Source organism: Saimiri boliviensis, chromosome 3, assembly GCF_048565385.1.
Source record: "Saimiri boliviensis isolate mSaiBol1 chromosome 3, mSaiBol1.pri, whole genome shotgun sequence".
NCBI lineage: Eukaryota > Metazoa > Chordata > Mammalia > Primates > Cebidae > Saimiri > Saimiri boliviensis.
The window spans coordinates 169,639,361-169,711,449 of record NC_133451.1 but is presented as its reverse complement, the minus strand read 5'-3'; positions in this window follow the sequence as shown (position 1 = coordinate 169,711,449).

Here is a 72,089-nt window from a genome sequence, read left to right as displayed (position 1 = left end):
CTCAACTGGATCAGCTTACACAATTGTAACAAATTAAAGTTGAGCAGACTCCACTCGATGGGTACCAAAATCTTTGCATCCAGACCAGCTGCAGACAAGACCAGAGTTTCCAATGAAAATTTTAAAGAAGTGGATACCCAATAATAGGATTTCTGGGTCAAATGGTAGTTCTATTTTTTGTTCTTTGAGCTAACTCCAGACTGTTTTCCATAGAGGTTGAACCAATTTACATTCCCTTTTCTCTGCATCCACATCAACTTGTGTTGCATTTTGACTTTTAACCATAGCTGTTCTGAATGGTGTAAGATGATATCTCAGTGTGGTTTTAATTTGAATTACTCTGATGATTAGTGATGGTGAACATTTTTTCATGAGTTTGTTGACTACTTATATATCTTCTTTTGATATTTCTGTTTGTGTCCTTTGCCCAGTTTTTAATGGCCTTGTTTGTTTCTTGCTAAGTTGCTTGGGTTCCTTGTAGATTTTGGATATTAATCCTTTGTCAGAAGCATAATTTGCAAATATTTTTCCCATTATGCAGGTTGTTTACTCTGTTGATTATTTCTCTTGCTGTGCAGAAATGTTTTAATTTAAATCCAGTTTTCTATTTTTTTTATACTTTAAGTTCTGAGATACATGTGCAGAAGCTGCAGGTTTGTTACAAAGGCATGCCTGTGCCAAGGCACCCATCAACTTATCATCTACATTAGGTATTTCTCCTAAAGACACATACATTCATATGTTTGTCACAGCACTATTCACAATAGCAAAGTCATGGACCTAAGTATGGATCAACAGATAAGTGGATAAAGAAAATGTGATATATAAACACCATGGAATACTATGCAGCCATTAAAAAAAATAAAATCATATTCTTTGCAGCAGTAAGGATGGAGCTGGAGTCCATTATCCTAAGTAAATCAACTCAGAAACAGAAAATCAAATACCACATGTCCTCACTTACAAGTGGGAGCTAAACAATGGATACACCTGGACATGAAGATGGAAAAAATAGACACTAAGGACTCCAAAACAGGTGAGAATATGGGGGGTGAAGACTAAAAAATTACACATTGAATAAAATGTTCAATATTTGGGTGATGGATTCACTAGAAGCCCAATCCCTGCTATAACACAATATATCCATGTAACAAACACACACATGTACCTTGCTGAATTTAAATTTAAAAAAATTAAAGAAGTGGGATCAGATCCTGAAGCATTTCTTTGAGGAACTGTCACAAGAAATGAAACATGGCTTTACCAATATGATCCTGAAGACAAAGCACAATCAAGGCAATGACTACCAGGAGATGGAAGGAGTGTAGTCAAAGCAAAAGCAGGCCAGTCAAGAACAAAGGAATGTCATGGCAATAGTTTTCTGGGATGCTCTAGACATTTTGCTTGTTGACTTTCTGGACGACCAAAGAAGAGTAACGTCTACTTGTTATAAGTGTTTGAGAATTAGCCAAAGCTTTAGCAGAAAAATGCCCTAGAAAGCTTCCCCAGAGAATTTATGTCCATCATCACAAGGCACATGCTCATTTCTCTCATCAAACAAGGGCAATCTTGAGAGAGTTTTAATGAGAAATCATCAGGCATTCACCTTACAGTCCTGAGTTTGCACCTTCTGAGTTATATTTGTTTTCTACTGTGAAAACAATGTTTAATGGGCACACATTTTCCCCTGTTAATAATGTAAAAAGAACTCCATTGAGATGTAGACCTCCCAGGATACTCAGCTCTTTAGGAATGGAATAAATGACTGGTATAATCACTAAGAGAAATGTGTTGAATTTGATGGAGCTTATGTTGAGAAATAAAGTTTATATATTTTTTATTTTTATCTTTTAATTTCAGTTTCCATGAACTTTTTGAAGTTTCCTCATATTTAAACACACGTACACACATGCACACACACACACCCATTGAGGCAACTTCTGAAATACCTCTTAAAAAACTAATAGAGGAAGATTCTCCCTATACATAAAGGTAGAATATTTTCTACATTTGTTAGAAGTTATATGTTAGATATGGTATCATTAAGTTTTCCAAATTGTGTATGAGTTGAGTCTATACAATAAAGTTGAAAAAACACATTCTCCTTAGTATTTCCTTGAAGATACATGTGTGAGGGAGTAACACGTGAATCACTATTGCTAAGGAGTAATCATGTTATGATCTACTGAAAAATTCAACAAATTATTCATATCTCCAGTTTGTCAGAAAGTAACTTAAGAGGACTATTGTTAAATAGAACTGTTGAATCACTTCTTGTGTTCACTATAGAAAACACACTTTTTCTGGTTGAGAAATAATTGAACAGATCATTAGACACCATAAGTGATATTTTCAAAGGATGAGCTCTAAGGAGAAATTCTTTCACTCTTTCTCCTTCTAGGCCCCAGTTTCTTTGTAAACCAAATACATCTATAAAGTACTTTCATCACTTATTTACCAAAGATATTTTATTAATTATTCTATGAAATATTATTAAACACTCTGTACTACCTGGTGTAATGAAAAAGGCATAAGATCCCTTAGGATAAAAGAATTTTCATGACAAACACAGTCAAGTTGAAAATAAGAAATAGTCCCTGAATCTATCTTATGCTAGTTTATAAATCTGACTAGCGACAATGTAAAGGTAGACAAATGGTCACTAAACCTTGCTAACAAATGACTGATTCTGACCCAGTGTGAATTATCTTTCCTCCTAGGTTTTGCATTAACAGAGGATGCAGTGTTGAGTTCATAAATTTGATAAATTTTGTCCTGAAGGCAAATAGCTGCCAAGATTTCAAGAAAAATGTTATAAATGAAGTATATAAATAAGCAATACGAGTGTGCAAAAGTAGATGAAGATTAAAGATATGCATTTGTATTATGGAGAATTTACATTAAAAATATCGTGCTGGCCAAGTGAAAAAGAACACAAACATAACCTCACTGTTTTTTACTCCTTTTCTCACGAAAGGTGATGAGCTACTAAATGTCACCACAGTTCCACGGTGCCAATGTACTGAATTAATGAAAGCTGCTAGTTTAAAGGGTAGTTATTGTACTAAGCAATTTGGAGAGCTCTATTTTTCATTCTCTTCCCCATTTTGAAATAAAACAAAATGAATTGATTATTGTTCAGTACATTCTAGTTACAGCCTGTTTTATTATTAATGACAGGAACACATTAAATCATTTCCTGATTGCATCAGAAGCAAGAAAGAAAAGGATAGATTGAGATAACTTTATTTTTCAAATACGGTAATGTTCTGGGTCCCTTGAGCCACATATTGATATTAAGATGTGATTTAAAGTTGCCTCTTTAGTTATAAAGAAAAAGGAGAAGGGGAAACAGAAGAAAACAGAAGAGTCTAGGATTTATTAAACTTCTCTACATTCAACCTCTTTCAAAACAGTTTGAAACTGAAAAACATTCTGTTTGTTAAAGATTTAGAACTCTTAAAACTTTTTTCATTAAGTCTAGTTTTCTCCCTTCATAATAAATATAGATATTTCCTAAATTAAGAATCAAAATGTAATGCAGTCATGATTTGCTAAATATGACCAGTTTTTTTTTTTTTTTTTTTTGGTTGGACAATGATCAATCACTAAACATTAACAAAACAGCTTTAAATGCCAATGTTTCAATCCCCATGTAAGGTATCACGAGACATTATAAAGACAAAAGATATAAAATACTAAAAATGTCTAAAATCTCAGAAGCTAGAAAGAAAAGAAATAGCAGATGTGTGTTTTGTATAAAGTATAACCTTTTTATCATTAGAAAATAAATATACTTCCACACAAAGCCAGCATTCTAAATTTTTTTTTTACTTCTTGGTATTTTAAATCTACTTTTATGTTTCAACTTTCCAAAGACATATATTATGCATGTGAAGATTTATGCTGGTGAATCTAACTTCAATTATGAATATACTCAGGTAGCATTATGAAGATGCATATAGAGGAATGAAACTTAAGCATTCTCTTTCTTTTTTTCCCATCTGCCCTCTTTTTGTAGAAAAGGCAGGAAAAGCCTATGGACAACCATGAATATCTGATATCGGTTAAAGAAGAGAAGGAAGAAAGAAGTATTGGTTATAAATAATCTCATAGCAGCTCAGAGAGCATTTCAACTGGGCCCATGGGGAGTCCTCAAGCTATAGACACCCATTCATTAGAGGAGTACCATGTCCTGCAAGAACAGACGTGCACAAGTACCCCACAGTGCTCAGTCAATTATTGAGATCACTCAGAGAAACTGTCACCTCAGCATGAAAGAGCAGCAAATACAGAGAAGCAACAACTGAGGTTGCTGATCACCAGTGATCCCCAAAGCAAGTGATCTGAGCGACAGTTTTCTATGGCCATTTCCAAACACAGCATTTATTCTGCAATGTATATCTTTTTATATAATCATTAAAACCAGTTCGTGGTGCTGAAATTTTCATGGCCCTATATCTTTCTCTCATTTTCATAGTTATGACTAGTTAATTTTTAGCTCTCTGCCAGGGAATGTCAGGTGCAATTGATAACAGAGATGAAGAGGCAAATCAGTCATTGACATCTTTATGAAGAAAACTACTATTTTCAGTGGGGGGTGGGGAGTTGGGGAGAGATAGCATGGGGAGAAATGCCAGATATAGGTGATGGGGAGGAAGGCAGCAAATCACACTGCCATGTGTGTACCTATGCAACAATCTTGAATGTTCTTCACATGTACCCCATAACCTAAAATGCAATAGAAAAAAGAAAAAAACAAAACAACAACAAAATAAATAAAATGGCAGTAAAACCTGCCATTTTACACCCTATGATTGGTGAGGCTGTTCTAGTCATGAACTCAACATAACAGCAACAAAACTGTAGAGGAAAAAAAAAAAAAAAAAAAGAAACCTCCTGTTTACTCTATTTAGTAGCCTGCTTTAATTTATCTGTCTGAGAAGAGAGATGGGATTTATGGTACTGATTCCAGATGTCACATGAGGTATAAAAAGGGATGTGAGGATTTGGATTTAGATAGGCTTGGGTTTGAATGCCAGCTCAACTGCCTTTGAATTATGCGGCTGGACGACTTCCTTATTACTTTTCTTCACCTGAAGATGAGTATAAAATATTATCATATAGGGCCGTTAAGATGATAAGAAATAATTTATGTAAAATGGTTCTGGCACAGAATGAGTGCTCAACAAACATCCTTATGCTAGGATTATTAATCTTTTCAGAACACAATCTTAAGATTTTGGGAAATGACGAACAGGAAGATCCTTTACAGACATTAAATCTTTCTGGAAATTTTTCTCCAAAACATAAAAGGGGCCATCTATATTTTTAAATTACACTTATTTTGTTGAGTATAAGCATTTTTATCTTAAAAGCAAAAACAAGTTTAAGGGAAAACTGGTATTCCTAAAATTCAGACTCGTGCTTGCAAGCAAGATGGTAAAAGTGTGACCATCCTTTCCATTTTCTACTTAAAAAAAAAAAAGAAAGAAAACCATCTTAGCAAGTTACGTGCAAAATAGCAGTAAGGCCCAATCAACAGTAGCAACACTATCTTCCTGCAAATGGTTGTTCCCACCCCACAGTGTTTAGGCTTACATGGTATCAGCTCTAAATGAGAAGTAATTCTGATGCTGTGGTAGAATTCTTGAAAAAATAAGTCACAACTTAAAAATTATATTTGAAATGCAAAGGTAAATGTCATACCTTCAATGTATACCTCCCATTTTTATCTAATCCTGGGCAATGATATAACCAGGGGTAACTGAATGCCAGAGGAACAGATAAAACTTCGTTTTTTTAAAAAAAAGAGAAAGAACGATTACCTCCACTTGTTGAATTCCAAGAAAAATTTAAGTATATTCCTCATCTTCATGCTGTATTATTTAACCTGAGAAGAGCAAAATTGCATAAATCCCAAATATAAGACAATCAACTATACTTATACTTCTCAGCACGCAGATCACATAATTCTGTGCTTGTACACCAGTGTAAAAATGTGTTCTGGGAAGATGAAATTTCCCAGCTAGTTGTCTAAAGGACATTAACCCTCCATTATTTATTAGGTCGATTATAAAAGAAAGTCCTGCATGGTCCCAAAAGAGAAAAAAAAATTGTCATGGTTCCCAGGAAGAAAAAATAAAAAGCAAGGATTATCCTTGAAAGCAAAGAAGAGAATAGATTTTTTGTCTTTTTTTTTTTTTTTTTTTTTTTAACCCGGTTGTCAGAAGAGTTGCCATGGGCACCATTAGGGGCCTAGGTTTAAATGTCAGATTTCTCTTCAACTACTGTCTTTTTAACATTCTTTTTTGTTGTTCTTGTCCTGATTTCTCCTCCAGATTTTTTTTTTAAACAATTCAACTAAATATCCTGTTTGGCTTTACTATTCTTGAAGTATCCCTTTTCTCCTAAAAGCCCCGCCCCCCCAAAATTTTGCTTTTAAGTAAATAAATTATTGCATTTTATGTTCTCTTATTGTTTCATTGCATCTATTCATATTCATATGGTGTAACAGAAGTGAAAGCATTTAAATCATTCAGAGGACTCCATATACCATAGAACAGTATTAGCCACTATAAATAAAATAGAATTTATTTTAATTTATTTTAGCCAAGTCATGTCACCTTGTCATTATGCAGAAAGCTAATGTATGGCATACAGCATAGTATATTATTTACTTGATAGAGGCTTTACATGTATGTGTGTGAAGGGATAAGAAGGCAGTGCCCATGAGGAAGCAAATGAGAAAGATAAAACTCTGATTATTAAGAGCAAACCCTGATATGTGCTACCCACAGTGAGGATTTGAGCTGATACACCTCATAAACAAGTTTGAAAGAGTTTAAATCCAAGTTTAAGAAAACACTGGGAGAAAGATAAATTGCGCAATCAGGAAGTGGGCAAATGGCTTGACTCCTTTCTATTTTTCAGAAAAGGTGAGTCGGCAAGTTGATTTTGTTACTAGGCTTTCATTGTCAGAAAAGCAAAACCAAACTCAATTGTCTGTCCTAGGTTCCGCCCCCTCCCTCTCCTCTTCCTGGCCGCCTGCCCTCCTCCCATTTGAAAAGTTGGACATTTATGTTTGGAATACTTTTTGCTAGTGTTAACATGCAAATGAACATTACTGAATGCTGAAGCAGCTTCATGAATGGGAAAGGCAGGCATGTGGAGGGATTTATATCTCTGTTGATGCAATTGTCTCAGGATCTCTGGTGAGCCCCCAGCAGGAGTGCCATCATTTGCATAAATGAAGGCCAGCTTCCCATTGGAGGGAAAAGGGGAATGCTACATTTCTTTCAACTGAATGCTTGTGGGCTAATCACTACAGAAAAATGCATGTATTCTGTGAATAGATTTGAATAACCCTTCAGAAGAGGAGTGGTACAGAATGACTGAATAATCCATTTAACTTCCCTCCAGACCAGCAATATTGCCCCTTTACTTCCCACTTAAAAAGTTGAATGTCTTCAAATTAAAAGACATTTAGGTTTAATTGCTAGACTACAATTTAGGCTAGTAACTTAAGATCAGATGGTTTCACAACTTCCAGGAAAATGTTATACGTTTGAGTAACTCCAGAAGAAAAGTTACAATATACTTTTAACATCCCACAAAGCAGTGGTTAAAACACTATTATCTTAATAGTAATAAACTACAATTGCACTGTATATCAAAAAAATAGTATTTGCAAAGCAAATAACAACAACGATGTCTGAATTTATCTAAGCAGGAATAAATGTGGGAGCAACCCAAAAGAGAAAAAAACAAGGAGAAGAGGCCATTTTGAATTCCATTCCTGCTAGAAGGTTGGCCTGTCAGAAAATGCTTCTATTTTTTATCTCTGTTTTTTTATTTTGTCTTAGTAGGAGACAAGCATCACCTTACATAAAAATAACTCAAACCTCAGTAAGCATATACCAAAGATTATGCTCTAAGTTCTATGCTGCAAGTAAAATAGGAAAATAAGATATAGGGAGAAATACGGTAAGTATAAATGCGTGAAAGTAGGAAAGTATAGAAATAAATACAAAATTGTTCTGCATAGATGACAAAAGCTTCAGGACTTCTGAGAAGGGTGGCTACAAAAGTCCAGAAAGGATTTAGGGAAGCCAGGGGATAAGGTGTAGCTCCCCAAGGTGTGCTGCCCACACGATAGCTGTTAGCCATACGGGGTGGCTTACATTTAAATTTAAATTTAACTAAAATAAAATATCATTTAAACATAACTTCTTCACTTGCCACATTTCAAGTACTTGATAGTTACATATGATTATGCAGATATAGAATATTTACATCATTGCATAAAGTCCTAAAGGATTCATGTAATATGACATGGTAAAAACGCCGAATTTGGGAGTTCTAGCAAGGAGATCATGAGTGAACACAGAAAAAAAGGAAAATGACATGACATTCAATTCTAAGGAAAAGGCTAGATTGACAGAACTAGGAATGTTTGTATCGGAAAATAGAGGGGAAAAAAAATATATATATAAGGAAGACCTAATCTAAAGACCTTTGAAACTTGGGCAGATGTGGTGAACAAGAAAACAACATGACAAAAGCTGTACTTAGAATGATTATTCTGACAGCAATGTGATTAGATCAGGGAAGGAAGAGTCTGAATATGAAAATTCTACTGAAGCTGCCACAATAATCCCCCTGTGCAATGATGACAGCCTGCACCAGAGGACTGAGGGTGGGATGGGAGACAGAAAAATGGCTACTAAAAAAATTCTTAAGGATCGTTTTTAGAAATTAAGAGTGAGGGAAATAAAAAACAAACGAGAGAATAAATAATCACTTCAAGTTTGCTAACGTGAGTTTCTAGGAGAATTTCAGTTCTCCTAAACAAAACTAGAAATATGATAGTGATTCTCAGTTGTTCACTCATTCTGTGTATACCCCACATTTCACTTTCACACTCTGCAAGATGATGACTTGACACCTCCTCCTCTTGCCTCTACATTCCTCTGCCTCTCTGCCTCCTCCAACATCAACTGATGGTCTTGTCTCACGCTTTCTTGAGAAAATAAAAGCCGTCATGTAGGAACTTCGTCTTCCCACATGCAGCCAGCTACTCTCTTCCCCAGCTACCCTTTCTCTCTTTCTCCTAACTCAGTGAATAAAGAGAGACTTGTCCTATTCCAAGCTAGCCCCCGTCCCTGTGTTGCGGAGCACTCTTATTAAGTTTTAAAAGTCTTACACCCAAATGAGCTCTACTGCCTATTCTATCATTAATTTCTTCCTGTAGCTTCTTTTCCACCACATGCAACCACTGTACTGGATTGTGAAACGTAATCATTCTTTCCACCCCCATTGTCCCATCAGTCAAATGTTGGATGAGACTGAACTCTGCCTTTGCCTTCAGAGTGTAAGCAATTCAAGTCACATTATTTGCCTACACACAGCTATTGTTTGCGGATGTGACAAGATCCAAGACCTCAGTCATTTGCGTTCATGAAATTCCTCTGGAAATTATAATTAATTTAAGTGGCTTGAATCAGAGTAAATGCTTGGACTTTTGTTTTTCTCTCACTCTGAAATGCATGCTGTGAAGATAAAAAGATCAGATACTATTTTGTTATTACGATAAAAGCTGAAACTGAGTGTAAAGAAAAATATCAAAAACTGCAGAACTGAGAGCTGAAGAAAAAAATAGTTGGAGCCCCCAACTCTGGACTTGTTCAGGTACATAAACTATTCAACGTTCTTTATTGCTTAAGCCAACTTCAATTGTATGTTACAGCCAACAGTAAAATAACTCATGCACGAAGTATCTTCACCCAAAGCCATGTCCTTCTTTAGACTCTTGTTCCCATCTAGCTACTCTAAACATTCTCCACTCCCTGTCACAACAAAACTACTTAAAAGATTTAATTTGCATAGTTTCTCTGACTTCTCGTTCCTCCTTAATATCATCCTCTTGGGCTTCTCTTTCCAGTCTTCTGCTGAACTATAATGACCATCATCACCAATTTCCTTCATGTTACATACCCAAAGATTACATATTTTATTTATTTCACTTGATCTCTCAACAGCATTCAACAGAGTCAACAATTTGAAAACAGTGCTTTCTCTTGTCTTCAATGGAGTTATAGTCACATTATCGGAGCTCAGGTGTAAGAAGTAGAAATCACTGTAGCACCTGAAGATAAGGAGATGTAATACAAGGAATGATGTGCTGTCCAAATAATCAGAGAAGCTGGAGGAGTAGGCTCTCCATGAGTCCTGAGGTTATTCTTAGAATAGTATTTTAGATCTGTAAAAATCAGAATCTTGGATCATTACAAAGTCTTCCTAAATCCTTGTCTCTAAGAATACATGCGTTAGCTATAATCTGAAGATATCACCACCACTCACTTGGTTTCTAGAGCCAAAACTCCAGGAATCAATCTTGAGTTGTCTCTTTTCTTCTCTATATAATCAATTAACAAAGCAGTCAAATCCAACTCTAAAATAAACTCTGTATCTACCATTGTCTGTTATCTGCATTAGCACCTTCCTAGTACAAGTCTCCATAATGTGATCACATAGAGCATAGGCAGCTTCTAAGCTGATCTATCTGCATGCATCAGCTAATTTCCTTCATTCTGCACATGGGATCCAGAATGATCATTTTGCAATCAAAATGAGATCATAAAGTTTTCTTGCTCAAAATTCTACTGTGGTTCTCAATGGCCCCTGGAATAGAATTCCAGCTTCTCATGTGCACAAAGAACTGGCCTCTGCTCATCTGCCCAACCTTCTCATATCTTTCTTTTCCACTTTCATCCACCCACACCAATTCCTTCCTGCTCTTGGGACATGCCAGCTTGATCCCACATTAGGGCATTTGCATTCACCTTTCCTTCCTCTCACAAGATTCTTCTCTCAGACGTGCACAGGACTGATTCCTTCTAATCATTCAGATTTCAACAATTTCATAGAATGGTTTTCTCAGATTTCCAGATCTAACATAGCTTCTGCCACTTCCTCTATCCCATTACCCTGTTTATTGTCTTCATAGCAGGCTAACCATTTAAAATTCTCTGGCCCATTTTCTATTAAGTTCCAAGAAAGCCACGATTTGTCTGTCATGCTCCCCATCTAGACTAATACCTCATCTCTGTACCTAGTCACTGCCTAGTCTTGAGATATAGCAGAAACTCCATAAATGTCTGTTGTATGATTAACTGAATTCTTAGGAAACAGCCACAAACCAAGTGCTTAAAATCTCACATGTACATTTACTGATAGCACAGAATAGCAAACCAAAAAAAAAAAAAAAAAAAAAAAAACCTCATTCCTCTATAGGGATGGAACTCTTTTCTGGGATAGGCATGGAAGACAGCCACAGTACAGAATATGAGATTAGGCCTAGGAAAAGCTACCACTCAGCACTAAAACCAGGGAAATAGTGAGGCAGTATCCTCCTTCCACATTTGTGAAAAATATTAGCAAACATCATACTGACTTCCAAATTTCACTGAAGATTGTAGATTGTTTCACTTGTAAGCCAACTCAATGACATATTGTAGGCCTACATAAAATAAACCAGGGTTTATCTAGTTGCTAGTACTAGTTTAATTCAGTCTTTCTAGTATCTTGGAAACACTTAGTCATGAATTGGATCTCAAATTAACACTTCAAGTCTGAACTTCCGAAAGGTACCCTCTCTATACACTATACAAAAGGATTAAAATTATTCTAAGTAATTCTTAAAAGAAGTAATGTAAATTTGAAATGATATGTTTAGAAGAACAGAAAACCAAATGACTTTGCAAGGAGTTCTTTATGTGGGATGTGTTAGAAAGAAAGGTGACGTCTTTTTTTTTTTTTTTTTTTTTTAATGCCACCTTATTTGATAAGGAAGGGCTGATTCCTAGTTTAGATTGATGATGTTTCAGAAAGCCTCCAAGTTTAAAGGAACTGGGTGGCAAGAAAAGGAATATTCCCAGAAACCTCACCATATTTGGAAAACATAAATATCTCCTGGTGTGAGGAAACTTGGGCTCTCCTGAATAATTGACCTGCAATCTTGGATTGATTATGCATCAGAGAAAATCCTGACTCAGGGTGAGCAGGCAGAAAACTGAACGTTTTCATCCCTAGGGTCCGTTAGAATAATCCCTTTATTACCTAATTACATGTGTGTGTGCTTTGGTATTGTTCTATAGAAATCCATGGTATTAATCCACTTTCTTTTACTCACTAATATAATTGTTACCTATGCCCTTTTATTTATAACATGATTATTATAATCATTAAAATCACTACTGCAAATTATCTTCACTCTTCTCAAAACTAAATATACCTGATCATTCATTTTTTTTAACTATCAAGTTTCCTTACTCTACAAGGAGGTTGGTGCTATTAGTTAAATTTTTCCCTCTTTTTCTCACCTTTACATATCTCTGTAGCTCAATCTTTATCTCATTTGCTCTTATTTCCCATATTTTTTTCTGATTCAAAGTTCATTTTCCAAGGATAAACCCTACTTTTCCTAGTTTCTAAGCACGATATCGTCCCCTATTTTCTTGCACCTCTTCATTTTCTGGGATATCCTATTTTTTATTCATATGTTTACAAATGGTCCAGGGGTGACTCAAGTAAACTTTCAGCAAAAGTGATCTGTAAGGGCAGCAAAACACAGCCTGGATAATCAGAAATTTGTAGAAGTTAGCTCAGGTTTCTGTAGGCAACTCCTCAGATGATTGGCAAAATGTAAAGTGGCAACCTTCCACAAAGTAGACAGCACCCTCAAGTGAATATAAAAACACTTCTCATCATTGCCAATCTTTTTCTACAATTTAAGTATCACTTTTTTCATGTTTAAGCACAAATTCTCAACACAACCACAGATCCCAACACTTTTTCTCTTACCAGTGAGCTAACAGCCCTCACATTATCACTTTTAGATACTCCAGGCTTCAAGATTTTGCCATTACCATTAAAAAGAAAGGATTTTTATAGTCATAATAACTATTTTAGTTTATTATTAACCCTCTAGTATATAATTTTTAATCCCTCACTTTACTAAAATTGTATATCCGCACTAGTTGACTGAAAGTCAGCAAATACCAAGAAAGACTTTTTGTCAGGCTTTAACCCAATTGACTTTCTGTAGCCACTGACATTATTGCTCTTCTAATAAACTCTCCTGTCTGAGTTTAATGATTCTGCCTTCTTCCTCTGCTTCTTCTTTTTCTTCTTCTTCTTCTCCTTCCCCTCCTTCTTGTTACAGTTTCTTACTCTGTTGCCAAGGCTACAGTGCAGCGGTATGATCACAGCTCATGGTACCCTTGAATTCCTGGGCTCAAGGGATTCTCACACCTCAGCTTCATTACCCCTGTACCTTTTTCACCCTTATATAAAAGTAGAAATTTCCCAAGAAAACATCCTCCAATCATTCATGCTTAGTGATTACACATTTCCAAGTCAGATGAGTTCCAGGATTTCTCAAATCACTTAAATTTCTGAAACAACCTCTAACCTTTAGATCTGTGTTTTCTGTACCTGCTGGCTCTCTTCCCCAATCACCTCAAAACTAAGTGATCTCTTTTACTTAGGTTTGTGATGGTCTTTAAAAGTAAAGCCTTAGTAAAAAGATGATAGTTACCTCTAAGTACCCAGAGAACCAGTACATAGAGAAAAAAAAGTAGATGTCTCATGAAGTATCACAGAAAAGAGCCAGCACCAATAAGTTAGAAGGCTCAGAAAAGGTAGATTTTTGAATTATTATAAATAAAACCTTTCTAAAATGTTTTTTTTTTTTTTTGAGATGGAGTTTTGTTCTTGTTGTTCAGGCTGGAGTGTAATGGCACAATCTTGGCTCACTGCAACCTCCACCTCCTGAGTTCAAGTGATTCTCCTGCCTCAGCCTCCCGGGTAGCTGGGATTACAGGCATGTGCAACCAGGCCTGGCTAATTTTGTATTTTTAGTAGAGATGGGGTTTCATCATGTTGGTCAGGCTGGTCTTGAACTCCTGACCTCAGGTGATCCACCCATCTCGGCCTCCCAAAGTGCTGGATTACAGATGTGAGCCACCATGCCCAGTCCTAAAACTTTTTTAGACTAACTTTTAGATCAATCTAAAAATAAAATATTTTATATGAATTTTCAGAGTATTCTGTACATATTAGCTACTTAAGTGTGTATTGCTATAAGCAAAATAATAGAATTCATGACTTCTTACATTGATAATTTGTTTCTAATAAAATTGGAATTATGTGGTGCCAACAAGATTGATTAAATGATAGTACTTTTGCTTATATGTCATATATCATACAAAAGTATGTTTCAAATGAATTCATATTGGCATTCTCTTCCTTTGCCTTGAGGAAACAACAATTTCTTAAACTGCACACTAAACAGCACTAGTCATAAAGAAAAGAATGATAAATGGAACATCATTAAAACTGCAAACTTTTTAAAGAGAAATTCTGTTCCTCAAAAACACCATTAAGGGAATAAAATGATAAGCACATACTAAAAGAAGATACTTGCAATACATAAATCTGACAAAGGACTCATATCCCAAATATACAGGCCAAAATTAAAAGATAAATGTTTCTCTAAGATCTACTTGAGACATTAAGGCCCTAAGAATATCCACAGGGCATATACTTTAGATGCTTAATTGAGGTCTCAGGTAGAGTTTTCTCTGTTTAATAAAAGCTGAATAATCATAAAGACCATTTTACTTCCAGGAATAAAGAGTATTGCATGTCTAGTTTTGAATTCTAGTGAAATATTGTGTTACTTACGGTACATGTGTTTACTATTTCAGATGAGAAGATACTTGACAAGTGGAATATTTCCTTCATTTCTTCTCTTGCTGTAACATAGTAGAATTTCAATGTAGTTCATTTAAAACATTTATTATCATTTTCCTTAGTAAGTTCTCTTTAACACAATTCAAGTAGAGAAGATGCTCAGATGGAATATAGATGACCAGTACTCTTAGTTTGGCCTGAATTGCTTTTTTTTTCTCTTGTTTCTTGTAATAGTACTTTTTATAATGGTTATTACTACTCTGTAACTCATGAATTGTCAGACTATTAGTGAAGCAGGTATGTACTGCTTTGATAGTCTCCCTGGCACCAGAACTCCAAAATAGTCTCTGGTTCATGGTCTGAGGCCACAAATATTAAAAGAATATCCATACAATTGTTGCATGCAATTTTGTCGTGGAAGGCCCGTGGTCAAATTCCTGCTTATAAAACTAAAACTCGCCTAATATCTGCAGTACAATTAATGGTTTTCCGTACTTCTGCACAGGACAAATAAGATTTGTAAGTTAGGACTGTTCACTATTGCATGTAATAAGCCACAAGAAGATAGCCACTATTGTTATCCCTGTTCGATAGAGGAAAGAATTAAAGCACTGATTGGTTAAGTCACTAGCCCATGTGGTACATGGTAAAGCCAGAATTTGTGCACCCTCAGCCTATTCTCCTAATTTTAATTGTTGCTTTTTTTTTTTTTTTCCTATTGAGCTTTTCAGGGGTCTCATAAATATTACTTATTTTTTGCTAAAGTTTGAATTAATAAAGAATAAAGATAAAATAGTGAACATTACTTTCAGTTAAACAAAAATCAGAAATAGTGGCTATAAAAGTCACTATCTAATAATATTTTAATGCAATTGCTAGTGTTTCATAAGTTCAGCTCTTGAGGCTGAGAAAACATATTTTCAGGAATTTTTCCAATGAAGTTATCAGATGAATTATGCCATTATTACCTTGATTGGTATCTCTAAATCAGTACATTAGAATGTTGATTTCAAAAGCAAACTAAAATTAAGTGAGTCATGGGAAATCAATTACTGTAAAGCCAAAAGGAAATCAATTACTGTACAACCCTGTAATGCTGAGTCCCACCATAACGTGAATTTCAACATATTGTGCTAGGTGCCTGACTCCCTCCTTTGCCCAAACCTTGTTTTCAAACTGGAATGGTCTAATGTTTGTGCCATTCCTAAGAATGCTGTTAAATTGCAGCTATTATCACAAAGTCAAAAATAAAGAGATGGCCAAGTAGCTTGGCCAAGGTCACAAGCCCTAGAGGAAATAAAGCAAGATGCTGGAATTTGAGCATTGATAAGTCTGTATTCAAAGCCCATGTTATTTCCAATTTGTAAATTGCTTCTTTTAGCTCTGTATGTAATATCATTGCTATTATTGAACAATTTATTCATATTTTGGTAGGTATCATGGCTGTATTTTGTAATTTACTTCTCATCCTGATGAAATTATTAATAAACTCTAACTATGATTTCCTGACATTATAAATTTGTACCCCTATTCAATTCAGCAAGCCGTGTTTAAAGTCAAATTGTCAATAAGTAACTGAGTAATTGGAGGATTCTTTGCAAAGTGATTTATGTTAATTCTGTAATATGTGTAGAATTCTATGGTTACATTCCAAACAATTCCTGATAAGTACTTCTATCAAATGTATTTCATCTCACTTTTTAAAAGTATTTTCACCAGTAGGCATATTTTACATGCTTAATAAGATAGATACCTTTATCAAAAGAGCAGAAATTAAGGCAAAATCTATGCTTGCCTTATTAAATGAATGTAGAAATTTAGTCTAGAACTTAACTAAGAACAGTTTAGATTCGACTTTGAATAAAAGGGTTGTTATGCCTCAACAAAAGGCTCACTTAATTTTAGTTTGCTTTTGAAATTAACATTCTAATGTATTAATTTGGAGACACCAATAAAGGTAATAATGGTACAATTAATCTGATAACTTCATAATAATAATTTGTGATAACATGTTTTCTCAACCTCGAGAACTGAACTTATGAGAAACACTGGCAATTGCATTAAATTGTTATTTGATAGTGACTTTTATAGACACTATTTCTGATTTTCATTTAACTGAAAGTAAGAACCATCACTTTTTCTTCTTATTTAAATAGCTCTGAACAAATCTCATGTTGCAAATTACAGTATATAACATCACAAATTTATAAAACTATTGTAACCAAATAAATTACATACATATACACACAATATCAAAGTTCTAGTTTAATCCTGGAATGGAAACAACACAGTATACACTCCTTACTTCTCCTTATTACACATTCCTTCTCCCACATCCAATACTCTACCTCCTATTTGTCCTGCAACTGTTCACCTAAAATATGTCTTTACATTTACCAAGGTTTAAACATATCTGGTCCTTAAAAGTTGGTTATAGCCAAGATTGAGAAACTAAAGAAATAAGTTAAATTGGATTTAGTAGACATTTTGAAGTAGTAAGTTCTTGGAAAAATTGAATTACAACATACTGTAGATTTTTTTATTTTAAAATTTGATTTTAGTAACATTTATTTATTTATTTACTTATTTATTATACTTTAGGGATACATGTGTAGAATGTACAGGTTAGTTACATAGCTATACATGTGCCATGGTGGTTTGCTGCACCCATCCACCCATCATCTACATTAGGTATTTCTCCTAATGCTATCTCTCCCCTAGCCCCCACCCCCTGACAGGCCCTAATGTATAATGCTCCCCTACCTGTGTCCATGTGTTTTCATTGTTCAATTCCCACTTATGAGTGAGAATATGTGGTGGTTGTTTTTCTGTTCCTGTGTTAGTTTGCTGAGAATGATGGTTTCCAGCTTCATCCACGTCCCAGCAAAGGACATGAATTCATTCTTTTTTATGGCTGCATAGTATTTCATTATATATATATATATATATATATATATATATATATGTGTGTGTGTGTGTGTGTGTGTGTGTGTGTGTGTGTGTGTGTCACATTTTCTTTATCCAGTCTAACACTGATGGGCATTTGGGTTGGTTCTATGTCTTTGCTACTGTGAATAGCACTGCAATAAACATATATGTGCATGTGTCTTTACAGAATGATTTATAATTCTTTGGATATATATCCGGAAATGGGATTGTTGGATCAAATGGTATTTCCCTTTCTAGATCCTTGAGGAATTGTCACACTGATTTCCACAATGACTGAACTAATTTACAATCCCACAGTGTAAATGCATTCTTATTTCTTCACATCCTCTCCAGAATCTGTTGTTTCCTGACTTTTTTTGTTTTTAATATACTTTAAGGTCTGGAGTACATGTGCAGATTGTGCAAGTTAATAATCACCACCATTCTAACTGGCATGAGATGGTATTTCACTGTGGTTTTGATTTGCATTTCTCTAATGACCAGTGATGGTGAGCTTTCTTTCATATGTTTACTGGCTGAATAAATGTCTCCTTTTGAGAAGAGTCTGTTCATATTTTTTGCCCACTTTTTGATGGGGTTGTTGTTTTCTTATAATATTTAAGTTCTTGTAGATTCTAGATATTTTTATTTTAAAATAAAACATTAATAAGATAATTTCTCTCCCCCATTCTGCTTTAGAAATCATCCAAAATAATAAAAAGGATAAACAGAAATACAAACTCCACTTTCAATGAAACGAGAAGATTTCTACAAACTAAAACTATACAATTTGATGAATGGTTGTTAAAAGCAGTGAAGTTCAACTAGGATACTGAATAACTTGTGAGAGAATGGTAGAAAACAGCTGAGATGAAGTCTCAGACCGTAACTCTCTAAATAAGAGGAACATTTGATATTCAATATCATTAATATTTTGTTTGGAACAACAGGGACACAAGGAGGTGGAGGATGACTACCTATATCTAGTCTGTGATCTGATTTAAGAAGCAGAGAAGATGGCACTGAACAAGGATCCAAATAATATAACCAATTTGCAGAACATCATTTGTCATTTGGACAGGGAAGGAGAAAGACTGCATTAGGAGGTGCCTAAAGCATCAGTATCAGTGAGCTGTCCTAAATAAAAAATACAAGAGAAAAAAATTCACCTAGGGATAACCATAGGTCACGGAGAGAATTCCTGCTACAAGGAATACAGCCTTGTCCCCATTTCTACATGGACATGTTGCAAATAACTGAAACAGAAAACTTCACCTTATTCACTAGAGCATATTAATTAGAAACAAAACAGAGTAGATACTAGAAAGATTTTTAAAACAGAGAACAGAAGAAACAGGGAGAAATGCCAAACAAAATGTACTTACTAACAAAATGTTACCATGTTATCAGTGAAAACTGTTGGTCAATAGTAGATCCATAACAACTTTAAATAAACTTTAAATTTAAGGTTTGTTCAATTTAGATCTAATACCTAATTAAGGCCTCAATAAGATAAGGAAGCCTATTTTTTAGGAAGATACAGGAAAATAATAAAAGGTGAAATTATGACACAACAGAATGCAGGAAAAAATGAGAAAAAAATAGTAGAGAAATGAGGGGAAATTTAGAAACATCATGAAGAAAAATGGACACTTCTGCAAATGCAGTAGAAAAAAACATAATGGATATTTTTTCCATGATTTTTTTAAACTTAAAGCCTCTCTAAAAAATAAATTTAAAAAAATTATCAAATCTTTTATTCTTTTCTATAAAAAATATTTCTGAATTATTCAGAGAAAACAGAGTATAAAATCTGAAAAAAATAAGCAAAGGAAAAAAACATGAAAAAGGATATTCTTTTCTCCTCTATTTTAAACTTTATTCTACAAGAACCAGCCAATGAATTCAAGGAAAAAAGAAGCAAACGTGAGACATTAAAAACTGCACAAGAATAAATAAACTTATCACTATTTGTAGATAATATTATTTGCTTGGAAAGACCAATGAAATCAAATTTTATGAGGAATTATTATGACAGCTGAGTATGAAATTAATATCCAGAAATCAATAGTCTTCATAGAGTCAAACAACCAAATAGAAACTAAAGGAAGAAAATGTCAAATATAACTAGTACTAAAATGATAAAATACCTAGAAATGTACTTAAGAAATATGTGAGATCTGAATAAAATGATAATTTTACAATATTACCAAGGGACACAGAAGGTAAAAAACAATACCATTACTGAATTGGAAACCTTGCTATCATAAGGATATCGCTTATCTAAATTAATGAACAATCTTAATATAGCCCCAATAATAGCACATTTAAAAAAATCAAACCAGGCACTTCTAAAATATACACAGATATAGAAATATGTGTGTGTTTGTCTGTGTGTGTGTGTTGTGTACTCTGTGTGTGTGTGTGTGTGTGTGTGTGTGTTGCAAGAATAACCAAGGCAATGCTGGTAATAAGGGTTGAGGGAAGACTGGTTGTCTAGATACTAAAATATTTTATTAAACTAAAGTAATTAAAAATGTATATTTATATACAATGAGTAAAATAGGTCAATAAGAGATGACAAAATCCATAATTAGAACTAATGCATGCAGGAATTTAATATAATAAAAATAGTATTTCGAACGCATATGGGGAATATGGATTATTTAACAAAGGAGTTCAGATCACTTGCCAGATACATAAAAAAAAATTAAGATGTTTTTCTAACTCATGCCTTACACAAAGTCAATTCCAAATAGCTCAAAGACTTAAACATAAGCATACTCTAAAAGTATTTTTAAAAAAAAGGATAAAAATATAATCTCAGAAAAGAGAAGCCTTTCTGAGGATGTTGCAAAACTCAGAAACATAAAAAAGATACTTTTAACTGCATAAAAATTGACATTTTCTGAAAATAATCAAAAAAACAAAAGACAAATGGCAAACAGGAAAAAATTACAACTTACATCACTAAAGCTAATTTTCTTAAGTATAAGAATCTTACAAATCAGTTAATGAAACTCAAGCATAACTTATAAGAGTTGAAATTAATAACATTCTAAGCATAGAAATGTCATAATCTTTATCAAAATTATAAATTGTTGAACTCTTTCTTTCAGCAATTCTACTAGGACTTTATCCTGTAGATTTGGTAACATATAGGAGAAATGGGATACAGAGAAGGATAGTGGTTATAACATTGTTTGCATTAGAAAAAGATTGACAAAAAATGCAAAGATCCATACTAAACTGTTTTACTGAAGATTGGTAAAACATTTAATGACATATTCCTAAACTAGATACTATGAAGACATTAAAAATAATGATTCTGTTACATATTTTTACCAAGGAAAATTTCTAAGATGCCGTAAGTGGAAAAAACAAGAAACAGCAGGTAGAAGAGTATGCATATATGTTACTATTACTGATTATATATTGGCTATGCATTTATATATAATGTTATATATCACCACTAGATATTACATACATTGTAGACATATTATGATACATAGTGATACATATGTACATGTACACATACAATATGTCTAGAGTATTCACAAAACAACTGGTATTAGTGGCTGTCTTTGAAAGAAATACTTTATACTATTTATATTCCCTATTCTATAAATTATTAAAACATTTTTGAATTAAAATTTAAAGTTTTAATTAAATAAACATCATTGAAAAAAAGGTCTCTTCCCTTTAGCCTTTCTTTTTCCGTGTTCCTCTGCTCTCTTCTCTGTGCAAGAGTGAGTAGTGCAATGTGAAGCTGGTGGGGATGATGAATCGTCTCTCTCAGGCAGGAAGAGATCTGCTCCAGAAAAAATAGAGCCATAAAATTTGAAATATCTTCTGGTTAGGGGTCTGCCAATCTGTACATTAAAGGAAAAAAAAAATGAAAGGTGTTCCAGACTCCAAGGCCAGGAAAAGATGCAGAAAAAAAAAAAAAGTTGGGAAATTTATGTTCGTCAGAGACTCTTTTTTAATTCCTCTGGTTCTTTAGGTTAACATTCTGCGCACATCAGCAAAGTTCCCAAACCCAACTGCCATCATTTCTGAAAAGAGCAAAGAAAGAGGCAGACTTTTCATTCTGGAATCTCCAAGTGCTGCAGGCATCTCTGTGGAGGTGACTATATCTCTAACCATTCTCATTTGCTACTGTAGGCCCACTTTACAATGCATTATAATTACCAGCATTTAAATTAATACAAAGTGCTAGCTTTTAAAATTCCTGTCTTATTATGAATCAATAACCAAAAATACAAAGTTTTATTTCTTATAAATGCTAGTAACCACATTACCCATACCACTCCTATGGCAGATAAGTCCAATAAAAATCTAAACATGTGTTTGCAGAATTCTAAACACCTGTTGCCCTCCTCTGTATAGGGGAGTGGAACTGGGGCAACAAATAGTGTTTTCATTACATCATAACAAATGTTTTGATGGGACCTGTCTGAGTTTTATTTTTCTCCAAAGCTGAGTCTAAGACAAGAATCTCAGTGCAGGTGGCATATGCAGGAAGTGGTCTCAGGAAGTAGAAGTGAGGAGCCACGAAGAGTGACAAAGGGATAGGAAGAAAGCTAATTAAGACTGTAGTACTAAGCTGGTTACCACTTAGAGCATCTGGGTGTCAGTCCCAAGTGAGATCCTCTGAGAAACTGTGTAGACCACATCTCTGATTTGATCCTCTGATAGATGGGTGATTGAGAGATTGATCTATCCATTCTGGTTTGTTATTGGTTAAGGTTGCCCAAAGGGCATTAAGTCCTTGCAATTCCAAGCTGTCCAATTATTGGGCTAAGTGAACTGCTCAGGGCTTCAGAAAATGCTAAGAAACATAGCAAGTGCTTGAGGTGAGAAGCTGTCATTGTGCACAGGAACATTCCACAACAACTGCTTCTAAAGTCACAGGTGGCCCAAGCAGATGTGGTGCATGGTACAAAACATGTCTGTTCCAGAGTTAAAGAAATAGAGTTAAAGACTGCCGCTCAAAGGAAACTACGTAAACACATTTACATCATACCATATGTTCAATCTCCGAAAGTCTTAAAGGATTTCTAAAGTTTCTCCCATTGCAGACTGTTACAGATAACTACCACGATTTTAGTGCACAGGGCTTAGTGATCATGCAGAATAAAGAAATAACCCCTTGTATTTTGGGAAATATTTGCAAATTCAGACTTTTATTATGAGGTTGATGGGATCACCAGTCAAAACGCCCAAACTAAAATACTTGATTTGGGAGTTTCCACTGAATAAAGTGAAACCAAAAATCAGTCTTATTCCACAGCAAGTAACTTGTCCTATTCATGAAGTTCCTTAAGGTTAATGTTTATCATAGCAAGGTAGAGACAGTGCACGGTCAAAAATTCCTACTCACCTCCCACAATGGAGTTATCACTCCCAGCCAGCAAGGAATTGAATTTCCAAAACCCCCTTTGCATCCACTTATCAACATGGAACCTGTGTTTCTGAATTCATTGTCGCTAAGGTTCTTTGTCCCTCCGGAGTCTCTGCAGGCCTAGGGTAGGTGCATTCACCCAGTTTTTGGAACGACAACTGTGATATGGTGGGGGTGGGGGGTCAACTGCTTGAACTTATATAGACAGACTTTCAAACTGCTTTATATATAGACTTTCAAACAGACAACCCACAGAATAGGAGAAAATATTCACAAACATATATATATACAGTACAAGTGGTTTGGTTACATGGATGAATTACACAGTGGTGGTGAATTCTGAAATTTTTGTGTACCCATCACCAAGTAGTACACATTGTTCTCAATATGTAGGTTTTTAATCCCATACCCTTCTCTCTCCCTCCTCCTTGTAAGCCTTCAAAGGGCGTTACATCAACCCTGCATGCCTTTGAGTACTCATAGCTTAGCTCCCACTTATAAGTGAGAATGTACGGTTTTTGATTTTTCATTCCTGAGTTACTTCATTTTGCAGCTTCATCCAAATTGCTGCAAAAGTCATTCCTTTTTATGGTTGAGTAGCATTCCATGGTGTGTGTGTGTGTGTATATATATATGTGTGTGTGTGTGTGTGTGTGTATGTGTGTGTGTATATATATATGTGTGTGTGTGTATACACACACACACACACACACACACACATATATATATATGGTGTATGATTTAACATTTTCTTTATCCACTTGTCAGTCAACAGGCACTTAGGTTGGTTCCATATCTTTGTAGTTGTGAACTGAGCTGCAATAAACATATATGTACCTGTGTCTTTTTCATATAATTACTTCTTTTCCTTTGGTAGATACCAAGGAGAAGGATTGCTGGATCAAATGGTAGATCCACTTTTGGTTCTTGAAGACATCTCCATACTGTTTTCCATTGAAGTTGAACTAATTTATATTCCTACCAGCAGTGTGGAAGTGTTTCCCTTTCACCACATCCACATCAACCTCTGTTGTTTTTTGACTTTCTGATAATAGCCATTTTTGCAGGACTAAGGTGGTATCTCATTGTGGTTTTCATTAGAATCTCCCTTATAATTAGTAATATTGAACATTTTTTTCATCTATTTGTTGGACATTTGTGTATCTTCTTTTGTGAAATGTCTATTTATGTCCTTTGACCACTTTTTGATGTGATTATTTGTTATTTTTCTTACTGATATGATTCAGTTCCTTGTATAATAGATTCTGGATACTAGTCCTTTGTCAGATGCATAGTTTGTGAATATTTTCTCCTATTCTGTGGGTTGTCTGTTTACTCTGATGATTATTTATTTTACTGTGCAGAAGCTTTTTAATGTCTTCAGTCCTATTGCCTCTCCTCCACCACCATCCCCTTTTGTAAAGGTTATTGCTGTTGTCAATTCCTGAGACTTTCTGGTATTGCCTAGCGGGAAACAATCACTTCTGACTTCTTTTTTTTAACAGGCTTGAACATAGGCACTTATTTTCATCCCTTCAGATAAACAGCAAGGTGACAGAGTAGATAAGACAAAATCCAGAGGGTCCTGAGCACAGGAGCTTCTGTCTATGGAGTTAGGGTGTCCCACCCTTTTAGCATATGGATGCATTCACCAACTCAGGGGCTCATCAAATCCCAATGTTTGAGAGTTTTTATAGAGCTAATCAGCAGCCCCCCCATCTCCTCCCCTTCCTAAGGCCAGTGGTTGGGGCTGAAACTTTCTCCACAAGCCAGTGGTTTTAATTTTTCTGTCAGCTAAATTAACTACTGTTTAAGCATCCATTTTTGCTGCTTAAAATCTCTCTTTTTTTTTTTTTTAGTAATCTCAAGCCATCTAAAATTCTTTTAATGTCATTTTACTGCAGTTTCAAGAGTGAGTGGATGCAAATGTAGGCATTCTGTCATGTTTAACCCTTATCCAAACAGAATTACATGTCAACCAAGTACTGGGGATTTTTAAAAATACATATAACCTCTCCTGTTCCTCCAGAGCTTCCTCATAGAAAAATAAATTTAATCTTACCTATATACCAGGTAAGACAGTCTTCCAAAAACTTGCTTACCCTTTCAATCAAATAAGTAAAATGTTGGAAAAATGTTAGAAAATCTCATCCTGTTTTGGGCTATTCCTGGGTAGCTCTTTTAATAGAAAACTAAAGCTATATCTTGCCTATTAGTCTACTTTGTGTGTGTGTTTGCCAAGTTACTCAAGGTAGAATATAAAACTTTGGATGATTCATTGAGATGTCATTCCTGAAACTAATCACTTTCCAAAGTTAAATTTCAACCAGTTGAAAGAAAAGTCATTTATCGCCAAGACGGGGAGTCTTGGATGGAATTCCAGACATCAGTGAGGAGCCAAGTATCCAGAATGATCTAGTCTCCTCTCAGAAAGGAAAGGCTGTTAGAAAGAACTGACAAACAGCTGTGACAGCTTATATAAGTTATACTACACAGATACAAATGAAAAAATGAGGGCACAAGAAGGAAACTAACCTAAGAAAATAGAGGAAGCATTTGTCAGTGCCATTCATTTACTTGATTGTTATTCACAAATAAATACATATAATAATGCTAGAAGCAGCAAGGGCTACAATGAATCAATTATATCACATTTTATTGCCTGAACATTGTCCACTGGCAGCACCTCCAAAGAATTTCTCTTCTATCAATGTGCTACTATTGATTTGTGTAGCTTTGCAACAATTTCCAAAAAGAAAAACCTCCCAGAGAACAGGATTGTATGCAGACAATGTTCCTGATGTTTGTGCTTGAGGTTCCCTCACCAGTCCGCCTGCTCCAAAGCAGTGCTAAACCCATAAATGAGACTCAGTATGTATCTTTCAACACAGTTTATATACATGTTCTAGTATGACAAAGCAAACTGTGTCCACTTCATAGAAAAATCATGGTAAAAATAATGATTTGTAAAATATTGTTGATACCACCACATCCTGATTGTTGTCAACCTCCACAAAAGCTTTCACTTTGATCAGGTGAGGGGGGAAAAAAATAAATTGATATATATGATAGTCTGTCATTTTATTGGAAAAATACCTTCTCAGCCCTCACATAACTATATACACATTTCAGTTAGTGCAAGGGAGAGGAAGAAAGGGAAGAAAAAGGGATTCTGACAACATAAGTGACATTTATCCCAGCCAAAAGATGCTGCCATAGTCCAGCCCATGGAGACATTCTCTCTCTTGCATTCAAAGACTTTTTTGAAGTCACTGAACTCAGTGGGTGAGAGACTAGGGCCAAAACCAGGGAAAGAAAGAGATAATTACTTGATCTTTGTTTCCTTTAAGCATCATTCATTTGCCAGGTAGCCCACCCAGTAAGAAACAGAGCTAAGGAATTAGCCATGACACTGGACCAGGATGAGGCAACATACGAACTTTAGATACCAACGAGGTTTTTAACAAAGTGTTTGGCATCTATGATTTCAAATCACTCAAAGTCATCCCTTACCTTAATATTACTGAATTAGAGTTACTTTTAGCATTTCAACAATTTAACTTTCTGAAACACAGATGAATTGCTTTAATGTTCACTTTATTCTCAACTTCACAGTACAAAAAGGTTTTCATTTCATCACCAGAATCATTCTGAGTGGGCAGGGAGAAGAAAATGCAGAAGGTCAAGAATATATAATTTCACTTCTCTGTGGCTGTCACCATGAATCTCTGGGCCAAGTCATGGAAATTATATACAATCTCCAGTGTTTGGGGAAAGAGGATTTCTTTTCTTTCATTTTCTCCCTTATTTCCTTACTTTGAAGAACTGGACGGCATGATCTATGTTACTCTTCATTTATTTTACTGTCTTGTTTCTCTCTCCCTTTCCTTTCTCCAAGTTCTAGTTCTGACTACAAACCTGCATAGATTTCTCCCTGTTATGTATCCTGATAAAAAGAAAATTTTCAGTTTTCAGGGTTTCTTTCCTCTCCTTATTCACACAAAGGTGCTTACAACAGAGGTTGAGCGAGAAGGTAGGATGTCAGATTTTTTGTTTGTCCCTTGAATTGGGAGAGGAGAATGGTCAGTTCTAAAGTAGATATTCATATCCACTTCCAAGGCAATATGAATGCAATCAAGAGCACTTAGCAAAGTTAGCCTAAGAGAGAGGGAGGACCTCAAAGAGAAGACCGGCGTCCACCATGGGACAGTATTAGCATGTCCATAGGGCAGCAATGGCTGAGAGAAGTGGTTACAAAATTTTTCTAAAGAAATAATAATAATTCCCAATAGGTTGCAAGCAGTATGCAGGGATTTAATAATTTGTCCAATGTCTCAGTATGGATACTTAAAAGTATTGATGGAGTAGAAGGCATCTACTCCATCAATAATTAGCAAATGAGCAAAAAATATCAAAGATAAAACTTTCAGAGTAACCCAAACTTTACTTCTTTTATTATTTATTTTTATTTTTATTTTACTTTAGGTGTATACTATATCCAGCATTTCTTTCCATGTTATCCCTCCCCAGCCCTCACTGTCCCTCCCTTACCCCCTCAACTGCCCCCTACATGTGAGACTCCTCTCCCTGAGTTCATGCATTCTTTACTTCTTATACTCCCAAAAGAATAAAACTAATGAAAGCTCCAAGTATAAAAACACTTCTATTTTCCTACTTGGTATTATGTAAAGATTAACAGCCTCCCAACCCAGGAGCATTAGCAACTTCTCTTTGAAACATTTTACTGCAACTATGTTGTAAAATGTGTCTTCTGTAACTATCACAATATCTGACACATAAAGGTGCATCACCAATGTTGGAGAAAAAAAAAAAAGAAGAGAACAAAAAACAAAAAGAAAAGAAGAGGCAAAGAAATGAAAGAGGAAATTATAAAAGAGGCAAGAAAGAGGGAAAGAGGGAGGAAGAAAGAAAAGTAAGAATAAACAAACATTTTATTTGCTTAATATTTAGCAGCAGAATCACAATGATATTTATTGCATTTTTCACTCCTATACAGTTAACAAGAAACTCTGAGGACTGTTAGAGAAAAACATAAATATATAGTAGATTATCACCCTTATAAATTCATGGTTTCTACCATCACTTGAGCCCTCGCTACTATCGCCTTTTAATACCTGTTGTCAATGTCACCTCCCACTTCCCCTATAGCTATTTTGTACTTTGTCTTCTTTGTAGCTCACTTTTCACTCACAACAGCAATTTAATAATAAAATTGAAACCATAAACCTTTAATGTTCTGCCCTTCTACTGAGGAAGGAGACCCCCTCCTCCTCCTGAGCTTCTAACGCCATTTTCCCTTTAGCCTTCTACATTGCATCTCAAAAGGAGAAGTTAAAAGTCAGGCCGGGCGCGGTGGCTCAAGCCTGTAATCCCAGCACTTTGGGAGGCCGAGGCGGGCGGATCACAAGGTCAAGAGATCAAGACCATCCTGGTCAACATGGTGAAACCCCGTCTCTACTAAAAATACAAAAAATTAGCTGGGCATGGTGGCGCGTCCCTGTAATCCCAGCTACTCAGGAGGCTGAGGCAGGAGAATTGCTTGAACCCAGGAGGCGGAGGTTGCGGTGAGCCGAGATCGTGCCATTGCACTCCAGCCTGGGCAACAAGAGCAAAACTCCGTCTCAAAAAAAAAAAAAAAAGTCAGGCAGAGGAGGGACCCCTGGGCATTGCCAGTCAGGTCTAAAGGATTAAACCCCTACTGCTAACCACAATCCTCTCTGTGGATCACGGATACGATACGGAGGAATTTTCCCCGGAAGGTACTGTTCTTGCTTAATCACGATTAGAACCCCACCTAAGTCACATCCCCCATGCTCTTGACCCTCTCATATGTGCACCTCTTAGACTGCAGGCCTTTAAAAGGCCAGGGTTTTCTTTGTCCGGGAGCTCATTTGTTGAGGCATCCATGCCTTCCACAGCTCCTGGCCAAATAAAATTACCACTTTATTCCCTGTTCGGTGTTCGAGAGGTTTGTTTGCGGCCCTCCGGCTTCACTACCTATAAATTAATTTGCATCCACATCATTGCTTGACTTATAGGTCCAGCGATTGAAGAGGTTCTCATTCTGCTCAAGTTCAACTTTGCTTCACATTCTTTTGATTTATCTCTTGACATTTTCTGGGGCATTGCTTCTTTTGTCTTCCATCTCTTTTATGTATGGTTATTTATTATCTTTCTATTGTATTTTTCTCAATACTAAAAACAAACTGACATACTCCTTATCTTAAAGAGGAAAATATCTTCCAAAATTTCATGTCATCTTACTGTGTCCACTTTTCCTACTTTCTTAACAACCTGCTTAACAAATATCTTTTTGAAGACAGCTCTACTTCTTTTACAACCCATTCCTCAACCACTTCGATGTAGTCTCTGTCCACTACAATGTTATTGGGTTTCTAATGCCTTTGCAATCACCTCTGTGACTTTTAATTTGAAGTTGCCATATACAATAAAGTTGTCTTTTAAAATTATGATCTTACCAGTTCTCGCTACTGCATCTTGACATTGATGATGGTTGTCCCTTTTTAAGTCGTCCCCCGTTTATTCTTGTTATGCTGCACATTCCCAGTTCTTTTAATGATTTGATGTCTGTGCCATTTTTTTTCCTATTTTGGAAAGAGGAAAGATCTTCATCTTCTGCCTGTCATCTCATCATCTGCATCTCTAGTTATTCCATCATCAGCCTGGTGCTCCTCACGAGTGCCCTCATCTATTTATGTGCTAATGACCTCCATATATATGTCACCAGTCTAGACTCTTCCCCATCTCTTCAGACTCTGCTATCCAACTTCTATTTAGAAATGTTCTCAATATTAATCACCAGAACACTCAGATTTAACGCATCCAAAATCATACTCATCATCTTTATCAGTCAGGGTCCCAACAGGTAATTGCTGATACACTTGAAATAGGATAATTCAAGGAGATTTACTTTTAAGGGCACTATTTACAAAGCTCTCAGGGGAGGGAAAGCACAAAAGATAGTAGAGTAACACAGGGCACTCGATCACAGGCCAAAAGAATGAGGAAAGAAAGCGTCAATGGAATCTTGAAGGAGAAAATTTGTACAACATGAGAAAAATCAATGTCTATTGGAGTTCATATAAGTCAGCCTTAAGGGATGAAAACATGAATAGAGAGTACCTCTGATGAAGCAAACAGTAGATACCCAGTGCAATGCATCCCTTAGCTTTTTAGCATTCACTTTCATTCTTGAGTGAAAGTGTGAAACATCAACACAGGAGATTCAAAAAGTCCCACCTGCAGGGGGTATCAATTCAGTTATTTTTCCATGGGAATGCTACAATATTAGTGCAACTGATATTCTTCATATAGGGTAGTATGGAAAGAAAGATGAAAGAAACAGCTAAATAAGCAGAAACATAGCTGTTACAGTTCACAACCCTGTCGCTTGCCATGAGGACAAATTTGGTAAACCTAATTCCTTTTTCCAACACATATCGCAGATTCCCTTTATCCTCTGCCAACCCTTTGACTATACAAAATTACTTGCCTCACAAGAGTCACCCAAACCTTATCTGTGCAGGAGCTGTGTCCATGGTGTTATCTCTTTTTTTTTTTTTTTTTTTTTAGTTAACACTATTTTACAGTGACTATAATATTTGAACAAGGAAATATTAAGAGACTGTCTAGTGAATCCTCTGGATTCCAAAAGAAGTCTTTCTCTCATTGTTTAGCAGCAAGCCAGTCTGTCTGTAGTTATTAGGATTATCACCCCAACAGTTAGATAATTGGCATAGACTCCAGAATGGCCAAGGGACTCATCTTTCAATTTGTTGAAATCATGACTGTTTTTCGTAGTGGAGAAAGCCCTACCTTGGAGTCCAGGATCACCAAATTCACAAACTGAAGATCATGGGAAAAGGAAGCAAGAATTCTAGCAGAAATAAAGGATATGGTGAGAGATAGCTACTCTCATCTCTCTACCTTGTTTGACACACCTATAAATGCACTCTGTGGGAGAGACACCGCCACATATTAGTTATTTGTTTAAGGCATATATTACATGCTACACAACAGCTCCTCCAAACATCAGAAAGCGTGTATGTCAGATTTCTCCAAAATTGAATAAATCCTAGCAATTTATTCATTATTATTCCAAGTCAACTGTTTCTGCACAACAAGGGATGTGGTAAGACCAGTGAAATCCTTGGTAAAGAGCCCATTCCCACATTTCCTCTGTAATCATGAATCACCTCTACTTGAAAGGACTGTAATAAAGGATACTATGGCATGGCTAAGGCATTCTGAAAGTATTGAATGGTGGTGCTAGGAGAAGCACTGTAGGTCAGAAAGACAATCCATATGTACAACTTTGTTTCATGTCAAGACCTAAGAGAGAGCATCTATCACAGAGTAAGAACACAGTATGATTTGCCTCATGGATGTCTTATAGCCTCTGATCTAATCCACCCCTGTGCCTTCATAGTGGGCCTATGAATGGGATTGACTCATTGGCAGGGATGGAGGCTAAAACATGGGTTCCTTCTTATCAAGGTTGATTGGGTTACTGTCAACATTGAAATTCTAACTTATCAACTGTCAACAGTCAGAGACCAATGCTAAAACTCAATATGTTTCTATAATTTGTGGAGATTAACCACAAATTTGGAGCTAATGGATTATTTTGTATTCCTTCAGCTCTGAAGAGGTGTAGTGATTTGTCCTTACCGAGACTATATGTGTTCTTGGTGTGGATTTCCCTTTCTTTCTGCACTAAGTTATTAAATACCACCATTATTCAAAGCGTCACTAAGATGTGATTTACCAAACACGATCCTGTAGCATATTAACCTGGATGAAAGGACCTACTTTATTACACAAGAGGTATAAAGCCAATTTGCACACGACTATGGAATCTACCAGTCCTACTGTATACTGCTTCACCTGGAAGTGTACAGACTAATGGAACATTGGAATTGTGTCTGTAAGGCATCAGTTTGGTGATGGCACTTTATATATATTCGGGATACTCTAAAATACAGCATAGACTTTGAAGCAATAACTATTATATAATACTGTGCTGCTAATAGTGACAATATATGAGTCTGGGAATGAAGAGATGGAAGTAGAATTGACCTCTCTCAATATAATTCTACAAGACTCACGTAGGAACTTTGTGCTTTCTAGGTGAAGGAATGCTTCTATCTGTTGACATAGTATGTATTTCATAAAACACAAAGCTACAGATGTTCCCTTATTCTCTATGCCCACAAATTATTAAGCAGAAAAGTGAGTTACTGTATTGTTGAGGGTAATCTCTGATTGTCATAATGAGATATGGTGGCTGCTACATAATGAGGCTAGGGGAGAAAATGTTAAACTAAGGGGACACCTTGGATCTTCTCTTAGCGCTTCCAACGCCCAATCAAAGCCAAGAATTGGCCACTGCCCCACCCACAGCCTTAAAGGGGCATAGTAAACACGGTTTACATAACTTAGGGGTGAAGATCTTAGTTACCCTACTGAGCAAGAAAACAGAATGGCTAGCTGAGAGAAGGGAGATCTAAAACAAGCAATAGAGAAGGCACATAATAAAAGTCAAATATGGTTTTGAAACCAACTAGAGGAGCAGAGACAGTTTATCTCACTGTACTGTTTTGAGGCTCTAAAAAATAAAAAAGAAGAAGAAGAAAAAGAAAATGCAACTTTCTTGAAAAGTCAGTGAGAGAACAGAGAACTTATATACCAGAGATAAACATGCCTCTGTATTTGTTTCTAACTGCTGCTGTAACAAATTACAACAAACACAGTGGCTTAAAACAACACCTAGTTACCATCTTACAGTTCTGCAGGTCAGAACCCCAAAGCAGGTTTCACCAGGCCAAAAGCAGGTGTTGGCAGAGTCATACTTCCTCTGGAGGTTACGGAGGAGAATCTATTTCTTGCCTTTTCAGCTTCTAGTGACCGCTCCCTTCTATCTCCCAAGCAAGTTATTTCAATCTCTGCTTCTGTAGTCACATGGCCTTCCCCTCTTCTGTAATCAAACCTCCACTTATTTCCCTCTTATAAGAACACTTGTAACAACATTTAGGGTTCAGCCTAATAACCCAGGGTACTCTCTTCACCACAAGATCCCTAACTTGATCACATCTGTAAAGACATTTGTACCAGATGAAGTAACATTCACAGGTTCTGAGGATTAGAACGGCTATCTTTGGGAGCAATTTTTCAGCCTATGACAGCCTTCTTCCCTCATCTGACTCACTTCATTTGCTTTCCTACCATGCTTCCTGGAATCAGCTCTCAAACAAACAACTTGCATTTAAATTCTAGTCTTAGAGTCTGCATCTGACATTAAGATAGTTGCAGTTACTTATTGGTGGTTCCTGTTGCAAAGCCTGTCTCTCTTGATTCTAGCAATAAAATATCCTGTAAATAATAATAACATTCCCATAAATAATATTGTCTTGTCTTTTCTGTACATATAATTTTTGATAGTATTTTTAAAATTTCACATGCCAGTGTCGATATTTTAGGTACCAATGAATTTCCAAATCTTAAACAAGGACCACTGTGACATATAGGAATTATCCCTTACTGTCTTCCTCAAAAAGCAAGTTTCTCCCCCAAACATTTGGACTTATTTCCACAACGGCACCAAGTCTTTTCTTCCTGCTTTAAGTATTTTGTTCCTTCTATTCCAAAGTTAAATTCTTCCATTCATTGCTTAGTTAAGCCCTACTCATTCCTCAGGTCTTATTGTAAACATGCCCCAGTGTCTTTGACACTCTGTCGAAGTCTCCCATCTATAGTAGCTCATAACGTCTTATAATTTCCTTCTTTTTTATCTCTTGTCGCCATTTACAATTATATATGTATCTGATTAGTACTGAGCATCTGCTACCATAGTAGCCTCTAATTTCACAAATCAAAGATCATATCTGATAAGTTCATAAACACAATGCCTATTACTATGTCTATCACATGGGAAGTAATCAATGCATATTTTTTAAGTAAAAGACTAAAGGAAGAAAACGAATAAAGAAAACTCTAAAAGCCACCTTAGTCTTGCAATGCATTGTCTGGGCTGGATATCTCATATTAAAGGAGTGCATAAGCTATTTATTTTATTTTATCTGTTTTTGTCAGGACTGTGGTACAGAATATCCTTTAAAATGCAATGCATAAAATATTTAAATTACACAAATAAGCTTTGCTTTTCAATTTTATTCTGCAGGCTATAAATATTTAGTGTTTTATTCACTTTTATATTTTATAGCATGAGCTAATTTCTCTTCTCTGCAAAACAGATAAGCAGTGTTACAATCTATGTAAATAGGTAGCATTAGCATTTGTGGTTTCTAACCTTAGCTAAGCACTGACATTCATTAAGACCATTTGTCTTTCTTTTACTTTTCTCCAATTTTTTTCTTTTTCTTTGTGCTTATTTCTCAAAGCTAATTTTCTTTGGACTGTTTTTCTTTTCTAGGCAGAAGCAAGAAAAACAGTAAATATCATTATCAATTTAAACATTGCATGATGAAGATGAAAAGTAGTTTTTGTTTTTATGGTTTTCTTCTGCTGCTTCTTTGATTTACAACAATTTTCATACATCTATGTTGTCATAATTTCCTCTCCCTGTCTACAACTTCCCTACCACGTTTTCATGCCATTCCAAGGACTGACTCAATCATCACCAAAAATTTTTCAACTAAAGAGGAAACTCCACTTATTTAAAACTCATTTATTCAACAAATTCATTAAATGAATATTCACTCATTCATTCATTCATCCACTCAACAAATATTCACTAAGTACCTATTCTAAGCCAAACACTCTTAAAAGCTAAGGATCCAGCAGAGGACAGGATAAAGTGCCTGATTTATAAAGTTTAGAATTTCTGGCACACGCTAAGAAAATGATAGTGTAAATAACTATATGAACATGGTATACATGGGCTCTAGGAAAAAAATAAAATCAGTTAAGTGGGATTGGAATTGTCCTGGGGCATTTGCATGAGGATGATTCTTACTTTGAACAAAGGAAAAACTTTAATGAAAAGGTGACTGTTTTATTCAGGGTTCTCCAGAGAAACAATAATAGGATAGTGCGAGAGAGAGAGAGATTTATTTTAAGAAACTGGTTCACACAAATGTGCTGGTAAGTCTGCAATATGAAGAGTTGGCCAGCAGGCTGGAAATTCCAGCAGGTGTTAATGTTGCAGTCTTCAGTCCCAAAGCAGTCAGAAGGCAGAGTTCCTTCTTCCTCAGGGGACATCAGTTTCTTAAGACCCTCGACTAAATGGACAAGGTCCATCCACATTATAGAGAGTAATCTGCCTTACTCAAAACCTACTGATTTAAATGTTAATTACATCTTTAAAACTACCTTCACAGCAATATCTAGACTGGTATTTGACCTAAAAACTGAGCACCATAGCCTAGCCAAGATGACACATAAAATTAACTATCACAGTGACATTTCAGACAAATTTGGAAAATTTGAGAAAGAATAAGCCATGGGACTATTGGAGGGAGGAGGGGAAAAAGTTTTTAGGCAGGGGACACAGCAATGCAAAGCTGAAGTAGAATGTTTATGAGCAAGGAGTAGGCCAGCGGAGATAAAGCAAAAGGTGTGTGTATGTGAACGGAGGTGAGAGTTACTGGGCTATGACGTCTCAGAGGTAATGAGGGACCATACTGCAAAGGCTTTGGCAATAATAACACCAACTTTGAATTTTACTGGCTTATAATCAATGGGTAACATGATTTGGCTTTTTTTAAAGGATTGCTCTGAATGCTAGGTTAAAAATAGATTACAGAGGCACAAGGTGGAAGAGGGAGAGAAATGAAGCAACAATAAATCAGGAAGGAGATGAGTGGTTTTAAAAGAGATGGTGAGAATTAAAACAGATTTACAAGAAAAAAACAACCCCAGTCAAAAGTGGGCCAAGGATATGAACAGACACTTTACAAAAGAAGACATACAGGAGGCCAACAAACATGAAAAAATGCTCATCATCACTGGTCATTAGAGAAATGCAAATCAAAACCTCATTGAGATACCATCTCACACCAGTTAGAATGGCGATCATTAAAAAATCTGGAGACAGCAGATGCTGGAGAGGGTGTGGAGAAATAGGAACACTTTTACACTGTTGGTGGGAGTGTAAATTAGTTCAACCATTGTGGAAGACAGTGTGGCGATTCCTCAATGACCTAAAACTAGAAATCCCATTTGACCCAGCAATCCCATTACTGGGTATATATCCAAAGGATTATAAATCATTCTACTATAAGGACACATGCACACGAATGTTCATTGCAGCACTGTTTACAATAGCAAAGACCTGGAACCAACCCAAATGCTCATCGATGATAGACTGGACAGGGAAAATGTGGTACATATACACCATGGAATATTACACAGCCATCAAAAATGATGAGTTCGTGTCCTTTGTAGGGACATGGATGAAACTGGAAACCATCATTCTCAGCAAACTGACACAAGAGCAGAAAATCAAACACCGCATGTTCTCACTCATAGGCGGTTGTTGAACAATGAGAACACATGGACACAGGGAGGGGAGCACTACACAATGGGGTCCATTGGGGGGAAATGGGGGAGAGACGGGGGGGTGGGGAGTTGGGGAGAGATAGCATGGGGAGAAATGACAGATAGAGCTGAAGGGAAGGAAGGCAGCAAACCACACTGCCATGTGTGTACCTATGCAACAATCTTGCATGTTCTCCACATGTACCCCAAAATCTAAAATGCAATAAAATAAATAAATAAATAAATAAAAGAGAAAAAAAAGAAGAAATATCAGATCGTAAATATATATATAGGCCTCATTGTGCTATTCTATTCAGTCCCTGTATTCAAATAACAGCATTGATTCCATGTTTAGGTAACAAAAGGTACCAGTTACTGAAATTAATTAAGCCACTGAGTTTTAGACACAGAGAATTTAGATAACAAGGGCTATCTGCATTGTGAGGTTGGACCTAATAGAATCTTCTAATGGGTCATATATGGGTAGAAGTGGGGAGACTAGGGTAACTCTAGCTGCATAAAAGAAACTGGAAAGATGAAGTTGAATTTACTCAGATGCAAATAACTGCAGGAGAACAAATTAAGTTTAAGATGTTTACTAGATATCTGAGTGGAAAATAAATAGGCATATAGACAAATCTGGAGTTCATGGAAAAGGTTTAAGCTACAGATAAAAAACTAGAAATTGTCAGTATATAAGGGATGTCACTTTTAGGGATATTAAATTCACTACTGAAATGTTTCCATAAATTTTCCTTACTATATGGTTCTATGGTAGAGTGAGACACACAATACATTTGTGTAAGATTTGGAAAGTGGAAGTTTACCAGAAGGCCCAGAGTTCTGGAGGCTGGGGCACCAGGCATCGCTGTAAACTTGTCATTGATTGGCTTGTGCACCTTAATGGCATGTGGCAGTATCCAGGTTATCATTTGTCCAGCTTCCACTAAATTCCTTTCTTTGTCTTCTCCAAGTTCTGTACTCACCTAGGTATAGTTCCATGAGGAAGGGTACTTGCTTCTTCCACTTTGTCCGAGTCGGATGCAGGTTCCAGTTTCTCCTTGCGAAATCCAGTTTTTGCTTATTCATTGGATCTGGGTTGTTTCTACTCTCCCAAGCTTCACATCCAGATTTTCTCCCAACTGTCAGCCATTGAGGATTTCCTATGACCCTAAGCTCATACCAGATGCAGAGCCAACAGCCCTCCATAGACTTCTTCACCAGCAACCAGAGCAGTTATAACACCTGCAATGAATCTTATTCCATAATTTCATATCATTCGTGGGATTTCTGCTTCCCTGATCCAATTAACTGATGTAGATGGCACTTAAAGCTGTAAAACTAGAGAAATTTACATATTATAGCTATGAAAAATAAGAGGTAAGGATTGGGCCTTGGCTCAGTCTTATCTTTAAAGGTCAATTTTATGAGAGAAAAAACAAGCAAGAAAGACAGAGAAGTAGCAGCCACTACGTTAGAAAAAAAAAAACAAAAGCAGAAAGTTTTTCAAAAGAGTGTGAGCAATTACACCATATATTATTGCTATGTTATTAAGATAAGCAATGAGAGTTGACCACTGCACCAAATAGAGTTAAATAATAAAAGAAGACTCACAATAGGAAAGAAAGATTGAACTCAACTCCACTGAGACAAAGGTGAGAGGATTTTTATAAGCAATGATGAGCTAATAGAAAAGTCCTAGAGGACAATGGAAGAGGTTGGTCAATATGATCAGGCCGTCTGTGTTTGCTAATTGGTGCTTATCCAAGATAGACTCCTACACTCCCACAGACCAGGATGAAGGGGTGCTATACTTCTTGATGACTGTATTTCAAAGAGACAGCTCTCAGGTCCTTGAGAAAGACAGTCATGAGTTGCAATATTGACAGGAGTCTGAGAGATTTATATCAAAGGGGCAAAGATAGAACTTATAATTGCTAGTGTTCTGAAAGAAATGATCTAAGGAGAGGGAGGTCAGAGGCCTATAGTCAAGAAGAAACCTGTCTAAAGTTTAGTCAAGCTAAGGGGAATGTTAAAGCCCGTCTTTGTCCATTTATCGATGGTGAAATCATTAGTGATCTTGGCAAGAGCAGTTTTAGAGCTCAAGGCAAAGGACTAATGTGAGTAGGTTCAAGAGAAAAGGAAAAAAGAGAAAGAAAAGACAGAATACGGACAGCTCTTAAGGACTTTGGCTGTGAAGGAAGTAGACTGATAACCTGATAGCTGGAGGGTAAAGTGGCAACCAAGAGAAGGTGTTTTCGATAAGAGAAATAACTGCATGTTTATATGCGAATAAAACTGATCCAGGAGAGAGTAAAATATTAATCATGCCTACAAGAAAATGGAAAAATCCTGGATGCTGTTAAGTAGTCAAAAGAAATCGTTGTAATGTACAATTTAAAGGGTTGACCTTAGTAGCACTAACTGCTAATTATATTAACAGGAGGAAGGGTAGTCTTTTAGATACAGGAGCAGGAAAGAGGGAAGATATATTGGTGGTAACCTGTGAATGTCTCTTCTGTTTGCTACAAGAGAAAGTTTCGTTTTCCATTAAGCATAAAAATGGAGAATAAACTAATAAAAGATTCAGATGTGAAGAGAAGGTCTGATATAGTTAGCTGCCCAAGAACAATAAAATCATGAATGGACTGGAAAACATGAATTGCCAGGCCATCCTAAGGGTTAACTAAAAATTAGTGCCCATAAATTTAAACTGAGACCAGTCAGCATCATTGTATGCTTTCTCCAAATTAAATTTTATTTTTAAAGGTGCAATCAAACAGTCTGTGGAGAATTAGGTTTGACCAGGATGGGAGGTTTGCCATGTGAGCATACTAAATGTAGAAACTTTGAAGATTATATATTCATGACTACAGCTGTCCCTTAGTATCCACAGGGGATTGGTTGCAGGACCCCAAAGATATGAAAATCCATGGATGCCCAAGTCCTTTATATAAAATGGCATAGTATTAACATGTAACCTATGCACAGCCTCGTATGTACTTTAATTATATTACTTTTAATACCTAATATAATGTAAATGCTATGTAAATACACTCATGAGCAGCAATAACAACTCTCTCAATGGCAGATCACATATATGGAAATGGTCCATATGATTACAATGGAGCAGAAAAATTCCTATTGCCTAGTGACTTCATGACCCTCATAACATCACAGCACAATGCATCAGTTACATGTTTGTGGTGATGACGGTATAAACAAAACTACTGGTATCCAAGTGATATAAAAGTATAACAATATAATTATTTATAGTACATAGTACTTGATAATGGGATAACTGTGTTACTGTTTTATGTATTTACCATGTTATACTTTTAATTGCCATTTTAAAATGTATTTCTTCTTTATATAAAAAGAAGTTTACATAAAAAAACAGCCTCAGGCAGGTCCTTCAGGAGATAATCCAGAAGATATCATTATCAAAAGAGATGACAGCTCCGTGCACATTAATGCCCCTCAAGACCTTATAGTTGGACACTATGGAGGTGAAAGACAGTGATAACGATAATCCTGACTCTGTAAGCCTAGGCTAGTGTGTGTATTTGTGTCTCTATTTTCAACAACAACAAAAAATAAGAGTTTTAAAAAATGAAAAAATGTTTAAAGTAGGAAAATGCTTGTATAATAGGAATTTAAAGAAAAAAATATTTTTGTACCACTGATCAATGTGTTTGTATTTAAGGTAAGTGTTATTATAAATGAGCTCATGATAAGACAGTAAGTAACTCAGATATAAATCCTGTATGGGGTTTTAGAAGCTAGGCTCCTAATCACTTCTTTGCAGATGTCTATGAATTAAATGGCCTGCCTGCAGCTATTCAGCATAAAATGTAGATGGATTTTAATTAACAAATTAGTTAGAAAAACATACACCCATGAAACAAAGACTGAGGAAAACAGACTGGTGTCATTATATTATTATACAATGTTTATAGATTAGAAATTCATATATAGAATATAGAATGAGAGTTGTCAGAATGGATTTTAAAGGATGGGTAGTATATGAAGACAAGGAAGGAAGCACCCAGATGGTGGGATAGCAATAACCCTAGCAAATGGCTTTGAACCTAGTGCACTGAGGAAGAGAGTAACAGATGAGGCAGGGATAAGGTAAGATTGAGTTTGGATGGGTCAATGGGAAGTAAATCTTGGAGGGGTTAGCAGTGGTAATAAATTTGTGCAGCGGGGGTTTTGCAGGAGATTCCTTAAGATATATTCAACAGAGTTTACTAAGCTTGATTGGTTGGTACCGTGAATCCCTTCTGATGAGTCTCATAAGAGCGAACCATATTTGATCCCATGGGGCATGAAGGAGCCAGCAGCCATGGGAATGTATGCAGAGGAGGGGCTGTGGTCACGTTACATTCATCTTTTTCCTTCCCACTTCCTGAGCCCATTTTCTCTACCAACACCTAGTAGATGTTTAATAAATGTCAAATAGAAGAATGAATAAGTATCAATGGGATTTGATTATTAACTGAATAGGTAATAAAGAACATGTTTGCCTGTTTCTTAAGCACTTGTTTCCTCCTTTTATCAAATTTTTAAATTTATGATTGTATATGGTTATGGGGAACAAAGTGATATTTCAACACATGAATACATAGTATAATAATCAAACCAGGGTAATTACCATAGCCATCATTCAATGGGTAATGTCTGTATTTTAAATTTTTTAGCAGACCTAGAAATTATTAATGTTAATGACAAAATGAAAATATTGACAAGGGAAAGCAGTTTTGGGAGAATAAAAGTTTCACAGCAGCCGGATAAGAATAAAAACTGTGCTTATCAGCAATTTACTCACATATGTCAGAATTGCTCATTAATTAAGAGAAGTCACCATCTAGCAACTAAAACTGGTAAAAACATAAAAAATGATTTCTAGTCACAAATTTATTGTGCAATGCCGAAAGAATGAAAAGAAGTGTATTCTCTTTTCTTTTTGCCTTGTCCCTGGGTGGGAAGCCTGAGAGCAACACAATAACAACAGCAGCTGTGCTTATACATATCTCCCTCCTCCTGAAATAGGGTTGTTCAATGAGATGCAAACCTGGTGTGTAATTATGTATTACAAGGCATACATAATAATAGCTTGATGGTAACCACTAAGGAAGTAAAATGAAAAATTTAAAAATACTGAGTAGTGAATGTAAAGAAGCCAGAAATACTCTGCTGCTCAGTGTACCATGCACAGTCCTTTATGAATAAATTTCATGTGTGCGAATGAAGAGAAGTTAATTTGACAGCTAACAATATCAAGTGGATAAATCACCCTTTAGCAAACGGTTATGAATTTAGATATTTTTTTCTCCCAATTTTCTCAAGCTTTGGTGGGTGAAATTGTTAGACTCAGGTTTTTCTCACTTCTAAAAATAGAATTGTAGTGATTTGTGGTTATTGAAGTGGTTTGAACTGTGTCAACTTGCTTAATCTGAAATCTGTTGTCCCAGAATTCCCTACAGGGTTCTGCATCAGAGCAATGTGTATACAATTTGAAAAACAGGTAAGGCAGCAGCCACTAATCCCTGAAGCAGTTATATTTACATGCAATGACAGAAAGGAGCAAAGATGCCACAGGTTCTAACTTGTCTTCCTTCTCCCTAGCTCCAAATCCAGCTTTTTTTCCCAACTGCCAGACTCACCAGCAGTGGCCCCAGCTCCATCTACAGACTATGAGTTGTGGACCTTCAGAAGCAGCTGAGGTAAAGAAATTCCCACTGATTATTTTACTTTACTAAAATATAATTTTAAAAAATGTTTGTTGGCTGGGCGCGGTGGCTCAAGCCTGTAATCCCAGCACTTTGGGAGGCCGAGGCGGGTGGATCACGAGGTCAAGAGATCGAGACCATCCCGGTCAACATGGTGAAACCCCGTCTCTACTAAAAATACAAAAAATTAGCCGGGCATGGTGGTGCGTGCCTGTAATCCCAGCTATTCAGGAGGCTGAGGCAGGAGAATTGCCTGAACCCAGGAGGCGGAGGTTGCGGTGAGCCGAGATCGCGCCATTGCACTCCAGCCTGGGTAACAAGAGCGAAACTCCGTCTGAAAAAAAAAAAAAAAAATGTTTGTTGTTTCAATAGCTTTGGGGATACAAGTGATTTTTGGTTACATGGATAAATTAGATAGTGGTGAATTCTGAAATTTTCATGCACCTATCACACAAGTAGTGTACATTGTAGATAATATGCAGTTTTTTATACCTACCCACCCCCACCCATTCTAACCTTTCCCTTCTGAGTTTCTAAAGTTCATTATATCACTCTATGTACCTATAGCTTAGCTCTCACTTATAAGTGAGAATGCAGTTTTTTATTTTCCATTCCTGAGTCAGTTCACTTATAATAATAGCCTCCAGCTCCATCCAAGTTGCTGCCAAAGACATTATTTCGTTTCTTTTTATGGCTAAGTAGTATTCCATGGAGTATATATACCTATGTATACCATATTTTCTTTATCTTCTTGTTGGTCGACAGACACTTAGGTTGGTTCCATATCTATGCAATTTTGAATGGTGCTGCTATAAACATATGTTTGTGAGTTTCTTTTTCATATAATGACTTCTTTTCTTTGAGTAGATACTCAATAGCGGTGTTGCTGGATCAAATTGTAGTTCTACTTTTAGTTCTTTAAGGGATCTCCATACTGTTTTCCATAGAGGTTGTACTAATTTACATTCCCACCAGTGGTGTGAAAGTGTTCCTTTTTCACCACATCCACATTAATATCTATTGGTTTTTGATTTTTTAATAATGGCCATTCTTGCAGAAGTAATGTGGTATTTCATTGTGGTTTTACTTTGCATCTCCCTGATTAATAGTGATGTTGAGTATTTTTTATATGTTTTTTGGCCATTTGTATATCTTCTTTTGAGAAATGTCTATTCATGACCTGTGCCCACTTTTGATGGAATTATTTCTTTTTCTCTTGCTGATTTGTTTGAGTTGCTTGTAGATTCTGAATACTAGTTCTTCTTGGATGTGTAATTTGCAAATACTTTCTCCTATTCTTTGGGTTATCTGCTGATTATTTCTTTGGCTACACAGAAGCTTTTTAGTTTAATTGGGTCTCATATATTAATTTTTGTTTTTGTTGCATTTGCTTTTGGGGTCTTAGTCATGAATTCTTTGCCTAGCTCAATGTCTACTAGAGTTTTTTGGATATTCTCTTCTAGAATTTTTGTGGTTTCAAGTTTTATATTTAAGGCTTTGATCCATCTTGAGTTGACTTCTGTGTAAGATATGAGATAAGGATCTAGTTTCATTCTTCTGTATGTGGCTTGCCAGCTTTCCCAGCACCATTTATTACTTAGGGTGTCCATTTCCCAAGTTATGTTTTTGAACTGTTTGTCGAAGATCAGTTGGCTGTACAAATTCAGCTTCATTTCTGGGTTCTCTTTCTGTTCCATTGGGCTGTGTGTCTCTTTCTATGCCAGTATGATGCTGCTTTGGTAACTATGGCCTTGTAGTATAATTTGAAGTTTGGTAATGTGATGCTTCCAGATTTGTTCTCTTTGCTTAGGATTGCTTTGACTATTCCAGCTCTTTTATGGTTCCATATGAATTTTAGGATTGTTTTATTTCTAATTCTGTGAAAAATGATGTTGATATTTTGCTAGTAATTGCATTGAATCTGTAGATTGCTTTGGGCAGTATGGTTGTTTTCACAATATTAATTCTTCCAATCCAAGATTATGGGATGTGTTTTCATTTGTTTGTGTCATCTATGATTTCTTTCAGCAGTGTTTTATAGTTCTCCTTGTCTTTCTTCCATAATATCAGTGATATGGTTGGATCTGTGTCCCCACCCAAATCTCATGTTCAGTTGCAATCCCTAGTGTTAGAGGTGGGGACTGATGGAAGGTAATTGGATCATAATGACAGAAATCTCATGGTTTTTGTCATTATGAATGATTTAGCACCATCCCCCCTTGGTACTGTATAGTGAATGAGTTCTCATAAGATCTGGTTGCTTAAAAGTATGTAGCACCTCCTCCCACCTCTTGCTGTGACCATATGAAGTACTGGTTTCCTCTTTACCTTCTGCCATGATTCTAAGTTTCCTGAGGCCTCCCAAGAAGCCAAGAAGCTGCCAGAATCATGCTGTACAGCCTGTGGAACTGTGAACCAAAAGAGCCTCGATTTTTTATACATAACTCAATCTCAGATATTTCTGCCTAGCAGTACAAGAATAGATTAATATGATAGGCATCTAAAAAGTTCAATTGTCCCCTAGGACATATTGCAATGGTTAATTTTCTGTGCCAGTTTCACTGAGCTAAGGGATACCCAAGTAGCTGGTAAAACATTCTTTCTGTGTGTGTCTGTGAAGATGTTTCCAGAAGAGATTAGTATTTGAATCTAATATTTGAATCTAGTATTTGAATCAGTAAACTGATTTGAATTTAATATTTGAATCTAGTATTTGAATCAGTAAACTGAGTAAAGAAGATCTTCCCTCTCCAATGAAGGTCTTCCCATCATCCAATTCCTTGAGGGCCATAATAGCACAAAAAAGTAGAGGAAGGGTGGCTTTCTTTCTCTTCCGGAGCTGAGACCTTTTTCTCTTTCTTTTGGACATCAGAGTTCCTAGTTCTCAGGTCTTTGGACTTCAGGAGTAACATCAGCAACCACCTTCACCCCCACACCCATGCACCCTAAGTTCTCAGGCCTTTGTACTTGAACTGAATTCCATCATCACGAATTTTCCTGGTTCTCTACCTTGCAAACTGCAGGTAATGGGACGTTTTAGTTCATAATCACATGAGCCAATTCTCACACACACACACAGGAAATATGTACATATCCTATTGGCTCTGTTTCTCAGGAGAACCCTAATACACCTATATTAGCCACATGTTACAAATTTTTATACCATGTCAATTTAATTGAGAAAATTAAAAGAATTAAGAAAATATTTCTTTTAATACTACTTGTTTGACCCATGAGTTGCTTAAAATTTACTATTTAATTTCCAAATATTTGGAGATTTCTATATAACATTTTTTTTAATTCAATTACATTGTGGTCAGAGAACAACTTGGAGAACTCAATGTTTTAATTTTATTAAGACTTTTTAAGATCAAGTATATAGTGTATCTTGATAAGTGTTCAATATGCACTACAAAAGCATTATAATCTTAAGTTATTGGATATATTATTTCATAAATATAAATTTGGGCAATTTGAGCAATTTGGTGATAATGTTCTCCAGATCTTTTATGTTATTACTATTTTTGTCTCTGTTTTATCAAGTGTTGAAAGAAGGATGTTAAACAAATTACCTATTTATCCTATTTATTCTGTCAATTTTTGCTTCATCTATTTCGAAGACTTTTGTATAGATTTATGATTGTCATGTCTCCCTGAAGAATTGACCCTTGTGTTGAAGACTACATTGTCTGAATCAGACAGAGCCATAGGAGCTATATCTTATGTTACTATTTTCATGCCATGTCTTTTCTTCAGCCTTTTATTTTTAACCTACCTAGATCACTTTATGTAGTATACTTTTCATGCATATAGTATTTAGTTGGGTCTTGTTGTTTATCCAGTATGACAATCATTGTCATTTAATGGGAATGTTTACATCAAGGAAATGTAATTATTGTTGTAGCTGCATTTAAGGCTACCACTTTAAAATTTGTTTTTCAATTTCCCCAAATTGTTTACTTGCTATGGCTTTTTTTCTGTCTAGTTTTGGTTAATCAAATACATTTAGCATCAAATTTTATTTCCTCTAATGGTGTTTTACCCATATGTATAGTATTTAGTTTCCTCTATATGAAACTATATGCATGATTTACTAATCAAAATCTCAGTGTTGGTCCTTTGATACATTACTATTCCCACTTTACAAATGAAAACCTCTTATACAATATAATTCCATATACTTGTCTCCACTTATCCTTTGGAATACTGTTAACATTATTTACTTTTATACATATTATCAATTCCTCTATACACTATAGTCTTTTATATGTTTAGCACATTGATAATTTCTAGTGCTCTTTATTCCCATAGATCTGAAACCTGGTAGGTGTCATTTCAATTCAGTGAATAAATAACTTCCTCTTACCTTTCCTGTAGTGCAGGTTTCATGAAATTGAATTCTTTCTGCAGTCATTTGTGTAAAAATGCTTTCATTTTTCCTCAGTTTTGACTGACATTTTTGCTGGATATAAAAACCTGAATTGACGGGTAATTTTTAACATTTTAAATAAATTTGTTCAATTATCTTATCCTTTCACTGTTTTGATGTGAAGTCAGCTACCATTTGTAACCTTGTTCAACTCTATAAAATTCTGACTGTTTGGAAGATTTTCTCTTTATCTTTGATTCTCAGCAATCTTACCATTAATGGCAAAACCACAATTACTTTTGCACCAACCTAATACAATATGCCTAACTGTGTCTATTTTACTTAGGGTTTGCTGAGCACATTGAGCCTACAAGTTGATGCTTTTTTTTTTTCAATTTTGGGGAAATTTATGCTATTACTTCTTTGCATTTTTTCTCATGTTTTAGGATTTTAATTATCCATATGCTAGACTTACTATATGTCACTCAGGGAACACATGCAGCAGTGTTCATTTTTCACAAATCTTTTTTCTCTGTGTTCTTCTGGTTGGATAATTTTCATTGACCTGTCTTCAAATCAGCTTATCTTTCTTCTGGCATCTGAGTTTCTAAAAGAAACACATCTCTGATAGCTACAAGATTAAAATTTCTGAAAAAAATAAACAAACCAAATTGTGTATCTATGGATGTTAGAACATTTATTTATGTACAATTAATTGTAGGATAAAATTTTTCCAAAGTACAATCTGAAAAGTAATCACCTGTGCTCTAGAAAATCACCTTGACCTCAATATGAATGTCCTCTTCCTCAGTTATTATGTTGTTCTAATTCTTTTATATGCATAATTATTACCTTAACTGCATAAAGCTATAAAATAGATTAATTTATATTTACTTATTAAAATTTTCAAGAGTTTTCTTTACCTATCTGTTATAGCTGGCCCTCTATATCTGTGTATTCTCAATCCACAGATTTAATCGTTATAAATTGAAAATATTCAGGACAAAGGAAAACAATAAAACAAATGATTAAAAAATTTTCCCTAGGGAAAAGATGGCCAACTGGACAAAGCCAGGAAGCATTTCTCCCAGTAAGAGATACAAAAATTATCAAGTAAACCAATAAATTTCAAACAGATCTTTGGAGAGAAAACACTGAGCATCAATAGAGAGTCGACACAGGCACTGGGGCTGGGGCTGAAGAGGAAGGAAACTGAGAGCCCTGCATGGGATTGCCGAGCACCAAGAGTAGTTCCTGTTCCTGAACAGCTCCTAAAGTAGGGGCAAGTGAAATAACTGCAGGACAACCCACTGCCACCATGGACCTCTGGGATTCTAGCTATAAGAGATCCCACAACCCCCATAGATATTTGAATTGGCAGGGGAATCTGTCCAGAGAGTAGGCAGAGAAAGAGCTCCAGCCTGCACAGAGCCTGGGGAGTTTCTGTGCTGGGCAGCTGCAGCAAAACATGGCCATACACAACAATCTGCCAAGTCTCTTTATCTTCCTTCAAGTAGCTCTAACCCCAGCTGATCTCCCGGCCAGGACACAGCAAGGCCATTGTTGCCAGAGGATAGCACAGCAAGAGTGCTATCAACAGAGTAACAGACAACCTACAGAATGGTAGAAAATATTTGCAAACTGCATCCAACGAAGGTCTAATATCCAGAATCTATAAGGAACTTAAACAAATCAAAAAGTAAAAATATAAATATCCCAACTGAAAGTGGGCAAAGGACATGATTAGACCCTTCTCAAAAGAAGACATACAACTAGCCAACAAACATATGAAAAAGGGCTTCACATCACTAATCATCAGAGAAATGCAAAACAAAACCACAAAGAGATACCATCTCAAACCAGTCAGAATGGCTTTTGCAAAAATGACAAGAAAATAACAGATGTTGGCAAAGCTGAGGAGTAAAGGAAATGCTTATACACTGTTGATGGGAATGTAAATTATTCCAGCTACTGTGGAAAGCAGGAGATTCCTCAAAGAACTAAGATTTGAACTACCATTCAACCCGGTAATCCCATTACTGGATAGATAACCAAAAGAAAATAAATCAATCTATCAAAAAGACACATGCACGCATATGTTCATTGCTGATCTATTCACAATAGCAAAAACATGGACACAACCCTGGTGCCCACTGACAGTGGTATCAATGAGGAAAATGTGATACCTATATGTCATGGAATATTGCACAGCCATAAAAATGGATGAAATTATATCTTTTACAGCAATATGGGTAGAACTGAAGGCTATCATCCTAAGCAAACTAATACAGAAACAGAAAACCAAGTATCATGTGTTCTCATTTAGAAGTGAGAGCTAAACTTGGGATACATGTGGACATAAAGACAGCAACAATACACACCAGAAACTACTAGATGGGGAAGAGAAAAACTACCTCCTGTGTACTATGCCTATGTACTATGTGGGTGATGGGTTCATTCATACCCTAAACCTCAATATCACACAATTTACCTTTGTTAGAAATATACATATGTACACCTTGATTCTAAAATAAATGTTGAAAGGAATGAAAATAACAATACAACAATAAAACAATACATATAAACATATAAAACATATAAAATAAAAAATACTAACAAAAAATAATACAGTAGAACAATATTTTACATGGTATGTACATTGTATGAGGTACTGTAAGTAATCTGGAGATTAAAGTATACGAAAGGATATGCACAGGTTCTTTGCAAATACTACACTATTTTATATTAATGGCTTGAGTAGCTGTGGATTTTGGTATCCCTAGGCATCCTAGAGCCAATCACCCATGGACACCAAGGGATGAATACATGCCTTTAACACCAGTTTGAAAACTCTGAAATTTGTCATGTTTATGTAAGTCTTTGTTCATAATTAAGTTCTAAGTTTACAGGGTTGATTTTATCCCAATTTGATCTATTTTTAAATATAAGATTCTAAGTGAAAGAATAACAGGTAAAATTGGAGCCTTTTTCTGTAAAGTTTTTTTTTTTCGGTATAGTCCAATGAAATTGAGAAAATGAATGACTCTAATGTTTGGGTTACAAATTCATTTGTAAAACCAGTGATATCAAGTTCTTTATATTAACAAAATCAAAGGAGGACAATTATAATCAATTCTGATGGGAGCACAAGAAGACCCATCCTAAAAATGTCAAGTCTTTACCGGCCACCTCCTGTCCTTCCTTATTGAATATGCCAATATATAAACTGATGAAGGCATTAGGGATGGTAGCCATGCATGAGATCAGCTTTGTGATTTGACCTAGCTACCATCATTGCTAACTGCCTAAACTGCCAACTTACAGGTCAGGCCAATGCTGAGACTCTGAAATGTCACTAAATTTGGCAGGAACAGCCAGATACCTTGTCATTGATTTATTACATTAAAACTTCCCATTGGTAGGATACAGTGTTTCATACTCATAGGAGTACATACATTTTCTTGGCACAGATTTTCTTCTCTGCCTGCAGCATTATTTCTGGACTTTCAGTAGTAAAGAAGCTCAGGGTTTTTTTCTACCCATGACAGGTTGAGGGCTGTTCCCAGGGATATTTACTATTTAGCATTTCTGGTTTGCTTTGCTCAGGGGACCAAGCATACTCTTGCAAACAGAGAAAGTCCCCTGGATGAAAGTGGCAGTTATTTGCAACAGGAAAACATTAATAAGCCTAGAAATGGTGAATGCCTATGGAATGTGGGCAAGACATTAATAACATCTACTAGAAATAAATTTCAGTTTTCTAACATTATGTTTGTGGTAAAGTGGATTATAAGAATTTGTAAGAATTATTTTTAGGAAGTGAAATGGAAAAACTTAGAGCCATTCATGGTATTGCAAAGGAAATATAACCAAACACTTTAAAACTTATAATTTCTGGAAACTATTATATAGCTGGGATAACCCAAATACCAACAAATAAAACTGAATTATAAATAAAAAGAGTTATATTTCTGCCCTAGTTCATCCTGTTGTAAATGGCAGTATCTTCTTTCAAAGCCTAAAAAATATTCCATTGAATACATATAGCACCATTTCTTTTGAACTTAAATAAAGTATACAGAATATTTACTATTATACTTACAGCTTATTTTTCATTTAATATTGGGTTGTGGATTTTTTGTTTTTGGTTTTTGTTTTTGTTTTTTTTTTTAATGTGTTTTGTTGTTTTATCCTGTTTATTTTTGGGGTTTTTTTTTTTCTGTTTGGAAGGAATTAGAAATTTGAATACTACCTTCAACTATAAAATGGGGATTTGGGTGATAAATTATTTTATCTCTAAGATCTTTAACAGATGTTATATTTTATAAATAGTGAAAAATACATAGTATTAAAAATTATGAATAAACAAAAAGACAAACAGTAGCCACATAGTTAGAATAGCTATATTGTGACATGCTCAGGTTAGTTTAAAACTATTAACAAAATATTCAGGAAAATATTATATGATAGCCTAAAAGTATTCCCCTAAGACTTTTACTTCTTTTTGAAAAATTAATCTGAGAAAATTGAGGAATAAAAAAGTAGCTGTTTAAAAACATGCCAAGTTATTATTAATAAAGAAGAAAGGGCAATGATGAAAAACTAAATGTTTCTTCTTAGAAATTAACTTACTCGTAATGGAAACAGAGATGAAAGAGAGTGATGAGCACTTCATTTTGTCTTCAGTATTTAGCTCCAAAGACAATATTTCCAAAGATAGCATTCAGCATTTGTTTTCAGCTAATACAAGGAGCTGAATCCATTCTATTCTTAGCAATAAATCAATTCAATGGAAAAGCTATTGTCAGAATGACATAAAACTGCCAAGTGTAGTGAGAGAGCACAACCAACAGTATTAGGACATGTAAGTTCTAGTTCTGGTTCTACCATCTAATAATCTTAGTCCTCCTGGCCTCTTTTCATTATTAATCCAACAGAGATAAAAATTCCACTTATTGCAAAAAGTTCTTTTAATAGTCAAAAGAGATGATATATGTGAAAAGATCTTGAAAGCTGTAATAAGTTAGTTGTTGCAATTGTGCATAAGCCTGTGAGTCAGGATTCTCTTGTTTCATCCTAGAGACTGCAGTCAGTAGGGAAAAAAATGGAAATCTGCAGAAATGTCTTTGGTTTAGTTAGTAATTATTTCTCCATTACTAACCAGAATATACAGCAAAGAAATAGTACAATAAGAATACCATGGAACACTATGCAGCCATCAAAAGGATGAGTTCATGCCCTTTGCAGGGACATGGATGAAGCTGGAAACCATCATTCTCAGCCCGACACAAGAACAGAAAAACAAACACCGCATGTTCTCACTCGTAAGTTGAACAATGAGAACATACCGACACAGGGAGGAGAACATCACATACCCAGGCCTGTTGTGGGGTGGGGGGCTAGGGAAGGGATAGCAGAGGGTCAGGGGATGGGGGAGGGACAGCATTAGGAGAAATATCTAATTTATCCTAATGGATGCAGCAAACCACCATGGTACGCATATACCACCATGGCACGTATATAACTACGTAACAAACCTGCATGTTCTGCACGTGTACCCTAGAACTTAAAGAGAAAGAAAGCAAGAGAGAGAGAAAGAGACAGAGAGAAAGGAGAAAGATAGAAAGATGAAAGAAAGAAAGAGAGAGAGAGAGAGAGAAAGAAAGAAAGAAAGAAAGAAAGAAAGAAAGAAAGAAAGAGAGAGAAAGAAAGGAAGGAAGAAAAAGAAAGAAAGGAAAAGAAAAGAAAAAAGAGAAGGGAGGCAGGGAGGGAGGGAGGGAAGAGAGAGGGAAAGAAGGAAGGAAGGTAGGAAGGAAAGAAGGAAGGAAAAAATAAAGGAAGGGGATTTTTCAGTCTTCAGAGTTAAGAATTCAAGATAGAGTTACTAGACATTGTAGTTTTTCTAGTGTTCTGGTGTATAGATGCTCCTCAACTTACAAGAAGTTACTTCCCAAGAAACTCATCATAGATTAAAAATATTTTAAGTAGAAAATGCATTTAATACACCTAATGAGCATTATAGCTTAGCCTAATCTATCTTAAACATGCTCAGAATGCTTACGTTACCCTGTAGTTGAGCAACAGCATCTAATACAAAGCCTATTTCATAATAAAGTGTTGAATATCTCATGTAATTTATCAAATACTGTACTGGAAGTGAAAAACAGAATGCTTGTATAGATACCATTCTATAGTTGAAACTATTGCAAGTCATGGGTAGTCTATAATTATTAATAACACCCCATTTTTTTTGCTAATGGTGTCCTGTTTAGCCAGTAAATTACATAACCACTATAGGGGGCTAATAGGTGCTAATAATGTGCTGTCCCAGTAGCAGGTTCGTATAGGCAATAGTGCGAAACTCTCCAATGTTCTAGGTATATAAGGTGCAATCAAATTTTATTCCCAAGTCCCTTCTGGGGAGAGTGATGAAACCCATCGAAAAGAACAAGCTAATTATTGGGATCATTGATATATATTCTGAAAAGCATGAATACTATGGTTGAAGTTTCTAACTGTCCACCAAAATCCATTTTCCTCTTATTCCATAGAAATAGTTGTATCTATGACAGGGCTGCCAACCAGAGAATATATGTCCTTGCATCCCTTATGCCAGGTGTTGCCATTTGCCTGAGTTTCTATTAATGAAATGTTAGTAGGAATGATGTGTGTCTCTTCCAGGCCTGTCTGAAAAGCATGCACATGCCCCAGGGCCTTCCCCTTGCCACAGGTATAATCCATGACAACTCAGCTTTGATGGTACTGATGACCATCACATGATAGAAGCATCTGTGTAGTGCACAGCTGAATGTTGCTCTAGGTCACTCATCTAAGGCAGTTCATTAGGAGATAAACTAGCTTTTATGTCATTATGTTTTTAGGGCTTTTTGTTGCAATAGCCCCTTTTTACCTGAGCTAACATAGATAGCTCTGAAACGCATCTTTGGAAATAAAGAACAATGGCAAAAGCAGAAGGAGGAGGAAACCAGAACTATGAGGCTTTTTAAGAGACTTGCCTATTGAAATGGGGGACAAAGGTGACTTAGGGAGCCAGCTGGCTGGCCTGAATGAATTCCTCACTGTCTCTATTAATTTGCTGTATCCAGAGTTAGGAGAGGCTGGCTTCTCCCTCACACTGGCAGCATGGTGAGGAAATGGCAGTTATGCCTAAAAGCTCACTTTTACTTGAAAACAGAATTCTCAAAATAATTCAGAAGAAACATCTCAGATTTCCAACAGATCCTTCACACACACACACACACACCCCACCACCACCACCACCAACAACAACAACAACAACAACAACGACAACAACAACAATTCAACTCCATCTTTCACTGCCTTCTGTCCCCCACTTCCAAAGAGACTGAACTTACATAGCCTAGAGTTCTGACTCACTGACTCACATGGCTGTAGAGCAATCCCACTAAATCCTGACATAGGCAGGTACATAAAATCCACAAGCCATTTAAGTGGACACACTAGTTGGGAGGAGGTATAACTAATTGAACAGAGAGAACTGGTGTTCTGATGATGCTGAACTCCTGAAAAACATACAAGGGAATTGTAATATAAATATTATAAGAATGGCTAAATAGTTACAATTAGTAAACATAAAGATTTTTCAAAATCTGGCTTCTGTATTTAAGATTCAATCAAGCAATTAAAAAAGAATAGTCACTCCCAAATATTAAATTAGTGTGCATAAAATTCAAACAGAATACATACGCCATAACTCAAAAGGGAAATTAAATTTTAAAAATGAATGAAATATTAAGCCTGGAAGAAATAATAGGAGTCTTACTATATAAATCATCAAGTAATAATAGAAAGACAAAATCATAACACAAATAATGTAGAATTAAAAGTAAGTATAAACTGGGTATACAAAGAACATAATTAAGGGTAGCTATAAACCAGGAGCCCTGGAACAAATAACCAAAAATAGGCTAAATACTGCTCTCATAATTCAGTGACCCTCAGACTGAGTTAAAATCAAAGTTCAAATCAGAGAACTAGAAGATAAATAAAGGAAGTCCTACATAATACACTGTATATTTGTAGTAGAAATCACCGCTAGAGGAAAAAACAAGGGGCTTTGGTTAAAAAAAAAAAAAAAAAAAAAGGAAGAAGAGAAAGAGGAAGAAAGGAAGGAAGGAGGGACGGAGGGAAGGAAAGAAGGAAGGGAGGAAAAGAAAAGCTGTCAAAAAGAAATATATCTAAAGTAAAGTGATTTTTTAAAGAATAAAAATAAAGAGTGACTAAAAACGTATCAAATAAACAACAGCAACAGCAAAACAGAACTGTGACATTGTTAGTACAATATAAAAGAATTCAAATACAAACAACTAACTTACATAAAGGACTTTTAGTCACAATAAAACAGAAATCCCAAAATTTGACATAAAGATACAAACACATATGTATCTAGTAAAGAAAATCAGACTAAATATTTGATAGAATTGACAAACTTGCGAAATGTTGCTGGAGTAATGAGAACAGAAGCAATTATCATGGTTTTATATCTGCATAAACTTGCAAACACGGTTTTATTTTCCTTTGCTTATAAGACTATGTTATTTAATTCAATTTAACTACTTATTAAGCACAGACTATATGCAAGACATTGGTCTACGAATGAAATTTAGGTAGGTAAACATTGATGTAAATTGTAGAACATTGCTCCTGTTTAACTTTCACAAACAGAAAACAATCTATAAATTGAATTTGATGTGATATACTTACAATATTAATGAGTTCAAAAATTATATCATTGACTTTTTAATTAGAAGAAATAGCGAAGTATTTAAAAGCTGAAAGAAAATCCAATTCCTTTTCATAAATTCCTTTTTACTTGGCTAATAGAGACCAATGCAATACAAAATGTCGAAACTATTTGTATAGTTAATAAAAGGAATTCCTATATTTAGCATACAATAACACATTTTATTGTACTTCACTTCATTTTACTTCTCAGAGATTATAATTTGTACAAAATAAAAACTTGCAGCAACCTGTGTCAGGCAAGTCTATTGAAGTTTTTTTCTTCTTCTTTTTTATTCTTTTATTTTTCACTTTTCCTTTTTCCTTTATTCTAAAATAATTTTTAAAAAACAGGATACATGTGCAAAACATGCAGGTTTGTTACATAGGTATATGCGTGTCATGGTGGTTTGCTGCACCTATTAACCCTTCATCTAAGTTCCCTCCCCTCACCTCCCACACCCCAACAGGCCCTGGTGTGTGTTGTTCCGCTCTCTGTGTGCCTGTTTTCTCAATGTTCAACTCCCACTTATGACTGAGAACATGCAGTGTTTGGTTTTCTGTTCCTGTGTTAGTTTGCTAAGGATGATGGCTTCCAGCTTCATCCATGTCCTTGCAAAGAACATGATCTCATTCCTTTTTATGGATGCATAGTGTTCTATGGTATATATTTACCACATTTTCCTTATCCAGTCTATCATTCATTGCCATTTGGGTTGGTTCCATGACTTTGCTGTTGAGAATAGTGCTGCAGTAAAAACATGTGTGCATGTGTCTTTATAGTAGAATGATTTATATTCCTTTGGGTTTATACCCAGTAATGGGATTGCTGTGTCAAATGGTATTTCTGGTTTTAGATCCTTGAGGAATCCCCATACTGTCTTCTACAACAGTTGAACTAATTTACATTCCCACCAACTGTGTAAAGGCACCCCACAGCCTTGCCCGCATCTATTGTTTTCTGACTTTTTAATAATCACATTCTGACTGGCATGAGATGGTATCTCATTGTGGTTTTGATTTGCATTTCTTTAATGATTAGTGATGTTGAGCTGTTTTTCGTATGCTTCTTAGCCACGTAAATGTCTTCTTTTTAGAAGTGTTTGTTCATATACTTTGCCCACTTTTTGATTGGGTTGTCTTTTTCTTGTAAAAATTTGTCTTTTCTCTTGTTTTTAATTCTGGATATTAAACCCTTATCAAATGGGTAGATGCAAAAATTTTCTCTCACTCTATAAGTTGCCTGTTCACTCTGAAGATAGTTTCTTTGGCTGTCCAGAAGCTGTTTAGTTTAATCAGCAGATCCCAATTGTCAATTTTGGCTTTTGGTGCAATTGTTTTTGGCATTTTTGTTTTGAAATCTTTGCCATGTCTATGTCCTAAATGGTAATGACTAGGTTTTCTTCTAGGATTTTTATGGTTTTGGGTTTTACATTTATTTATGTCTTTCATTCCTCTTGAGTATATTTTTGTATAAGGCCTAAGGAAGGGGTCCAGTTTTGGCTTTCAGCATATGGCTAGCCAGTTTTCCCAGACCATTTACTGAATAGGAATCCTTTCCCTATTGCCTGTTTTTGTCAGGTTTGTTGATGATCAGATGGTTGTAGATATGTGATGTTATTTCTGAGGTCTCTGTTCTATTCCGTTGGTCTATATGTCTATTTTGGTACCAGTACCATGCTGTTTTGGTTACTATAGCCTTGTAATACAGTTTGAAGTCAGGTAACATGATGCCTCCACCTTTGTTCTTTTTGGTTAGGATTGTCTTGGCTCTATGGAGTGTTTTTTTATTCCATATAAAATTTAAAATAGTTTTTCCTAATTCTGTGAAGAATGTCCATGTTAGTTTGATGAGAATAGCATTGAAGCTATAAATTACTTTGGGTTGTGTGGCCATTGTCACCATTCTTCCTATCCATGAGGATGGAATATTTTTCCATTTGTTTGTGTCCTCTCTGATTTCCTTGAATAGTGGTTTATAGTTCTTCACAAGGAATGTGAAGAGGTCCTTCACATTCCTTAGCTGTATTCCTAGGTAATTTATTCTCTTTGTAGCGATTGTGAAGGGGAGTACATTCATGATTTTGCTCTCTGCTGGCCTATTGTTGGTGTAAAGGAATGCTTGTGATATTTTTGCACACTGATTTTGTATCCTGAGATTTTGCTGATGTTACCTATCAGTTCAAGAAATTTTGGGGCTGAGATAATGGGGTTTTCTAAATATAAAATCATCTCATCTGCAGAGACAACTTGACTTCCTCTCTTACTATTCGAATACCCTTTATTTTTTTATCTTGCTTGACTGCCTTGGTCAGAACTTCCAATACTATGTTGAATAGGAGTGGTGAGAGAGGACATCTGTGTCTTATACTGGTTTGCAAAAGGAATGATTCTAGCTTTTGCTCATTCAATATGATATTGACTGTGAGTATGTCATACATAGCTCTTATTATTTTGAGATATGTTCCAGCAATACCTAGTTTATTGAGAGTTTTTAACATGAAGTGATGTTGAATTTTATCAAAGGCCTTTTCAGCATCTACTAAGATAATCATATGGTTTATGTCTTTGGTTCTGTTTATCTGATTTGTGTATATTGAACTAGCAGCCTTTTAGCCCAGTGATGAAGCCAACTTGATTGTAGTGGATACGTTTTTTGATGTGCTGCTGGATTTGGTTTGCCAGTATTTTATTGAGGATTTTGCATTGCTGTTGACAAAGTTTATTGGCCTGAAGCTTTCTTTTTTTGTTGTATCTCTGGTAGTTTTCTGTATCAGAATGATGTTGGCTTCATAAAATGAGTTCAGGAGGTCTCTCCTTTTCAGTTATTTGGAATAGTTTCAGAAGGAATGGTACCAACTCCCTTTGTATTTATGGTAGATTTCAGCTGTGAAACCACCTGGTCCTGGGACTTTTTTTTTTTTTTTTTTTTTTAGTTGGTAGGCTATTAATTACTGCGTCCATTTCAGAGCTTGTTATTGGTCTATTCAGAGACTCAACTTCCTGATTTAGTCTTGATAGGGTGTATGCATCCAGGAATTTATCCATTTCTTCTAGATTTTCTAGTTTATTTGCAATTTCTTCTAGATTTTCTAGTTTATTTGCATAGAGATGTTTATAGTATTCTCTGATAGTAGTTTATATTTCTGTAGGGTTGGTGTTGATATCCCCTTTATCATTTTTATTGTGTCTATTTAATTATTCTCTCTCTTATTATTAGTCTAGCTAGCAGTCTATTTTGTTAATTTTTTCAAAAAACCTGGATTTTTTGAAATCCAAGATCCTAGATTCATTGATTTCTTTGGAGGGTTTTTAGTGTTTCTATCCTTCAGTTCTTCTCTTAGTTATTTCTTGTCTTCTGCTAACTTTGGTTACTTTGCTCTTGCCTCTCTAGCTCTTTTAATTGTGATGTTTGGGTTTACATTTGAGATCTTTTTATCTTTCCAATGAGGGAATTTAGTGCTATAAATTTCCCTCTTAACACTGCTTTAGCTGTGTGCCAGAGATTCTGGTACATTGTCTCTTTGTTTTCATTGGTTTCAAATAACATCTTGATTTCTGCCTTAATTTTGTTATTTACCCAGGAGTCATTCATAAGCAGGCTGTTCAAATTTCACGAAATTTTGTAGTTTTGAATGAGTTTCTTAAATCTGAGCTATAATTTGATTGCACCGTGGTCTGAGAAACTGTTATGATTTCAAGTTTTGTATTTGCTAAGGAGTGTTTTACTTCCAATTACGTGGTCAGTTTTAGAATAAGTCCCATGTGACATTGAGAAGGTATAGTCTGTTGATTTGGGATAGAGAGTTCTGTGGACATCTACTAAGTCCACTTGATCCAGATCTGAATTTAGGTCCTGAATATCCTTAATTTTCTGTCTCATTGACCTGTCTAATACTGACAGTGTGGTCAGTATTAGACACACTGGTCAGTATGAGCTCCCACTCTTATTGTGTGGGAGTCTAATTTTATTTTTAGATCTCTAAGAACTTGTTTTGTGAATCTGGGTGCTCCTAATTGGGTCCATATATATTCAGAATAGTTAGCTCTTCTTGTTGAATTGTTCCCTTTACCAATAAATGCTCTTCATTGTCTTTTTTTGATCTTTGTTGGTTTAAAGTCTGTTTTTTCAGAGACTAGGATTGTAACCCATGCTTTTTTATTTTCTTTCCATTTGCTTGGTGAATTTTCTTTCATCCCTTTATTTTGAGCCTGTGTCTTTGCATTTAAGATGGGTCTCCTGAATACAGCAAACCAATGAGTCTTGACTCTTTATTCAATTTTTCAGTCTGTGTCTTTTAATTGGGTAATTTAGACCATTTCTATTTAAGGTTAGTATTGCTATGTGTGAATTTGATCCTGTCATCATGATGCTATTTGGTTATTTTGTGCACTAATTGATGCAGTTTTTTCACAGTGTCATCGGTCTTTATATTTTGGTGTGTTTTTGCAGTGGCTGGTACCAGTTTTCCCTTTTCATATTTAGTGCTTTTTTTCAGGAGCTTTGGCAGAGCAGGCCTGGTGGTAATGAAATCCCTCAGCATTTACTTGTCTGGAAGGGATTTTATTTCTCCTTCACTTATGAAGCTTAATTTGGCTGGATATTAAATTCTGGGTTGAAAATTCTTTTCTTTAAGAACATTGAATATTGGTCCCCACTCTCTTCTGTCTTGTACAGTTTCTGCACAGAGATCTACTGTTATTCTGATGGGCTTCTCTTTTTAGGTAACCTGACCTTTCTCTCTGGCTGCTGTTAACATTTTTTCCTTCATTTCAACCTTGGAAAATCTGATGATTATGTGTATTGGGGTTGATCTTCTCATGGAGTATCTCAATGGTGTTCTCTGTATTTCCTGAATTTGCATGTTGGTCTGTCTCACTAGGTCGGAGAAGTTCTCCTGGATAATATCCTGAAGTGTGTGTTCCAGCTTGTTCCCATTCTCCTCATCTCCTTCTGGTACTCCAATAAATAATAGGTTTGGTCTTTTCACATAGTCTCATATTTCTTGGAGGCTTTGTTCATTCCTTTTCATTCTTTTTTCTCTATTCTTGTCTGCATGTCTTATTTCAGTAAGGTGGACTTCTAACTCTGATATCCTTTCTTCTTCTTGGTTGATTTGGCTGTTGTTATTTATGTATGCTTCATAAAGTTCTCCTGCTGTATTTTTCAGCTCCAAAAGCTCATTTATGTTCCTCTCTAAACTGGTTATTCTAGTTCGCAATTCCTCTAACCTTTTATCAAGGCTCTTAGCTCTTTTGCATTGGGTTAGAACATGCTCATTTAGCTCATCATAGTTTTTTATAACCCATCTTCTAAAGCCTACGTCTGTTAATTCATCCATCTGATCCTCCATCCATTTCTGCCTCCCTGATGGAGAGATATTGTGATCATCTGGAGGAGAATAGGCACTCTGACCTTTTGGGTGTTCAGCATTTTTTCTTTGATTGTTTCCAATCTTCCTGAGTTTATCTAGTTTCAGTCTTTATGGCTTCTGAACTTTGGATAGTGTTTCTGTGGGGGCATTTTTTGTTATTGATGCTATTGTCATTTTCTGCTTGTTTATTTTTCTTTCAATAGTCAGGTCCCTTTTTTGTAGGGCTGCTGCAGTTTGCTGGAGGTTCACTTCAGACCCTATTCATCTGATTCTCTAATGTGCCTGGAGCTGTCACTCAAGGATGCTGGACAACAGCAAAGATAAGTGCCTGCTTCTTTTGGGACCTCTGACCTTGAGGGGCACCAACCTGATGCCAGTAGGGATTGTTCCTGTATAGGGTGTTTGACAACCCCTGTTGGAGGGTCTCACCCAATTGGGTTGCAAGGGGAACATAACCCATTTAAAAAAGTACTTTGTCCGTTAGTGACGAGGTATGCTTTACTGGGGAGAAACCCACTCCTCTGGGCTGCCTGGATTCCTCAGAACTACCAGGAGGAGAGGCTAAGTCTGCTCAGCAGAGACTGCAGCCACCCCTCCTCCCAGGGCCTCAGGCCCAGCGAGGTCCAAATTCTTTCCCTGAACGTCTGGCTGGAGTTATTGGAGATGCTACAGGGAAGCCCCATCCACTAAGGAAGGATGGGTCAGGGTTAGACCTGAAGAGGCACTCTGGCTGCACAGTGCCACAGCCATTGTGTTGGGCTGTTGGGACAGGTCTTGCGACCAAGCCATCCAGCCTCCGTAGCTCCAGAAGAAGAAAAGCACAGCATGGAGCTACAGACATGGGTGTCACCCTACTCCAACACAGGAAGCATAGCACGTTAGGCAGTTGAGAGTCTCAGTGCTGGTTGCTGTCCCTCCCTAAAGGAGCTCCAAAGGCTTAGACAGGAGGCAGCCACCGCCAGTGCTGGCTGCCCCTCCCTCCAGGAGTTCAGTAGACTTAAGCAGACTTCAACTGAGAGGCTGTAAGAATCCCACTCACAATTGAACTGTGGGTTGCACAGTTCCATGGAAAAAGCAGTTTCCCTGGCTTGGTAGCATGCTCACCCACTGCCTCCCTTGGCTGGGGTGAGGGGGTTCCCCTACCCCTTGTAGCTCTCAGGTGGGCCTCCCGCACCACACTGCTCTTCCTTCTCTCCATGGGTCATGCCAGCCTTCTAGTCAATTTTGATAAGAAAATCTGAATAACTTGGTTGCTGGTGAAGGATTGACACATTTGTTATGGTTTTTTTCTGATGACAGCCTCCAAATGGCGTTGCTTCTGGTCAGCAATCTCAGCCCCACCCCCTGAAGTCATTTTTCAACAACACATGCTTACTTCATGACTCTGTCACATTTTGGTAATCCTCACAATATTTCAAATGTTTTTATTTTTATTATATCTATTATGGTGATCTGCAATCAGTGACCTTTGATGTTACTATTGTAAATGTTTTGGGGTGCCATAATCCATGCCCATATAAGATGGCAAACTAAATACACACATGTTCTTACAGCTCCACCACCAGCTTTTCTCCTATATCTGTCCTCTGCTCAGGCCCCACTATTTGCTGAGACACAATATTGAAATCAGGCAAATTGATACCTCTACTTGTTCAAGGGAAAAAAGAGTCACACGTTTCTCACTTTATGTCAAACATTAGAAATGATTAAGCTTCATGAAGAAGGCATGTCAAAAACCGAGATCAGCTGAAAGCAAGCCCTCCTGTGCCAAACAGCTAAGCTGTGAATGCAAAAGCAAAGTTCTTGAAAGAAACTAAAGTGCTGCTCCAGTCAGCAAAGAAACAATAAGAAAGTGAAACAGCCTTATTGCTGAAATGGATCGTTTTAGTGGTCTGGATAGATCAAACCAGCCATAATGTTCTCTTAAACTTAAGTCAAAACCTCATCCAGAGCAAGTACCTACCTCTCTTCAATTCTTTGAAGGCTGAGAAGAGTGAAAAGGCTTCAGAAGAAAAGTTGGAGGGTAGCAGAGGCTAGTTCATGAGATTTAAGGAAAATAGCTGTCTTTAGAACATAAAAGTACGAGGTGAAGCAGTAAGTGCTGATGGAGAAACTGCAATAAGTCATACAGAAGATTTAGCTAAGATCATTGGTGAATGTGGCTACACTGAACAACAGATTTTCAGTACAGATTAAACAGCCTTATAGGAAAGCAGATGCCGCCTAGGACTTTCACCGTTAGAGAGGAGAAGTCAATGCATGGCTTGAGAGCATCAAAAGACAGACTGACTCTTGTTACAGGTTAATGCAGCTGTTAACTTTAAGTGGAATCCAATGCTATTTACCATTTAGAAAATTCCAGGGTCCTTAAGAATGATGCTTAATCTACTCTGCTTATCTACAAATGAACCAAAGCCTGCATGACAGTATACCTGCTTACAGCATGATTTATGAATATGTAAAGCTCACTGTTAAGACCTACTGCTAAGAAAAACAGATTTGTTTCAAAATATTACTGTTTGCTGATAATATATCTGAACACCCAAAAGCTCTGATGGATATGTAAAAAGAAATGAGTGTCTTTTTCATGTCTTCTATATTAGTCCTTTCTCACACACTGCTATACAGAAACACCTGAGACTGACTAATTTATAAAGGAAAGAGCTGTAATTGGCTTACAGTTCTTCAGCTGTACAGGAAGCATGGCAGCATCTGACTGGGTTCTGGGGGGACCTCAAGAAACTTCCAGTCAGGATGGAAGACAAAGAGGGAGCTAGCACTTCATATAGCTGAAGCAGGAGGAAGAGAGAGGGCAGAGAGGTGCTGCACACTTTTAAACACCAGATCTCACGAGAACTCACTCACTCAATCTCATGAGAACAACATCAAGGTGATGGTGCTAAACTATTCATGAAAGATCTACCCCCATGAGACAATGACCTCACAGGAGGCCCTACCTCCAACACTGGGATTAAAATTCAACATGAGATTTGGTGGAGACACAGATTCAAACCATGTTACCTGCTAACACATTTGCAGCGCATGGATTAAGCAGTAATTTTAATTTTCAAGTCTTATTATTTAAGAAATATGTTTCATCAGGCTATAGCTGCTATTAGTAGTGGTTCTTCTGATCTGAGCAAATTCAGTTGAAAACCTTCTTAAAAGCATTCACTATTTTTGATGCAAAGAAGAACATTCAGATTTGGGGGAGAAGTTCAAAGCATCAACATTAACAGGAGTTTGGAAAAAGTTGACTCCAACCCTCATGAATGACATTGAGGGGTTTGAGACTTCAGTGGAAGAAGAAACTGCAGATGTGATGGAAATAGCAAGAGAACTATAATGAGAAGTTAAGCCTGAAGATGTGACTGAATTGCTGCCATCTCATAATAAAACTAAAATAGATGAAAAGTTGATTCCTATTGATAAGCAGAAAAAGTGGTTCCTTGAGATAGAATCTAATCCTGATGAAGATGCTGTGAACGTTGTTGAAAGGTCAACAAAGTTTAAAATATTACATAAACTTAGTTAAAAAGCTGTCACAGAGTTTGAGAGGATTGACTCCAATTTTCAAAGTTCTACTGTGGGTAAAATGCTATCAAATGGCATCACATGCTACAAAGAAATCTTTCATTAAAAAGTCAATTAATAAAAATAGTCAATTAATGTGGGAAACTTCATTATTGTCTTATTTTACGAAAGACACAATGCCACAGCCACCTTAAACTTCAGTATCCACAACCCTGATCAGTCAGCACCCACCAACATCGGGGCAAGACCCTTCACCAGCAAAAAGACTACAACTTGCTAAAGGCTTATATGACCATTAGCATTTTCTAGCAATAAAATATTTCTGAAGGTATGAACATTTTTAATCATAATGCTACTGCACACACAGTAGACTCCAGTATAGTGTCAACGTAATTTCTTTTTTTTTTTTTTTTTGAGACGGAATTTCGCTTTTGTTACCCAGCCTGGAGTGCAATGACGCGATCTCGGCTCACCGCAACCTCCACCTCCTGGGTTCAGGCAATTCTCCTGCCTCAGCCTCCTGAGTAGCTGGGACTACAGGCACGCGCCACCATGCCCAGCTAATTTTTTGTATTTTTAGTAGAGACGGGGTTTCACCAGGATGACCAGGATGGTCTCGATCTCTCGACCTCGTAATCCACCCGCCTCGGCCTCCCAAAGTGCTGAGATTACATCAACGTAATTTTTATATGCACTTGGGGACCAAAAAGTTTGTGTGACTTGCTTTATTGAGACATTCACTTTATTGCAGTGGTCTGGAGCCAAATCCACAGTATCTCTGACATTTGCCTGTATTAAGCATTTATCATCAGCAAACCAGTGAAAAGACCTAGAACCACACACTGAAAGATAATACACTGAATTAATGCAATAGGAGCATGTTTATGAGTTAATAGAATAAGAAATCGTTTAAGTATCGATCATATTTATATAGTAAGATTTATAACTATTGATGTGCTGCTTTAAGATGGCACAATCAAAAAGCTATTTTATTCTTTCTCCCTGTGCTCCTTCAATACCTCTCTAAAATCTAGTTCTTTCCTTAATCCCTTTAATTAAGTCATTTGGCCTTTATAGCACATCTAAGTTACAAGGGTAATCTCATTTCAATAATTAAAATTTCCAGTCCAATCTAATGTAGTATTATGACTTCAAGATGAATTCAATATAAACATATCTCTTGACCTATCTCAGGTCTGCTTTAGGCTTAGAAGCCTGAAGAACAAGAAGTGTATGAAAAAAATAATAGTAAATAAGTAAAGAAAAAACCTCTGACAATGTATAAAAGGGCATCCAAATTTTATTACAATATTGCTGCTAAAAAAAAAAAAAAAAAAAAAAAAAAGAAGAAGAAGAAGGGCTTTAGCAGACTTATTCAGCAATTTTCTCTTGGCAGGAACATTTGATAAGAAAAGAACATGGTCTGAAAATTATTAGACTATTAGATTAAACCTAAATTGAAAGGAATGAATAGCTCCATTAGATGAATAATAGTCAGTGGAGTAGGTGGGTAAAGGACGAATAATTTCTCAAAGCAAGTCTTAATCCCATTAAATGCCAGAAAATGGTTTAAGCAATTCATTGGTAATACTGATTATTTAGCAAAGGAAATTAAAAATCTCGTTACACAAAAATACTGTATTTCAAACAAGTTTGGGGGTTATTTTTCATTGAGAAGTTAACAACTTTTCGTCCCTACTTTCTCTATGCTGCTATTACTGACAGAGAGAAAAGAGATTAAATGAAAAAGGAACAAACATTTGGCTGGAAAGGTGGTGATCTATCCTTGGTGTCCTCTGGGTTTGGTAGATGTTTGCAGTTCACACCTTCTCCTATGAGTCACATTGATGCGTTCATGTGATAGCCCTTCACTGGAAGCTTCCATCTGCAAGCATTGACCAGAGCAACATACTCCAGCTGGCTGCTTTTGGCTCCCCCTCATCATCTGGGCTTCTGAAGTTCTGTTCTTTTTTTACTGGGTCATTTTAACCATCTTGATAGCCACTTGGAAGAAAGCTCCAGAAAAGATCCCACCCACATAGTCCATATCTGGTCTATGGGTGATAACAACTTTTGGCCCCACCACTGATGGTGAAAGTACAGTTGACTTCCCACTTAATCCTGTCTTTTCTCTGCTGCCTCAGACCCATCTAGGCACAGCATTTCATCTTCGCTTTGATATTCTCTTAGATTCTGAAGGCACCTCTCCATATTTCTGAGTAGTTCTCTTGAATTCTTTTTAACATGAAGTGGAGGAATCCCACACATACACTCGTCTCTCATCTTTAGGAGTGGGAGGTCAGTGCAGGATATGTCTTTATACTTCAACAGTTCTCCCTAATGGAATCCTCTCCTTATATTCACTAATCCCTACTCTTTTATAGGACGGAGCTAGAAGACTTCTTATTTTGGCAGAATCAATTTTACAGACATTTATCTCATCCTATATAACTCACTTTAAGTTATGTAAATGCTTACACCTATTGTATGTTTCTGGTCTTTGATATTTCAACTGAAACTCAGAATAAGGAAGAATTCAATTTTAGCATCACAGAGTAAAAGTGAAGGAGAAGACAAACAGCTAAGTTGGATAGGCAACGGAAGATGTTTTGCAAAAGTAAGACTTTTAAAGGAAAAGAGAAGGTAAGCAGAGGATGTTTAGCAGAACTGCTTCCAATCTATTTGCTGGAATTTCTACTCAAACCTGAAAACCCAGAGAAAATAGTATAAGATATTTACAGACCAGAAACATATAGGAGAAACTGTGCCCTCAGCAATCTCATTTACTCATGTATTCATTCCCTTAACAGACATTTATTGAGTGCCTACTATGTTTGGCAAAGGAAGTGCAGAGGTGAAAATAACACTTGCTTCACACAAAGAATTGATAATTTCATGACAGAGACAGACATGCAATGAGGTGTGCCTATAAGGAAAATGGTACAGGACAAAGAAGTTGAAGCTTCAGTGACTGGCTTGTAGAAGAGATTATCAGTAATTGAAACTGACATGAAATAAACTAAGAGGAAACAACATCTTAAAAAGAAAACTGAAAAAATTATTTGATATTTTGGTAAATTCTAAGAAAGGAAAAGGCAAGTTGAAGACTTAATTTATCTTTAAATTCTCTGTTGACTTATAAAATTTGATTGGTTTTCAATAAGAATGAAGAGCTACACAAATGCTAGATAGCTTTAAATAAAGAAAGAGAACGTGATAAACCTAAGAACTTTTTAGCCAACTTGTTTATAGATAATCCAATTGGGGAAAAACATACTGAGAGTTTCCTTTTAGAAAACAGATGCTCTATTTAAAACAAATAAACATGAGCTTACTAAAAGAAAGCCTGGGCCAAAAAGAATTATACCTAACAAAACATTAAATTCAATGGAGCAAAAGATTCAAATGGTGAATGCAGATCATGATTTTTCAAAATAGCAAAAGTCATTTGGCAACCTGTAACTAGAGACAAGGAAGACATAATTACCACAACAAGCATCTAAGAATAACACTCGTGAGCCCTGACCTTCAGGGGTCCGTAGATGGATTATAATCTGGTGTTCCTATGGGCAAGATGGGTGGTCAGGCAACATGAGCAATACAAATGTATTGCTCTTATTACACAACTAAAACAGATCAAGAGCAAGTAAGAAAAAGGCATAGACAGTCGTGGTGGCAGATATGGAGGCTATGGATGGCTCAACAGCAAGACATACAGCTCACCATGGCTTATCTAGTTACTGCAAGTATTTAAAGTCCAACAAGAAAAGCACTGAGATCCTTCCTCTATGAAACTACCCCTCAAGGAAACCAACCAGCAACTTAGTAGCAAAGAACAGCAATTTATTTTGACAAGAATCAACATTTCTTCCAGATTTGGATTTGGCTTTCCTGCCTATAACTTGCTTTTAACATTTTAAGGGTACACATAGTATCTGATTTGCATCATGGGATCCTGCATATGTTACATGTGGAGTCCATTTCTCAGTTTAAGAGGTACCACCATGAGTCTATAGTTGTTGTTGTTGTTTTTTAACAATTTATCAAATTACCCAGAAACAGCTCCTACCTGCAACCTCAGCCTCTAAAAGGCTCGACTGGCAAGGCATTAGTTTGGAGATGTTATCATGCAATGTTTTGACACTGTCATTCAATATCCTTTATATACTTTAAACGAATAAATATTAGTATCCTTGAAATTATTATTATCCCTGAAAAGTAGAGTATTCAGGTCTGGAACTTTACTCATGGAATTAAAAGCAGCTTTCTCACCATTAATCACTCTTGGGAAATTTGTGCTTTCATCAAGCTCTGCTGAACTAGATGTCCTGGTTCTAGGGAAGAGATGTCTGTAACAGAAGACATGCTAAGGCATCCATTAAACTTAAAGTTAGGGCTAGGCTACTGTCTGGTGCTTTTAATACCAGCAGACAAGCAGGTAAAAAAACAGATTTACTATAAAGGTAAAAGAAACTGATCCTGACTATTATGAGCAGACAATACTACTGCTTTACAGCAGAGAAGGGAAGAGTATTTCTGAAATTCAAAAGGTTGACTGGTTTTCTTGGTGCTTCTAAAGGCTAAATGTAAATGTGCCTAATAAGGCATGGTAGCCATGGGTTCCAATCACTTAAGGTGAAGCTCCAGAAAGAGACTTTACCACAATGATTCTTGTGAAAATTTATTTATTAGGGAAATTTCCCTAGGAAAATCTAGTAATAAGAGTACATTAAATGGGACTGGGAATGGGTCATCAAAGGTATGATGCCAGGCAAAGATTCATGGAAACTTTTTTCATTCCACAAGACAGCTCCAGAGACAGTGTATGTTACATCTCAGAGTGGTACTGAACACAGGTAAGAGAATTGGAATACCTATATCCTTTCACCTGCCAGTCATTAAGAGATGTCCCTCATGGTGACATAAATTCCCATGCACTTCTGAGTCTTCCTTTTCTGTAGGCAAACTGGGTTCCAGCAGCCTGATGATTGAGCAGTGGCAATATAATGCAGGTACTGACTGTTGGACATGAAAGAACATTCAGAGGCAGCATGCACCAAAAAATAGTGAAGGGACACAAGAAGATGTGGGCAAGGCAACTGCTACAGTCTCTCTAGGTTATACCACTGGGCAAGCAACAGAGAAGTGCGAGGTGATGGTTGTGAGGTAATTTAAAATCCGTGGTAGAGAAGGGAAATGGTAAATATCATTCATAACCTTGGGACAACTGGAAGTAGCAAAGACTAAAGCTTGCACTTCGGCCTCCCAATCTTTGCAGTGTAAGTAAGGCCTTTGTCTTTTTAAAAAAGTTGTGACCTGCCACCACCGTGACAAATGGAATGTGAGCATGCAAGGAATAGGCTGTAGCAAATGAAGTTAGTGCCCTACCCGTATTCCTTGAGCCTTTCAATTATGGTGCTATTTGGAAATCTTCCAACTGCCAGAATCTGCATCTGTGTGTCTGAAAGCTTATTCTAGATCTCTACAAAACAGTTCTGTTCACAGGTGCAGCAGGCTGGAAATGTCAGGAAATTAACACTTTTTTTTTTTATTTCTCTCTCTTGCTAGAAAGAAGTATCCTTCAACCAACTCTGATTTATAAATACCACTCTCTCTTGCTCCTCTGATGGGCTAATTCTGAAGCATGCATTTTACACAGTTTCCCAGTTTCACTGTAGGATTAAACTTCCATCCTTCATCATGGTAGCCATTTTAAAGTTGTATGTTTTTTTCTAGAAGCTTTTCTTCCTTTTCTCCCTTCCTTATTCCTCTGCTGATGTTTCTTATCCCTTCTCAATAAACTACTTATACTCAAAACTTGTCTTAAGGTCTGTTTCTGGGGTAATTCAAACTATAAGAACAAGTTATATAATTCTTGGGTGCTTTAAGCTAAAGTTTTTATCTAGATCAATTATATAAACACATGGAGTTTCAAGAGAATGATGCGGGAAGAATCTTTGGAGATAGATATTAGAATTATTACCTGTATTACCTGTTGAAAAGAGAGAGAGCATAAGGGTGCCTCCTTCTTCACCTGAAGTATATTAAGGGCTACAGGGATGGACAGGTTTGTATTTTCTGCAGTTTAGAGGCATTGGGAAGTGAACCATCTGAAAAATCTTAACTGAGAAGATATGGACTACTAGTTCCCTCATCCAAAGAGACATAGCCAACCTCTTCAGAGCAAAAAACTTCTTTAGTATGTGAACAAGACATGGGCCATGAAGTAGTAAAACTAGCTCAAGGTAAGTTTGTTTCCAGTAGAATTGCCAATGGGGAATGGCAAATGGTCTCCAACAAAGAGTGTCTGCTTGGAGAGTACTGCTGGAAAGCCAGGAGCTGAAGAGTGAGCAAAAAGCTGGAGGAATAGTGTGCATATAAGAGACATCATATAATTTATAATCGGAGGGACCTAAAGGAAGTTTCCAAAGAATCCATGGTAAGTATAATCTAGGCCTAGAAGTAATGATGGCAGTTTATAACCCATACCAGTAAAATAAGAACTTTCTTCCCTTATTTTTCTTTTCTTCCTTCCTCCAAACTCCAAAAGGTCATAAACAGCAGCTTGCAAGTGGTAGAGTAACCTAGCAAGACAGAGGAGAGAAACCCATTTTATACTTTTCTATAGTGGGCAGGAAGTCTACAGGGCTTACATTTGACCTGGACTGGACATTCCGGTTTTTGTTTTGTTTTGTTTTGTTTTTAATAAAAACTTGGTTTTAAAATTTGAAGAAGGCATTGAACGTTCTATTGCCTAAGATAACCCAGAAACTTCACAGGGCTTATTACTGGTTGAATTGCGGCCCTCCAAAAGTTATGCTAAAGTCTTAACCCCTGGAAGCTGTTAATGTGATCCGATTTGGAAATATGTCAGTACAGATATAATAACTTATGAACAAGTCATTAGGGTGGGCCCTAATTCCGTCAACTAGTGTCCTTTTCTTATAAGAGGAAAGCACCATGCAAAGACATAGGACCAATGGTGATGGAAGTAAAGACAGGAGTGATGCATCTATAAGCTAAGGAGCTCCCGGAATTACTGGAAAGCCACAAGAAACTAGGAAGCATCAAAGAACAATTTTCCTACAGAGAGGGATTCCTCTTTAGAGTAAGTACAGCCCTGAGAACACTTTGATTCTGGACTTCTAGCTTCCAGAAGAGTAAGATAATACATTTTTGCTGTCCTAAGCCAACTAGTTTCTGGCATTTTGTTATGGTAGCCCTACAAACTAACTCCTGCCAGAGATTTCAAATATTTGCAGAAGAAAAACTTTCCTTGCTAAGTAAATGTTAAAATGACAATGAGAACAATCTAAAAATAAAATTAAGAAAACAATTCCATTTACAATAGCCTCATGAATAATAAAATATTCAGTAATACATTTATAGAAGAGGCTCAAGATGTGGACATTGAAAACTATGAAACATCACTGAAAGAATAAGATATAAATACATAAAAGGAAACCTCATATTCAGTGGTTGAGAACATGAATAATATTCAGAGGGTAACATTCTCCAAAGTGGTCTACACAGGCAATGCAGTCTCTGTCAAAACCTTAGCTGATTTTTTTTTTTTTTTTCAGAAATTGAAAACCTTCTTTTTAAATTTATATAGAAATGTAAGAGACTCAGAATACTCAAAACAATCTTGAAAAAGAAGAAAGAAGATTCACACTTCTTGATTC